At 43.0% G+C, this 71,658-nt stretch overlaps 5 protein-coding genes and 1 long non-coding RNA gene across 8 annotated transcripts; 5 read left to right on the top strand and 1 right to left on the bottom strand.

The window, feature by feature from the left end:
• The first annotated feature begins 10,216 nt into the window (after positions 1–10,216).
• LOC135095952 (oocyte zinc finger protein XlCOF14-like) lies at positions 10,217–11,656 on the top strand. Its single transcript, XM_063997101.1, has 2 exons — positions 10,217–10,671; positions 11,467–11,656. The coding sequence occupies exons 1-2, from the start codon at positions 10,217–10,219 to the stop codon at positions 11,654–11,656; spliced, it is 645 nt and encodes a 214-aa protein (XP_063853171.1).
• Positions 11,657–20,683: 9,027 nt separating this feature from the next.
• On the top strand, positions 20,684–27,016 carry LOC135096089 (zinc finger protein 157-like). Its single transcript, XM_063997326.1, has 2 exons — positions 20,684–21,264; positions 22,144–27,016. Exon 2 carries the CDS (start codon positions 22,203–22,205, stop codon positions 23,130–23,132), a length of 930 nt encoding a protein of 309 aa, XP_063853396.1. The 5' UTR covers positions 20,684–21,264; positions 22,144–22,202; the 3' UTR covers positions 23,133–27,016.
• LOC135095951 (zinc finger protein 782-like) lies at positions 24,148–24,810 on the top strand. The gene is made up of 2 exons (XM_063997100.1): positions 24,148–24,413; positions 24,639–24,810. The coding sequence occupies exons 1-2, from the start codon at positions 24,148–24,150 to the stop codon at positions 24,808–24,810; spliced, it is 438 nt and encodes a 145-aa protein (XP_063853170.1).
• Positions 27,017–34,361: 7,345 nt separating the features above from the next.
• LOC135095993 (uncharacterized) lies at positions 34,362–66,191 on the bottom strand. Its single transcript, XR_010264553.1, has 5 exons — positions 66,124–66,191; positions 56,517–56,751; positions 55,859–56,025; positions 51,331–51,515; positions 34,362–34,463 (listed from the first exon to the last, which is right to left on the bottom strand). It is a non-coding gene; the product is annotated as an uncharacterized LOC135095993 (long non-coding RNA).
• On the top strand, positions 45,981–48,052 carry LOC135095886 (uncharacterized). Its single transcript, XM_063997031.1, has 2 exons — positions 45,981–47,389; positions 47,456–48,052. The coding sequence occupies exons 1-2, from the start codon at positions 46,882–46,884 to the stop codon at positions 47,851–47,853; spliced, it is 906 nt and encodes a 301-aa protein (XP_063853101.1). The 5' UTR covers positions 45,981–46,881; the 3' UTR covers positions 47,854–48,052.
• LOC135095996 (uncharacterized) lies at positions 58,175–63,328 on the top strand. Of its 3 annotated transcripts, XM_063997164.1 has the most exons (4): positions 58,175–58,966; positions 59,097–60,289; positions 61,961–62,149; positions 62,986–63,328. In XM_063997164.1, the coding sequence occupies exon 2, from the start codon at positions 59,101–59,103 to the stop codon at positions 60,061–60,063; it is 963 nt and encodes a 320-aa protein (XP_063853234.1). In that variant the 5' UTR covers positions 58,175–58,966; positions 59,097–59,100; the 3' UTR covers positions 60,064–60,289; positions 61,961–62,149; positions 62,986–63,328. The 3 variants fall into 3 exon arrangements, with proteins under 3 accessions (XP_063853234.1, XP_063853233.1, XP_063853236.1); XM_063997163.1 differs by having other exon boundaries at positions 59,097–62,149; XM_063997166.1 differs by lacking the exon at positions 58,175–58,966 and having other exon boundaries at positions 59,034–62,149.
• Positions 66,192–71,658: the final 5,467 nt, after the last annotated feature.

The raw sequence follows: 71,658 nt of genomic DNA, 5'->3' as shown, positions 1-71,658 counted from the left end.
TTATGATTGTCACACTGATCGTCACGGCCCTTAACAACAACACTCACATATTACGGCCAACTCTACCCCGGTAAGCATTAATGTGGTTGTATACACTTTTTGTTGCTATTGTGATACATACATTTCCTTGAAATACATCCCAGTACGAAACAATAAGTCGAGTCTTTCCCAATGAGTGAAGCCACAATCCGCGATCGCTAGGGTGGCTTGATCGGAGGCGAAGGGCGGACCTATTTTGGTTTGTAATTTGGTTTGTAAAAGTTAATAGTGAGCGTTTCTCACTCAACATACATGTGGAGATGCGCCAATTATTCCTTTGTGTACAGAATAAAAATAAAAAAGTGAAGATCTAATTAGTTAATCAAAAAATTGAAAGTGCACGCACCTTTGTCGAGGCCAGCGGAATCGCCACCCAGGAGATGAGTCAGAGGTTTTAGAATACTTGATAAATGAGAGTCACAATAGTATTGCTGACATTTTCTTTGCTTTCATACTAACGAATGACGATCTTGCATGCTGTAGAAGCAACATCGGTCAAAAATAACCCCAAACACGAGTTTGAGGCAGGCAAAAAAGGACGTCCATTATTGGCAGGAGACCGCTTGGCTTAGGAATCGGTTAGGCACTATTTTCCTCCTCTTTCCACGTCAGCCTCACCGAAGTATGGCGAGGCATGACCTGCAGTGCTGGATGCTGAAACTGAGGTAAAATCCCACACCTTAACAACCAAAAAATATGTGCAAACTTACTGATAATTATCTCTATCAAAACGAACTTTGAACTCTGAACACACAGCCCATGATGAAAGTGACGTGGAAGTCACAGGTGTTTGCCTCGCTCGGTACCTGCTTCCCAGAGTAACATTTCATGGCCAGGTAATTGTACAGTGAGTACTTTCACCCAACAGTTTGCCTCAGTCTTCACAGTTCTGTCCATGACCAACAGATTCACATTTCTTGTATGGCGGGAATAAAATGTCCATAAATTGTTACCGTGTCGTTGGCGGACTACCTTTGAAAACAGACCCAACAATGGCCACCAGCTGAAGCACCAGCATGGCATTTTCTGTTAAACTCAGTGTGTATCACTACACCACGCATTATTTATCTTCATTTTAACCAAAGAGTGCATACCATTATGGGAATATATAGAAAAATGCATTAGTTCTCTAGTCCAGTGTCTGTGTGAATTGCATGATCACCAACCGCGAAAGGAGCGCCCTCGGGTGAGCGTCTGCTAACATGCCGCCAGACGGGAAGCATCTCCTGTGGAAGACTCGCCGAGGAAAGGGGAAGAGGCAGACTGAGCCATTAGAGATGCCGTTGCAAAGACCATCATCATCCACATCTGACCCGACACAAAGATTGGGAGTCTTCCTGAGCCACTGGGACACCAAGGCCATGGGTGACAGCAGAAAGCCAGCCACAAAATAAGAAGGTTAAGCAAAGAAATGCGTGAAGGAAGGCAGGAGAATGACCCAAGAGGCAACTCAGAGCATACAGTAGCAGAGAGGAAGTAACTCCCGCCAGCGTTGCCAGACGTACGATAATTATTGTACAAGTACAATAATTTTTGCCAGTGTACGATGTACAATGGGACTCATACGATTATACGATAATTTGGGAATTCGTACGATATTTTTTATGAAATATACAATAATTTTAATGAAAATTAATGTTATCTTCAATATTGAAGGAGGAGGCAGTAGACACCTGCCGAAACGATAATTACTCCCAGTGAGGTCTAAAGCACTGTTCAGGGGGTGCTGTGAACTTATCATTAAACCCAGCTGTGACCTCACTGAACGTTTCCCTTTGTGTCTCACAACACAAGGGGGCAGTCACAAACTGCCCTCTAAAGACAACTCTCTTGCTCCACACAAAACTACAAGCACCTAATAACACACACACCCTTCACTCAAAAATTTTAAAATCATCATGGCGACTCCTACACCAGCCTTGGAGTCCCCATCTGGGGAGGGGACCATAAATGTCCCCAGGTCGGACTGCCTTTCTGTCGACAACCCTAAGTGTCTTGACACCCCCCTCAACTTTTTCTTCATTAACTTCTGCAATATTCGCGGTCTAAGATCTAATTTTCAGTCTGTAGAACACCACCTCTCCTCTTCTAAACCTCATCTTCTTTTCCTCACTGAAACTCAGGTGTCTGAGGCAACTGACAGTAGCCCCTTTTCTGTTCCCTCCTACTTTCTCTATCCTCATTTTCGATCCAAAGCTGGATGCTGCGTTTATGTGCGCAATGACTTAACCTCCTCTCGTGCCCACGCTCTTGAATCTTCCGAGTTTTCCACCATCTGGCTACGACTACAGAGTCATTCTCATACTAAATTTATCTGTGCTGTATACCTCTCTCCTAACTCCTCTGACTATAAGAAATTCTTTGACTACTTAACATCCAAAGTGGAGCACATTCTGACCCTCTTCCCTTTTGCAGAGATCTCCATTCTTGGAGACTTCAATGTTCACCACCAGCTTTGGCTTTCCTCTCCCTTCACTGACCATCCTGGTGAACTAGCCTACAACTTTGCTATCCTCCATGACCTAGAGCAATTGGTGCAACACCCTACTCGTATTCCTGACCGTCTTGGAGATACGCCCAACATTCTTGACCTTTTCCTGACCTCTAATCCTTCTGCTTATGCTGTCACCCTTTCTTCTCCGTTGGGCTCCTCCGATCACAATCTCATATCTTTATCTTGTCCTATCACTCCAATCCCTCCTCAGGATCGCCCTAAGCGAAGGTGCCTCTGGCGTTTTGCCTCTGCTAGTTGGGGGGACCTGAGGAGGTATTTTGCTGATTTTCCTTGGAATGACTACTGCTTCCGTGTCAGAGACCCGTCTTTGTGTGCTTAGCGCATAACAGAGGTGATAGTGTCTGGCATGGAGGCGTACATTCCTCACTCTTTTTCTAGTCCTAAACCTTCTAAACCTTGGTTTAACACAGCTTGTTCTCGTGCTATACATGATAGAGAGGTGGCCCACAAAAGGTACTTAAGCCTTCCTTCACCAGAATCTCATGCACTTTATATTTCTGCCCGGAAGTATGCCAAGTCTGTTCTCCAACTAGCCAAAAACTCCTTCATTTACAGAAAATGTCAAAACCTTTCAAGATCTAACTCCCCTCGTGATTTCTGGCATCTAGCCAAAAATATCTCCAATAACTTTGCTTCTTCTTCTTTCCCTCCTCTACTTCAACCAGATGGCACCACTGCTATCACATTTATTTCTAAAGCTGAACTCTTTGCTCAAACCTTTGCTAAAAACACTACCTTGGACGATTCTGGGCTTGTTCCTCCCTCTCCTCCACCCTCTGACTACTTCAAGCCACGTATTAAAATTCTTCGTAATGATGTTTTCCATGCCCTCGCTGGCCTAAACCCTCGGAAGGCTTATGGACCTGATGGGGTCCCTCCTATTGTTCTCCGAAACTGTGCCTCCGTGCTTGCACCTTGCCTAGTCAAACTCTTTCAGCTCTGTCTGTCAACATCTACCTTTCCTTCTTGCTGGAAGTTTGCCTACATTCAACCTGTTCCTAAAAAGGGTGACCGCTCTAATCCCTCAAACTACCGTCCTATTGCTTTAATTTCCTGCTTATCTAAAGTTTTTGAATCTATCCTCAACAGGAAGATTCTTAAACATCTATCACTTCACAACCTTCTATCTGATCGCCAGTATGGGTTCTGTCAAGGCCGCTCTACTGGTGATCTTCTGGCTTTCCTTACTGAGTCTTGGTCATCCTCTTTTAGAGACTTTGGTGAAACTTTTGCTGTTGCCTTGGACATATCAAAAGCCTTTGATAGAGTCTGGCACAAAGCTTTGATTTCCAAACTACCCTCCTACGGTTTCTATCCTTCTCTCTGTAACTTCATCTCAAGTTTCCTTTCTGACCGTTCTATTGCTGCTGTGGTAGACGGTCACTGTTCTTCTCCTAAATCTATTAACAGTGGTGTTCCTCAGGGTTCTGTCCTGTCACCCACTCTCTTCTTATTATTCATTAATGATCTTCTAGACCAAACTTCTTGTCCTATCCACTCCTATGCTGATGATACCACCCTGCACTTTTCCACGTCTTTTCATAGACGTCCAACCCTTCAGGAGGTAAACATATCACGCAGGGAAGCCACAGAACGCCTGACTTCTGATCTTTCTAAAATTTCTGATTGGGGCAGAGCAAACTTGGTATTGTTCAATGCCTCAAAAACTCAATTCCTCCATCTATCAACTCGACACAATCTTCCAGACAACTATCCCCTCTTCTTCAATGACACTCAACTGTCCCCCTCTTCTACACTGAACATCCTCGGTCTGTCCTTTACTTATAATCTGAACTGGAAACTTCACATCTCATCTCTAGCTAAAACAGCTTCTATGAAGTTAGGTGTTCTGAGACGTCTCCGCCAGTTTTTCTCACCCCCCCAGCTGCTAACTCTGTACAAGGGCCTTATCCGTCCATGTATGGAGTATGCTTCACATGTCTGGGGGGGTTCCACTCATATTGCTGTTCTAGACAGGGTGGAATCAAAAGCTTTTCGTCTCATCAACTCCTCTCCTCTAACTGACTGTCTTCAGCCCCTCTCTCACCGCCGCAATGTTGCATATCTAGCTGTCTTCTACCGCTATTTTCATGCCAACTGCTCTTCTGATCTTGCTAACTGCATGCCTCCCCTCCTCCCGCGGCCTCGCTGCACAAGACTTTCTTCTTTCTCTCACTCCTATTCTGTCCACCTCTCTAACACAAGAGTTAACCAGTATTCTCAATCATTCATCCCTTTCTCTGGTAAACTCTGGAACTCCTTGCCTGCTTCTGTATTTCCACCTTCCTATGACTTGAATTCCTTCAAGAGGGAGGTTTCAAGACACTTATCCACCAATTTTTGACCACTGCTTTGATCCTTTTAAGGGACTGGCATTTCAGTGGGCATTTTTTTTTATTAGAATTTTGTTGCCCTTGGCCAGTATCCTTCCTACATAAAAAAAAAAAAAAAAAAAAAGGTAATGCAAAATTTCTTACATAAATTTGAACAACAAAATAAAAACCTGAAAGTGGCAGATGTATTGCTTTCCTTAGAAGACAAGTCTCACCATACGGGTGAACAACAGGTCTCGTTCTTGTCTGCGACCAGTTCGTCCGCTCCCCGAGTCCCCGTCCCATAGTCTCGTAGTCAGTCGTCAGTCTCGCGCGTCGCGACGCAGGACAGGACTTTCAGTTTTCGTTAAAAATGTCTGAAGAGAAAGGAAAGGAGAGAGAGGAGGCATGTGGTGCAGTGCCGAAAAAAGCGAGACGGAAACAGAAATATAGGCCTGAGTGGGAAAAACAGTTTTCGTGGGTGGGGCCTGCAAAGAAGGATGCTTGTAAGGCCATGTGCTTTATTTGCAGTGTTGAAATAACCGCCCAGCTCACAACTCTCAAGTTGCACGAAAACACTGCAAAGCACAAGAAAATGTGTGCGCCATCCTCATCCAAAATACTTATGGAGTCATTTACAAGTGCACGTGGTGATAATGAAACTAGTAAAAGTGATTCTGTTAAGGCTGCTGAAATAAGGCTTACTGCATTTATGGTGGAACACAATATAAGTTTCCGTGTGGCCGATCATCTGTGTGAAGTCCTGAAAGGTTTCTTCTCTGACTCCGCTATTGCAAAGGAATTGAAAATGAAAAGAACAAAATGTCAAAGAGTGTGTGGTAATGTTATGGCACACTCTCACAAACAAGAGTTCATTAACATCTTGAAGCAGAACAAGTTGAGCATTCTTGTGGATGAATCCACAGATATATCGGTCTGTCAGAATTTATGCATCATGGTAAGAGTGGTTGAAGGAAATGCTGTTGTCACCAAATTTTGGGATTTAGTGCCATTATTTAGTAGTGATCCTAGTAAAGCTAATGAAGGTGCTACAGCTGCCAGGTTGTTTTCAGAGATAATGAAAACATTTACTGAAAATGGTATACCTACTTGTAATATCATTGGCTTTGGTTCTGATGGATGCAGCACTATGATGGGGCCTAATAACTCTGTGAGTAGCAGGTTAAAGGAACTTTGCCCAGGAATCTTTATTATGAAATGTGTGTGCCATTCTGCCCATATATGTGCCTCTGAAGCATGTAAACAATTACCTGATGCTATTGAACAACTAGCTCATGATGTCCACAACACATTCAAGAACTCTTCAAAACGATTGGCACAATTTGTACAATTTCAAGAGTTTGCTGGGGCTCAAAAGCTTAGGATTTTATTGCCATGTAGAACGCGCTGGCTTTCCTACACGGCTGTTGTGAAAAGGATGCTTGAGCAGTGGGGCCCTCTTCAGATGTTGTTTACTGAATTAAATTTTCAACAGACGAAAACTTGTGGTAGCACAGTTAGAAGTGCTTATGAACAACTGCACAATCCATTTACCGGGCTTTACTACTGCTTCCTTTCTTCAGTATTACCAAAGTATTACCAAAAAGCTGAACCTTTTATTTCAAAGTGAAAGAGTGGTCATACCTGAATTGCACAGGCAAGTTTGTAATTTATATAAAGAATTGCTACTGATGTACATGAACCATGAATACATTGTGAAAACCATGCTTTCAGAAGTTGATCCAAGATATCAACGTGAGTTCCTGATGATAGAGCAGGTGTATTTGGGTGCATCTGTCTTAAAAACAATAACAGACAATCCAGAATTAAGCAAGCGAAAAAATGAAATGTATGAGTTTCGCTTCCACTGCAGATTATTTTTGATAGTAGCAGCAGAACAGATCAGGAAGAGATTTAATTTCGGAGATGAAGTCCCTTCAAGAATGCATATGCTGGAGCCAGCCAGTGTTCTAGGCATCCAGGGCAAAGTGCAAGAGCAAAGTTTGGTGCCCCTCGCGACACACCTTCCCCGAATCATTGCCCAGGATGATTCTACCCTCCAGCAACTGGACGATGAGTGGAAGAGGTTTGTTGTAGAAGATCTGCCTGAATCCATTACCAACATGGCGAAAAAAGTGGACAAAAGCAATTACAACCAGCCTGATAAATTTTGGTGTGCCATACAAACTCTGGAGGATAGTGATGGAAACCCCAAGTTTAAGCTTGTTTCAGAGTTTTCACTAGGATGTCTTTCTTTGCCTCATGCTAATGCTGACTGTGAGCGCTGCTTCTCTAGTGTAAACCGTGTGAAAACAAAAGACAGAAATAAGCTAATAACAGAAACCGTAAGAGACATCATCCTAGCGAAGCAGTGTGTTGCTTCCACATCCAGCAGTGACTGTACGACCTTCAAGCCATCAAAGTCAATGATAAAAAACATGACATCAAGCGTGCTATATTCCTCCAATGAAGAGAGTGCCGGGGCTGCTGACGACGTGCCGGATATAGAAGAACAAGACCAGTAATCTCCTGCATAGTAAGTAAACAACTTGACGAAGTGTAATGTAGTTTTTATCCAATTATTAATGATATGTATTTAGGAAAGTGTTTTGTTTGTTAAGGGCATTGTTGTTTTTTTTCATCACACACACACATACACACACACACACACACACACACACACACCTCTCTCTCTCTCTCTCTCTCTCTCTCTCTCTCTCTCTCTCTCTCTCTCTCTCTCTCTCTCTCTCTCTCTCTCTCTCTCTCTCTCTCTCTCTCTCTCTCTCTCTCTCTCTCTATATATATATATATATATATATATATATATATATATATATATATATATATATATATATATATATATATATATATATATATATATATATATATATATATATATATATATATATATATATATATATATATATATATATATATATATATATATATATATATATATATATATACATATAACGTAAATTCTGCTGTATTTGGAAAGTGGCAGTTTTGCATAATATTTGGAATAATTACATATGTACGATAATTTTACCAGAAATACAATAATTTCAACCTGTGTAGTACGATAATATGGCCAAAACAATCTGGCAACGCTGAACTGTACGAGCCTAACAGAATCTCATGGCGTCCCGAAGGAAGGTTTCAAGTTGCACGTGTAAACATTGACCAAAAAACACCAAAATTCACATGAACGCGGCGCCCACACCAAAATTACTGGTAGAAGTGAGGGAAAGGAAGTTCAGGTGAGTGTGTCTGGCCAAAAATCGCCTTAAAATGGCAAGAATGGACGCTGTTACCACCACAAGAAACAGAAGGGGAGGGAGCGGTGTGTTTAGGGAGAACTTCAGGGATCTCGTGTGTTTGGATTTTGGTTAATGTGTAGAATATCTGCTCCTGCCTCAGCCTAACCTTCACTAGCCGTGTTCAAGTTTACATCTGACATATAAAGGGTCACTGGCAGAAGGCTGGCTGATAAGTACTCTAGGGGAGGGCGGGGGGACGGGACAACAAACTTTTCTTATTTCCCCACGGAGGGAGGAAGTTGCGGAAAGAGGAAAAGACGGGAGATGTTTGGACTCACTCACCTGCTTGACTCACCTGGATGGCTACCCTTTCTTGACATATGAATAGACAGGTAGAGGTTATTTCAGATGAATGTAAGGGCAGCGCGGATCTGCAGGTGCGCCAAACCTTACGGTATTTTACTGTTTCCCCAGTATTAACGTGGCTTTCCTTACCCTTCTTATCAGAGAAGGGCACTGGTCTACCCTGGTGAGGGGGTGTTCGTTCGTGTGTCTATGTCACATCTGTTGGCAAGCTTGAAATTGTTCACGGTGATTGGTTCTTTTGTTTGAGAATGCAGCTGCTGGCCAATTAAAACATGAGGGATTAATTTAGCTAATGACAGCGCTTTACTTCATCCTGAGGAGGGAGAAGCGCTTAATTTGAAATATTTGAGTTAGTGCGAGGAAGAAGTCTGTCTGTTGCTGCCATTATTTCCAGCGCACCGCCACATTTTGTGAAGAGAAACAAGGTGACCACTTCTTATTCATTTCTCTGCCTTGCCAGTTAGGTTAGGTGACTTTAGTTAGGTTAGGTTAAGTTAGTTTAGTTTGTGTGGTTAGGTTTGGTTAAGTTATGTTTGGTTAGGTTAGGATAGGTAGTTTAGTTAGGTTAAATTAGTTTGGTTAGGTTTTATTTGGCTTGATTTAGTCAGGTTAGGTTATTTAGGTTAAGTTAAGTTAGGTTTGGTTAAGTTAGTTTGGTTAGGTTAAGTTAGTCTTGGTTAGGTAAGGTTCGGTTAGGTTAGCTATTTTAATTAGGTTAAGTTAGCTAGTTTGGTTAGGCCTGTAAGGTGGATGTTGAGCGGAATGATGTTGCTTTTCTCCGAAGTGGTGAATCTGCTCCACCCGGATCCTCGTTGCTGGATCCACTTGTTGCGGTGGATTGTTACCCTCTAATTTAATTCATTCCCATCACCACTAACCTTGCTGTTGGAATGACAGTTCCCACAAACACTCCATTTAAATTCAAATTATGTTAAAAGTCCAGGGGCAAATGTGACATTTCTCTCTCTCTCTCTCTCTCTCTCTCTCTCTCTCTCTCTCTCTCTCTCTCTCTCTCTCTCTCTCTCTCTCTCTCTCTCTCTCTCTCTCTCTCTCTCTCTCTCTCCTCATGTCTGTGTGTATGATTTGGTTAGCCTTAGATGTTAATGAGTTAGGTATTCTGTACACAGCATTAATACTGTGATAACATTTTGAACAGTAAGTATTCTGTACACAGCATTAATACTGTGATAACATTTTGAACAGTAAGTATTCTGTACACAGCATTAATACTGTGATAACATTTTGAACAGTAAGTATTCTGTACACAGCATTAATACTCTGATAACATTTTGAACAGTAAGTATTCTGTACACAGCATTAATACTGTGATAACATTTTGAACAAGTATACCGGGGAAAAACTGTGTTTGTGTCCTTGACGACCCAGTGAAGTGTGGGTGGGTGACCCAACTTTGGGCTGTGACCTAAGGGTTAAGAACCACTGACCCAAGGTGATGCACTCTTCCAGGCACTTGCTGTGAGAGAGAGGGGAGACCTGTGCATCGCTGTGCTGCACTGTGCTTAGATGTCCCTGGTTCACTCTGGAGGCTGTACCATTCTTGCCCCTATTGTGAGTATGTCTCTGTGTGTGTGTCTGTGTGTGTGTGTGTGTGTGTGTGTGTGTGTGTGTGTGTGTGTGTGTGTGTGTGTGTGTGTGTGTGTGTGTGTGTGTAGTTGACAATTACTGAAGGGTTTGTGACTTGACCCGTCCCACAAGTGACAAAGATGGCATCACGTTGGTCAGTGCTTGCAGAAATGGCTCTTTCTGAGACATGGGTACAGTTTGTAATGGCCGCCACTCTTCCCTGCTCCACAGACCAGGGCAGCATCCAGGCCGCCGCCCTGCCTGGCACTGATGGCTGTCTGGCCTCCCCGAGGGTCCCTGCAGGACTGGACGCGGCGTGTGCTGGCGGGAGTGGTGCTGTGGTGGAGGTCGTGAGGCCGGGCAGCAGCATGAGCAGCCGGCGGCAGTGGCAACAGCGGCAGCAGCAGCAGCAGCCAGGGTCAGGTGTGGGGAGGCGCAGGTGTGGTGGCAAGAATCACCTGGAGGCAGGCAGCTCTGTCCACAGAGGAGAGAGCAAGTTTGAGTGCCAGCAGTGTGACAAAACTTTTGTATCCAGACAAGGCCTTAAGTACCACACCCTGACACACAGTGGTGTTAGAAATTATGAGTGTGATGAGTGTGGGAAGAAATTTACCCAGAAGTCTCACCTCACCACACACACCCTGACACACAGTGGTGTTAGAAATTATGAGTGTGATGAGTGTGGGAAGAAATTTACTCACAAGTCTTCCCTCAACACACACACCCTGACACACAGTGGTGTTAGAAATTATGAATGTGATGAGTGTGGGAAGAAATTTATCCACAAGTCTCACCTCACCAGACACACCCTGACACACAGTGGTGTTAGAAATTATGAGTGTGATGAGTGTGGGAAGAAATTTACCCACAAGTCTAGCCTCACCACACACACCCTGACACACAGTGGTGTTAGATATTATGAGTGTGATGAGTGTGGGAAGAAATTTACCCAGAAGTCTCACCTCACCACACACACCCTGACACACAGTGGTGTTAGGAATTATGAATGTGATGAGTGTGGGAAGAAATTTACTCACAAGTCTTCCCTCAACACACACACCCTGACACACTGTGGTGTTAGAAATTATGAATGTGATGAGTGTGGGAAGAAATTTATCCACAAGTCTCACCTCACCACACACACCCTGACACACAGTGGTGTTAGAAATTATGAGTGTGATGAGTGTGGGAAGAAATTTACCCACAAGTCTTCCCTCACCACACACACCCTGACACACAGTGGTGTTAGAAATTATGAGTGTGATGAGTGTGGGAAGAAATTTACCCGCAAGTCTAACCTCACCACACACACCCTGACACACAGTGGTGTTAGAAATTATGAGTGTGATGAGTGTGGGAAGAAATTTACCCACAAGTCTTCCCTCACCAGACACACCCTGACACACAGTGGTGTCAAAAATTATGAGTGTGATGAGTGTGGCAAAAGATTTCCTACCATTTCTCGTCTCAATCAACACGCCTTCAGACACACTGGGGTGAGGGAGTTCGAGTGTGATGTTTGTGGCAAGTGTTTCAAGACAAAGGCTGAGATTGCCAAGCACATAAAGATCCACTTCTGAGGTGGTGGTGTGTGGACACATGGGGCCACACCTGTACCTGTGGTGGTGGTGGTGGTGGTGGTGGCCATGCCTGTGTGTGCTGTGAGGGAGTCATGACCCCAGCAGTTTTGTGTGGTGGTGGTGGTGGTGGTGGTGGTGTGGGGGAGTCATGGCCCCAGCAGTTTTGTGTGGTAGTGGTGGTGGTGTGGGGGAATCATGGCCCGAGCAGTTTTGTGTGGTGGTGGTGGTGGTGGTGGTGGTGGTGTGGGGGAGTCATGGCCCCAGCATTTGTTTTGTTGGCAGTGCAGGTGTGACTTTCAATAAATGTGTGTGTGCAGTAAACCTTTGTTTGTGTATTCACCAGGTGTAGTATACAGGGCCTCAGCTACAGGAATATATTGTAGTGAGGCAGCCCCTCTCTCTCCTTGCCTCAAGTGTTTGTGTATTCACCAGGTGTAGTATAGAGGGCCTCAGCTACAGGAATATATTGTAGTGAGGCAGCCCCTCTCTCTCCTTGCCTCAAGTGTTTGTGTATTCACCAGGTGTAGTATACAGGGCCTCAGCTACAGGAATATATTGTAGTGAGGCAGCCCCTCTCTCTCCTTTCCTCAAGTGTTTGTGTATTCACCAGATGTAGTATACAGGACCTCAGCTACAGGAATATATAGTAGTGAGGCAGCCCCTCTCTCTCCTTGCCTCAAGTGTTTGTGTATTCACCAGGTGTAGTATACAGGGCCTCAGCTACAGGAATATATTGTAGTGAGGCAGCCCCTCTCTCTCCTTGCCTCAAGTGTTTGTGTATTCACCAGGTGTAGTATACAGGGCCTCAGCTACAGGAATATATTGTAGTGAGGCAGCCCCTCTCTCTCCTTGCCTCAAGTGTTTGTGTATTCACCAGGTGTAGTATACAGGGCTTCAGCTACAGGAATATATTGTAGTGAGGCAGCCCCTCTCTCTCCTTGCCTCAAGTGTTGTGTTTCCGTTTCTTTTTGTCTCCCTTCACACATTAGGTTAGGTTAAGTCTGGCACCTTCTTTGCCTCTCTCTCTCTCTCTCTCTCTCTCTCTCTCTCTCTCTCTCTCTCTCTCTCTCTCTCTCTCTCTCTCTCTCTCTCTCTCTCTACAGGTGATGGAGCACACAAGTGTAGCAGCTAACAGTTTCTGCGTAATTGTCGTGGTGGTGACTTTCCTCCTCATATTCTCGTCCAGGAAGGGAAAGGCTGCCCTCGTGTTCCTCACCATCCTGTTGTGTCACGAACCGTGTTGTCTGTGTGCTTGTTTGGTGATGACTGGCCCTGCATCACTGCACCCTTGTCTTTGCTCCTTCACTGCTGCCAGCTGTGCCCGTGATCATGATGACGGTGGTGATGGTGATGATGATGGTGAGCGAGACATTCAAAGGAGGGCGTGCACGTGCGTGGTGGTGAGCAGGTGATGATTGGAGGGGCACAGAACGTTCAGGATGGAGGAGAAGGAGGAGGAGCAGGAGTCTTTGTGTATAGGAAGGAGAGGAATGTAAGAGGAGAAAAGATAGATGTAGGCAGCTCTGTCATGAGAGAAGGCGGCAGAGTGCACAGGCCACCCTGGAATGTCGTGAAAGGCTTGCGGTGGTCGTGGTGTGCATGAAGGGGGAGGGTGAGAGGGCAGGCAGAGACAACACCAAGAGTTAACCAGTGTTCTCATTCATTCTTCCCTTTCTCAGGTAAACGCTGGGACTCCCTGCCTGCTTCTGCATTTCCTCCTTCCAATGGCTTCAAGTCTTTCAACGAGGGGGAGGCTCAAGACATCGTTTTACTTATCTATTTTTATTATTCTCATTTCATTTGGCTCCTCTACAGGAACTGGCATTAAGTTGGCTTTTTATTCAAATTTTTTGTTGTCCTTTTCCAACAGCCCTCTTACATAAAAGAAAATAACTAAATAATAACAAGAAAAGCCAGTGTCTCGGGGTGGCAAAACCACTTGGCCTGGAGAGAATGTGCATGGCGTGCCAGGTGTACCAATGGAAGGAGTATTGAGGCAGTGAAGGAGTCCCTGGAGACAATGTGCATGGCGTGCCAGGTGTACCAATGGAAGGAGTATTGAGGCAGTGAAGGAGTCCCTGGAGACAATGTGCATGGCGTGCCAGGTGTAGGAATGGAAGGAGTATTGAGGCAGTGATGGAGTCCCTGGAGAGAATGCATGGCGTGCCAGCTGTAGCAATGGAAGGAGTAATGAGGCAGTGAAGGAGTCCCTGGAGAGAATGCATGGCGTGCCAGCTGTAGCAATGGAAGGAGTATTGAGGCAGTGAAGGAGTCCCTGGAGAGAATGCATGGCATGCCAGCTGTAGCAATGGAAGGAGTATTGAGGCAGTGAAGGAGTCCCTGGAGAGAATGCATGGCGTGCCAGGTGTATTGACAATTAATATGAAGGATAACGTTAAGTTTGTGTTTGCCTTTTTGTTTTTCCCAGCAGGAGTTGTCGCTACAAAGGCTGACTCAGGAGCAAAGCGACCCGCCTGTAGCGCCAAGCTCAAGCTCAAGATGTCAAAACGACACGTGGTATGACGGGGCCGCTGGGGGCAGGGTCCGGCTGCTGTCCGGACTGTTGTGGCGTGTACTACTGCTGCCACGACCACCTTCGGGAGGACCGGGAGCAGCACTGGCAGTGGTGTGAGCTGTACAAGCTGTGCTCCTGCTGCAACCAGCAGGCCAAGAACAGGGAGGCCATCACACTTCCCACCGCCCTGGACCAGGAGTACCGCCCCCTGGCCCCCACCATGGAGGAGCACATCCTCTCCCTGGACAGCAGGCTGCGGCCCGTGGCTGTCGCTGGGGCCTCAGAGAGCCTCACCTTCCCCCTCACAGCCCTCTATGTGCTGCAGCAGGTGTGGCCAGGCCTGGCCACGGCACCCGTCCTTACCCTGCATGTGGTATGGGCGGAGGATGGCCGGGAGCCATCAGAGGCACAGAAGGACCTAGCTGCCCTCAGGAGGGCCAAGCCAGAGGTGCAGGTGTCCCTGGCGCGCCCCAACCCCTACCGCAGCACCCGCCCGCTGCGGGACTGGACACGGGAGGATGGCGCCCACATGTACTACACCAACCAGTACCTCACTGTGCTGCAGGCCGGCCAGGCAGGGCAGCGGGGGGCACAGGACACAGGGGAGGAAGGAGAGCAGGAGGAGGCAAGAGAGGAAGGGAAGCAGGGTGAGGCAAGAGAAGGAGGACAGATGGGAGAGCAGCACACCCTGCCAGACACCACCTAGCACCACTCGTTCTGGTCCCTGCCTGCCACACACCCACAGTACAAACCTGTGTTCACTTCCCACACTCCACCAGTACAAACCCCAGCCTGGCAGGTGTGGCTCAACTCTCCACACCTGCACAACACAGATGCCCTTCAAAATACACACACTCTTCATCATCATCATCATCATCATCATCATCAAGTCACTCACCATCACACACAAACCAGAATCTCCTTGGGGCAGCACACCTCAGCATTCCACATCCAGCATCTTTCTACCTCTGCCACACTGCCACATCTCCACCAGTGTTCGTGTTCTCAGCTTCACCATGTCTTCTGTGTTTCTTCGGTGTTGTGTCTCATAATTTGCTAACAGTTTTAACTCCTGTGACAGCCTCTAGCCCCCAACAGCTCAGATTTCCAAGAGATCATAGCACAAGGCCAATATTCTGTAATGCTCTGCTCTCATTATGACTGTTTTCCAAGGCCACAGAGATTAGCCAGGTTCTCAAGAGTGTTTCACCTGTTAATAATGTAGAAATGTGAATCTGTCACTAGAACTAAAAACACCTTGAAAACATGTGTCACTTCAACTAGACCCTTTGGAAAGTAGTGGAGGTGCAGTGCTGAAGTGTTGCAGACTATGGCCCTAAAGACTGTGACAGGAGACAAGCACAGTAGTACATAAGAACATAAGAAATAAGGGAAGCTGCATGAAGCGACCGGGCTTACACGTGGCACTCCCTGTATGAAATATACCTACCTATTTCCACCTATCATCCCCATCCATAAACCCGTCTGAGTAGTAGGGAATGATAGCAGTGTTCAGGACTTATGAATTTCACTGTACAAAACCATTTCATTCCATAGCAGTTTGTTTACATGTAGCAGCGTGCCTTAGGGACACGTCAGCTGCCTCAACACAGTACAAGAAGTACAAAGGAAGAAATTGGTGTTTGAAAATTAATGAATGAGCGAATGAATGTAGCAACGAAGGGAGGTACAAAGAGAAGAGAGGCGATGATTTTGTCATCTCGATGTACAAAGAAAGACGACTTGGTGTTTATAAATTGTGAAGATGAGGGTGGGAGAGGAGAATGCTTGACTGACTTTTAAGAATAGACACTTTGATAGTACAAAGAACAATGAAAAAAATAAAGAAAAAAATTCCAGAAAGAACGAGCTATACCCTATTCTGGATATAGTAAAGCAAAGTAAAGGCCTTTGTATCGGCAGAACTGAGAGGCTATTGTTTACACTTTACACTCCTTTCTAACGGCGCGCGGCGCTTTCTTTAACTGAAGAATCATGATCAAGATGAGTACGTCGTACGTCCGCCAGCGGTGCTGTTCTTTTTTTTATTTCACTGATTACTTTCATATACAGGACGTGTCAGTGATATCTGATATTTTTCAACATTCCCAGATAAAATGCACAAGCCGAAATCAACATCCTTTTATTTTTACTGTTCATACTTACTTAAAAAAAAATCATTACCTATTTTTAGTTTTATCTTATAATTCAATTAACAAAGCCTTATCATACACCAGTAAGTATGAATATTAAAATTAAGGGTTATGTTTTTAATTTTAGATACACTTGTGCAGCAATTCATGCAGTACTTTTCCTGCACATCGATTTCAAATTTAGCTAAGACACCCCTTTGCCCCAGGAAATCGGAGACAATTAAAAATGCTGGCGCTGATAGGTATCTACCAGCCTCACTGCGACGTCTCACCCACAGGTCAATTCGCAGTAGACACCTGCCGAAACGATAATTACTCCCAGTGAGGTCTAAAGCACTGTTCAGGGGGTGCTGTGAACTTATCATTAAACCCAGCTGTGACCTCACTGAACGTTTCCCTTTGTGTCTCACAACACAAGGGGGCAGTCACAGCCTGCCCTCTAAAGACAACTCTCTTCCTCCGCACAAAACTACAAGCACCTAATAACACACACACCCTTCACTCAAAAATTTTAAAATCATGGCGACTCCTGCACCAGCCTCGGAGTCCCCATCTGGGGAGGGGACCATAAATGTCGCCAGGTCGGACTACCTTTCCGTCGACGACCCTAAGTGTCTTGACACCCCCCTCAACTTTTTCTTCATCAACTTCTGCAACATTCGCGGTCTAACATCTAATTTTCAATCTGTAGAACACCACCTCTCCTCTTCTAAACCTCATCTTCTTTTCCTCACTGAAACTCAGGTGTCCGAGGTAACTGACAGTAGCCCGTTTTCTGTTCCCTCCTACTTTCTCTATCCTCATTTTCGATCCAAAGCTGGATGTTGCGTTTATGTGCGCAATGACTTAACCTCCTCTCGTGCCCACACTCTTGAATCTTCCGAGTTTTCCACCATCTGGCTACGACTACAGAGTCATTCTCATACTAAATTTATCTGTGCTGTATACTCTCTCCTAACTCCTCCGACTATAAGAAATTCTTTGACTACTTAACTTCCAAAATGGAGCACATTCTGACCCTCTTCCCTTTTGCAGAGATCTCCATTCTTGGAGACTTCAATGTTCACCACCAGCTTTGACTTTCCTCTCCCTTCACTGACCATCCTGGTGAACTAGCCTACAACTTTGCTATCCTCCATGACCTAGAGCAATTGGTGCAACACCCTACTCGTATTCCTGACCATCTTGGAGATACGCCCAACATTCTTGACCTTTTCCTGACCTCTAATCCTTCTGCTTATGCTGTCACCCTTTCTTCTCCGTTGGGCTCCTCCGATCACAATCTCATATCTTTATCTTGTCCTATCACTCCAATCCCTCCTCAGGATCCCCCTAAGCGAAGGTGCCTCTGGCGTTTTGCCTCTGCTAGTTGGGGGGACCTGAGGAGGTATTTTCCTGATTTTCCTTGGAATGACTACGGCTTCTGTGTCAGAGACCCGTCTTTGTATGCTGAGCGCATAACAGAGGTGATAGTGTCTGGCATGGAGGCGTACATTCCTCACTCTTTTTCTCGTCCTAAACCTTCTAAACCTTGATTTAACACAGCTTGTTCTCATGTTATACATGATAGAGAGGTGGCCCACAAAAGGTACTTAAGCCTTCCATCACCAGAATCTCATGCACTTTATATTTCTGCCCGGAACCATGCCAAGTCTGTTCTCCAACTAGCCAAAAACTCCTTCATTAACAGAAAATGTCAAAACCTTTCAAGATCTAACTCCCCTCGTGATTTCTGGCATCTAGCCAAAAATATCTCCAATAACTTTGCTTCTTCTTCTTTCCCTCCTCTACTTCAACCAGATGGCACCACTGCTATCACATCTATTTCTAAAGCTGAACTCTTTGCTCAAACCTTTGCTAAAAACTCAACCTTGGATGATTCTGGGCTTGTTCCTCCCTCTCCTCCACCCTCTGACTACTTCATGCCATGTATTAAAATCCTTCGCAATGATGTTTTCCATGCCCTCGCTGGCCTAAACCCTCGGAAGGCTTATGGACCTGATGGGGTCCCTCCTATTGTTCTCCGAAACTGTGCCTTCGTGCTTGCACCTCGCCCAGTCAAACTCTTTCAGCTCTGTCTGTCAACATCTACCTTTCCTTCTTCCTGGAAGTTTGCCTACATTCAACCTGTTCCTAAAAAGGGTGACCGCTCTAATACCTAAAACTACCGTCCTATTGCTTTAATTTCCTGCTTATCTAAAGTTTTTGAATCTATCCTCAACAGGAAGATTCTTAAACATCTATCACTTCACAACCTTCAATCTGATTGCCAGTATGGGTTCCGTCAAGGCCGCTCTACTGGTGATCTTCTGGCTTTCCTTACTGAGTCTTGGTCATCCTCTTTTAGAGACTTTGGTGAAACTTTTGCTGTTGCCTTGGACATATCAAAAGCCTTTGATAGAGTCTGGCACAAAGCTTTGATTTCCAAACTACCCTCCTACGGTTTCTATCCTTCTCTCTGTAACTTCATCTCAAGTTTCCTTTCTGACCGTTCTATTGCTGCTGTGGTAGGCGGTCACTGTTCTTCTCCTAAATCTATTAACAGTGGTGTTCCTCAGGGTTCTGTCCTGTCACCCACTCTCTTCTTATTATTCATTAATGATCTTCTAAACCAAACTTCTTGTCCTATCCACTCCTACGCTGATGATACCACCCTGCACTTTTCCACGTCTTTTCATAGACGTCCAACCCTTCAGGAAAACCCTTCAATGAAAAAATAAATAAATATATATATATATATATATATATATATATATATATATATATATATATATATATATATATATATATATATATATATATATATATATATATATATATATATATATATATATATATATATATATATATATATATATATATATTTTGCAATTTCTTCCCAGTTGAAATCCTTCCATTGGTACAGCTGGCACGCCATGCACATTGTCTCCAGGGACTCCTTCACTGCCTCAATACTCCTTCCATTGGTACACCTGGCAAGCCATGCACATTGTCTCCAGGGACTCCTTCACTGCCTCAATACTACTTCCATTGCTACAGCTGGCACGCCATGCTCATTGTCTCCAGGGTCTCCTTCACTGCCTCAATACTCCTTCCATTGCTACACCTGGCACGCCATGCACATTCTCTACAGGGACTCCTTCACTGCCTCAATACTCCTTCCATTGCTACAGCTGGCATGCCATGCACATTGTCTCCAGGGACTCCTTCACTGCCTCAATACTCCTTCCGTTGCTACAGCTGGCACGCCATGCACATTGTCTCCAGGGACTCCTTCACTGCCTCAATACTCCTTCCATTGGTACAGCTGGCACGCCATGCACATTGTCTCCAGGGACTCCTTCACTGCCTCAATACTCCTTCCATTGCTACAGCTGGCACGCCATGCACATTGTCTCCAGGGACTCCTTCACTGCCTCAATACTCCTTCCATTGCTACAGCTGGCACGCCATGCACTTTGTCTCCAGGGACTCTTTCACTGCCTCAATACTCCTTCCATTGCTACAGCTGGCACGCCATGCACATTGTCTCCAGGGACTCCTTCACTGCTTCAGTCATCCTTCCACTGGCAAAGGGCACTAAACATTAATGAAAGAAGGCCCACTTAATGGTCCTTTTATTACTAACTTTATATTTTGTTTAGCCTCACCTTTATTAATTACAAGAAGCATTCCATCATCACCCAAAAATACTGAGGCCAGGGCGCACACACACACACACACACACACATCATTCCTGAATTAAGCATTGGATTGGTTAAGTTTTTCAATGATAGGATATGCCACCATAAGAAATATAACAGTTGACCCATTGCATCCTTGTATAGCATTCGTTATTTCAATACTACACATTTCTTTATCATCAAGGAATATTTTGGTGTTGTCCTCTGTATATACTTTAGCGATCAGGTCAATTAACTTTGGGTGTATCTTATATTTTAGCATTTCTCTGCTTATACCTGTGGAATGCCTTTGCAAAGTCTACTGATATTAATATAAGTGATCTCTTATATTCCTAACTCTTCTGTATACAGTAATTTAGTATAAATAAATTGTCTGCTGCTCTTCTGTTTTCCGTATATGTATTTTGTTCTTCCATTAATATATCGTTTTATTGTAGATGTCTGCATTTTATTTATTCATTTTTATTTATTATTATTATTTTTTTCTATGATTCCTATTAATAATTTATCTGTGGTGTCTGTAAGGGCTATTGGACTCGCAGCTTTTATTGCTGGTTTTGCGTTTTTCTCCAGTAATTTAGTATTTCATGTTTTCCATGTATCCGGGATTATTGCTGCATCATTGACATCATTTAATGCTTGTACGAGAGTTGTTTTACATTTATCGTTTGTGTCATAGCAATAAGGAGTTTCGTCTTAATTTCATTGGGTCCTGCTGCTTTTTCAGTCTTTGTCTTTTTTATCTGGTATTCTAACTCAATTTTACAATCTTCCATTGGTTTTATAGTGTTACAGCAGGGGTATGGGTGCGGGTGGCTGAACTGTTGCAGGTGGCAGCACTGGGAGTGGCGGGAAGAGAGAGACTGAAAGAAAGGAGACGCTTGGCCCGAGAGGAAGCCAGCGTGTGCCTGTCTGTTTGGAAGTGTTTCCCTGCCTGTTGAGTGTCTTGTTGAGTGCCTGTCGTGCCCTGGGAGACTTGTGGTGCCCCTGTGAACTTGTAAAGCAGTGTACTTGCAGAGGATTTGTCAATAAACCTAGGAAATAGTGCCCGTGTTTTCCCCTGTGCCCCGGCCTCGTGTATGTGTGTGTGTGTGCCTTGTCCTGGCGTTCAGTGTGACTTATTTGAGGCCCCGCTGGTGTTGTTTCTCGACCCGTGCCCTTGTGGATAACACGCCCGCCCGGAGTGAAGGGTGGGCGCAACAATATCATCAGTGTTTATCGTGAATGCTGCATCCACGTGTTGTCTTGACTGATATGGTATTGTTTCTTCATTATTATCTATATTAATTGATTTATTCTCGTAATACTTCTTGAGTGCATTTACATATTCTTCTTTTATATTATTATTATTATTATTATTATGGTAACACTGCAGGGTTGGACCTCCTCTCTATTCATTAAAAACACATTGCAACGTGATAGAGTACTTACTATAGAACATGTCTGTGATGTTTTCAATGTGGGGAAGGCTTTTGTAAGGCCGTAGTAATTAAATTAATAGCGCGCCGCCTCCACAAACTAAGTCCACAATGATCACAAGGATATAAGTTAGGTTAGCTTAGTAACCTTAGGGGTGGTCCAGGGCGGGGCGCAGCCCCTCCGGTTAGGTTAGGTTAAGGTTAGGTTAGGTTACTAACCTAACCTTAACCTAACCTAACCCACCACGACACTCTTAGGTGTTAACATACCTAACCTAACCTAATGGGGCCACTGCCCCATAGGAGTGGCACTTAATTTGTGAGGGACAGTGGTCAGGGAGCCAGGAGGCTGGAGGGAGTGCAGGCCTGGCCTAGTGTTGCAAGGAAGGGGCAGGAAGCAGGGTGTGTTGCAGGCAGGGGCAGTGTGTAGCCTAGTGTTGCAAGGAAGGGGCAGGAAGTAGGGTGTGTGTTGCAGGCAGGGGCAGTGTGTTGCCTAGTGTTGCAAGGAAGGGGCAGGAAGCAGGGTGTGTGTTGCAGGCAGGGGCAGTGTGTAGCCTAGTGTTGCAAGGAAGGGGCAGGAAGCAGGGTGTGTTGCAGGCAGGGGCAGTGTGTAGCCTAGTGATGCAAGGAAGGGGCAGGAAGCAGGGTGTGTGTTGCAGGCAGGGGCAGTGTGTTAAGCAGCCCTTGGCCTAGTGTGTGCTGACTGTCGCTGTTCCAGGTGCCAGGCAGAGTCCAGGCTGCACGCCCTGCTCGCCGCCAACCAATCTTGTTGTGTCCATGGCGTGTGCTGGTGGGAGTGGTGTTGTGGTAGAGGCCGTGAGGCCGGGCAGCAGCATGAGTGGCCAGCAGCAGCAGCAGCAGCAGCAGCAGCAGCAGCCAGCCTCAGGTGTGGGGAGGCGCAGGCATGGTGGCAAGAATCACCTGGAGGCAGGCAGCTTTGTCCACAGAGGAGAGAGCAAGTTTGAGTGCCAGCAGTGTGACAAAACTTTTGTATCCAAACAAGGCCTTAAGTACCACACCCTGGCACACAGTGGTGTTAGAAATTATGAGTGTGGTGAGTGTGGGAGGAAATTTACCCACAAGTTTTCCCTCACCTCACACACCCTGACACACAGTGGTGCTAGAAATTATGAGTGTAATGAGTGTGGGAAGAAATTTACCCTAAAGGCTTCCCTCATCAGACACACCCTGACACACAGTGGTGTTAGAAATTATGAGTGTGATGAGTGTGGCAGGAAATTTACCAGAAAGTCAACCCTCAGCAGACACACCCTGACACACAGTGGTGTTAGAAATTATGAGTGTGATGAGTGTGGCAGGAAGTTTATTACAAAATCTGAACTCACCACACACACCCTGATACACAGTGGTATTAGAAATTATGAGTGTGATGACTGTGGCAGGAAATTTATTACGAAATCTGACCTCACCAAACACATCCTGACACACAGTGGTGTTAGAAATTATGAGTGTGATGAGTGTGGCAGGAAGTTTACCAGAAAGTCAACCCTCAGAAGACACATCCTGACACACAGTGGTGTTAGAAATTATGAGTGTGGTGAGTGTGGCAAAAGATTTCCTACCATTTCTTGTCTCAATCAACACACCTTCAGACACACTGGCTTGAGAGTGTTTAAGTGTGATGTTTGTGGCAAGTGTTTCAAGACAAAGGGTGATATTGCCAGCCACATAAGGGTCCACTTCTGAGGTGGTGTGTTGTGTGTGGGGCCACACCCATTAAAAAGAGTAGTACTAGTATTAGAATTATTGTTATTCTCATTATTATTATTACCGTCACAAAAAACTATAAGTTTCAAGAGCAACCAATGAAATGAAAGTATAGAACTAGCTGAAATAGAGAGAGAGTGTTGGGGCGGCTCGATCTGGTATCATTGACAAGGATGCACTCTGATCACTGGCAGCAGTGTTGCCGTGGTCTTCCACCACGACACTCTTAGGTGTTAACATACCTAACCTAACCTAATGGGAGCCATTGCCCCTTAGGAGTGGCACTTAATTTGTGAGGGACAGTGGTCAGGGAGCCAGGAGGTTGGAGGGAGTGCAGGCCTGGCCTAGTGTTGCAAGGAAGGGGCAGGAAGCAGGGTGTGTGTTGCAGGCAGGGGCAGTGTGTAGCCTAGTGTTGCAAGGAAGGGGCAGGAAGCAGGGTGTGTTGCAGGCAGGGGCAGTGTGTAGCCTAGTGTTGCAAGGAAGGGGCAGGAAGCAGGGTGTGTTGCAGGCAGGGGCAGTGTGTAGCCTAGTGTTGCAAGGAAGGGGGAGGAAGCAGGGTGTGTGTTGCAGGCAGGGGCAGTGTGTAGCCTAGTGTTGCAAGGAAGGGGCAGGAAGCAGGGTGTGTTGCAGGAAGGGGCAGTGTGTAGCCTAGTGTTGCTAGGAAGGGGCAGGAAGCAGGGTGTGTTGCAGGCAGGGGCAGTGTGTAGCCTAGTGTTGCAAGGAAGGGGCAGGAAGCAGGGTTTGTGTTGCAGGCAGGGCAGTGTGTAGCCTAGTGTTGCAAGGAAGGGGCAGGAAGCAGGGTGTGTGTTGCAGGCAGGGGCAGTGTGTAGCCTAGTGTTGCAAGGAAGGGGCAGGAAGCAGGGTGTGTTGCAGGCTGGGGCAGTGTGTTAAGCAGCCCTTGGCCCAGTGTGTGCTGACTGTCGCTGTTGTTCCAGGTGCCAGGCAGAGTCCAGGCTGCACGCCCTGCTCGCCGCCAACCAATCTTGTTGTGTCCATGGCGTGTGCTGGTGGGAGTGGTGCTGTGGTGGAGGCCGTGAGGCCGGGCAGCAGCATGAGTGGCCAGCAGCAGCAGCAGCAGCCAGCCTCAGGTGTGGGGAGGCGCAGGCATGGTGGCAAGAATCACCTGGAGGCAGGCAGCTCTGTCCACAGAGGAGAGAGCAAGTTTGAGTGCCAGCAGTGTGACAAAACTTTTGTATCCAAACAAGGCCTTAAGTACCACACCCTGACACACAGTGGTGTTAGAAATTTTGAGTGTGGTGAGTGTGGGAAGAAATTTACCCACAAGTCTTACCTCACCAAACACACCCTGACACACAGTGGTGTTAGAGATTATGAGTGTGGTGAGTGTGGGAAGAAATTTACCCACAAGTTTAACCTCACCACACACACCCTGACACACAGTGGTGTTAGAAATTATGAGTGTGGTGAGTGTGGGAAGAAATTTACCCACAAGTCTTATCTCACCTCACACTCATTGACACACAGTGGTGTTAGAAATTATGAGTGTGATGAGTGTGGAAAAAGATTTCCTACCATTTCTCGTCTCAATAAACACACCTTCAGACACACTGGCTTGAGGGAGTTCAAGTGTGATGTTTGTGGCAAGTGTTTCAAGACAAAGGGTGAGATTGCCAAGCACATGAGGATCCACTTCTGAGGTGGTGTGTTGTGTGTGGATGTGTGGGGCCACACCCATGCCTGTGGTGGTGGTGGTGGTGGTGGTGTGAGGGAGTAACAGCCCCAGCAGTTGTTTTGTTGGCAGTGCAGGTGTGACCTTCAATAAATGTGTGTATAACATAACGCCAAGTTCTTTTCCGTTTTGAGCGGTGGTGTGTGAGTTCCCTGTGTTTGGTGTTTGGTGCACAGTCATGGTGGCCACAAGCACCGCCCCCAACACTTGCTTCACTGTATCTGAGCAGCCGCGTCCCTCACCACCCTGCCAGCCTGTCTTGCGTGCACTGGGTGTGCCTGAGCCGTCGTGCAGACGCTGGGGCACGGCTGTGGCAGTCTTCGGCAAGCACGGGCGTCTGGCGTGGTGGTGTAAGAATACACGTCGTGTCTTCTGTATCAGTTAGGAAGAGCAGGGGACCCAGCACAGAGCCCTGGGGCCCCCTGCCGTGCACCTTCACTCTGCTGGACGCTGCTGCATGTACTATTGTGCCTCTACATGCTGCACCTGCTGGAGGTGTTTCAGTGGTACAAGGACTGTGGCAAGGGTGACACAGGCAGAATTCTCAGGATACAAAAAGACATGTTATCAATGTCTGTCATATTTCTCTACTCACTTCTTCACTTTGCTGGCCAAGAACACATTACACTGTACAGTCTTGCTGCTGTAATGCCAACACACTCTAGCAAAAAATAAATAAATAAATAAAAAAACTTCAGTAGCCTGGGAAGCAAAATACATGAAAAAAAGGGGAAGTGACAACTAGAAAGAAAAAAAAAAAAAGGAAAACAAAACTGCTGAACAAAAAAAAATGTATTGGAAAAAAAAAGATTATTTTGACAGCACACACACACACACACACACACACACAGTGAATGTAACATGCACACAATTAGAATGTAACCAAACTAAGATAAATTACTTGATAAGGCAGAAGTCAAACACCAGTGACACACACACACACACATACAGCAAGGATGTTAACCACCAACAATTAAGGTAAAGCCCAGACACACTAATTAATTGTTATAACACAGTCATTTAAGTTTTGTTATTATGAAGTGGTTAGTTACCATTGTTGCCTGTACAGGAGGTCCCAACACTCCAAGGTAACACAAATAACTTCTACAAATTATTTGTCAATCAGAAGAGAGAAAAATAATGTGAAAACCTTCATTGTTATTTAGAAGATAACTTCAATAAAAGTCAGCATGGTCACCAAGGAGTCTCTCCAGTGCCTTGTTGGCCTCCGGAAAATCGGAAAATGTTGCCAAGCAAAGAAAGGCCAGAACTATTTGGCGCTAACAATGACTGCTGCCAGATAATCTTTTTATTTTTTATTTTTTATTTTTATTTTTTTTTTTTGTATTACATTAATAACAACCAAGTCAAAACTAAGTTGAGCAATAAACTAAATCAAAGCAAAAGTATATCAACTTAAAAACTTAAAAAAAAGAACAATGCAAAATTTAATTAAACTTTTTCATCAAAACAGAGGAAGAGACACATCAATCAAAAACACTCCCCTGTGAAACTCTCTCTCTCTCTCTCTCTCTCTCTCTCTCTCTCTCTCTCTCTCTCTCTCTCTCAGTAGTAATGACTGTACTGACTAAATTATAAATACAGGTACAAAAATTAAGTCTACCTATATAATTTCTCTCTCTCTCTCTCTCTCTCTCTCTCTCTCTCTGTTTCCTTGTTCGTGATTCACATTGTTATGTCCAGCATTACTTCACATTTCTCACACGTTATTTGTTACTGTAGGTAAAGCGTATGCGCCTCACGCCATTGTTCCTCGGTAATCACGAATGAAATGTTGAGCAGTTTTCTATTTGCAAGAAGACGTGTGGTGTGTGTAATTATCAGTACTCAGTGCCACATGAAGCACCAAAGCCGATGCTCACTTGTTAGTAGAGTGAGGTTAATCTGCTGGTTGCCCGCGGGGGTCACTCACGGCCAAGTCGCGCTCAGATAAAGAGGGGCAGGATGGTGACCGAGGTAAATACTTTAATTTTGTGTTAAAAACCGATTGTCATAGAGCCAGGTTGATTGCATGTATTGTTAATGAATACTGTAATATGTTGAAAGTGTTTAATATCAGTGTATAATGTTATTTTGTAAGAAATTGAGACCAAAAACTTGTTCACAGTTCTTACGGTCATGCCTACCTCATCAATAAATGTGAGAGAGAGAACTGGCTTTCCTGGACCCTGCGATGACGGGTGTGACCAGTAAAACAGATCACCTGAGAGCCAATGAAGCCCTGCCGGTGCGGCTACATTATTTATTAATTATTGTCACTTGATTTCTCTCTTTATATTCTTGGCAATTAATCTTTCCATTTATTGACTTTTCTTCATTTATTTATCTTTTTTTTTCTTTTCTAGCACCAATATTATTATTATTGAACTTTTTTCTTCAATTTACACATTTTTCCCTCTCTTCATACTGTTGACAATCATTCAATTTTCTTAACTTCTTTTCTTCTTTTCCCTCTCTTTATACTTTTGACAATTAATTCTCTCACCTTCTTTCTTTTCACTTTTTCCTTTCTTCATACTTTTTTATCTGTTTATCTTACCCTTTGTTTTTCTCTTTTCTGGCAATATTTTCATTATTTACTCTTCATACTTTTTTCATCTGTTTATCTTACCCTTTGTTTTTCTCTTTTCTGGCAATATTTTCACTATTTATCTTTTTTTTATCTGTTTATCTTGCCTTTTCTTTCTCTCTTGTCAATATTTTCATCATGTCATGTTTTATTTTCATTTATCTTGGCTTCTCTTTTCTGTTAATATTTTCATTAACTTTTTTTCCTCAATTTACACATTTCCCTTTTTGTGCTTTTAATATATTTTTTTCTCATTTCTTCTTTTCCCTCTCTTTATACTTTTGACAATTAATTCTCAATTTCTTTTTTTCTTTTCACTTTTTCCTCTCTTCATACTGTTGACAATGAAACTTTTCATTTACACTCCAGTTTTTCTGGCAATTGTGCACAGTTTCCTTTGAGAGGTGAGTGAGCCGGACACCAGTGGTCACACAGCTCTTGTAAGTGTAGAGGAAAGGGAGCTATGAAGAGAGAGGGGTGGGGTGTCTCAGGGGAGGGAGAAGGCAGGTGTGTTGAAGGAAGAGTATTAAAGCAAATTGAAAATGACAAAATACAGACTGGCTTGAACTGTAACATTACAAGACAAGGTAAATCTTTGAATCCCTTGTTGTTTATCTCATCCTCCAGACTCTTGCTGCTCCCTAAACATAACAAAAAAGTAATCCTAATGAGAATAGTAAATTAAAAGAATGATCAATTGTGTAAACTGGAAGACAAGCCAAATAATTACTTGAATCAACTTGTTTATCTAATCTTACAAACTCTGCTTTTCCTTCCTTGTGCACTAATTAAACTGACAACTAAAGGATTAAATTAACTGTGTCTTTCCTTACCTCTCTCTCTCTCTCTCTCTCTCTCAAAAATGTTATGCAGTGAAACATTTTTTCTTTATTTTTTTTCATTGTTCTTTGTTCTATCAAAGTGTCTATTCTTAAAAGTCAGTCAAGCATTCTCCTCTCTCACCCTCATCTTCACAATTTATAAACACCAAGTCGTCTTTCTTTGTACATCGAGACGACAAAATCATCGCCTCTCTTCTCTTTGTACCTCCCTTCGATGCTACATTCATTCGCTCATTCATTAATTTTCAAACACCAATTTCTTCCTTTGTACTTCTCCTTGGACTGTGTTGAGGCAGCTGACGTGTCCCTAAGGCACGCTGGTACATGTAAACAAACTGCTATGGAATGAAATGGTTTTGTACAGTGAAGTTCGTAAGTCCTGAACACTGCTATCATTCCCTACTACTCAGACGGGTTTATGGATGGGGATGATAGGTGGAAATAGGTAGGTATATTTCATACAGTGACTGCCACGTGTAAGCCCGGTCGCTTCATGCAGCTTCCCTTATTTCTTATGTTCTTATGTACTACTGTGCTTGTCTCCTGTCACAGTCTTTAGGGCCATAGTCTGCAACACTTCAGCACTGCACCTCCACTACTTTCCAAAGGGTCTAGTTGAAGTGACATGTTTTCAAGGTGTTTTTACAGTTCTAGTGACAGATTCACATTTCTACATTATTAACAGGTGAAACACTCTTGAGAACCTGGCTAATCTCTGTGGCCTTGGAAAACAGTCATAATGAGAGCAGAGCATTACAGAATATTGGCCTTGTGCTATGATCTCTTGGAAATCTGAGCTGTTGGGGGCTAGAGGCTGTCACAGGAGTTAAAACTGTTAGCAAATTATGAGACACAACACCGAAGAAACACAGAAGACATGGTGAAGCTGAGAACACGAACACTGGTGGAGATGTGGCAGTGTGGCAGAGGTAGAAAGATGCTGGATGTGGAATGCTGAGGTGTGCTGCCCCAAGGAGATTCTGGTTTGTGTGTGATGGTGAGTGACTTGATGATGATGATGATGAAGAGTGTGTGTATTTTGAAGGGCATCTGTGTTGTGTAGGTGTGGAGAGTTGAGCCACACCTGCCAGGCTGGGGTTTGTACTGGTGGAGTGTGGGAAGTGAACACAGGTTTGTACTGTGGGTGTGTGGCAGGCAGGGACCAGGACGAGTGGTGCTAGGTGGTGTCTGGCAGGGTGTGCTGCTCTCCCATCTGTCCTCCTTCTCTTGCCTCACCCTGCTTCCCTTCCTCTCTTGCCTCCTCCTGCTCTCCTTCCCCCCCCCGTGTCCTGTGCCGCCCGCTGCCCTGCCTGGCCGGCCTGCAGCACAGTGAGGTACTGGTTGGTGTAGTACATGTGGGCGCCATCCTCCCGTGTCCAGTCCCGCAGCGGGCGGGTGCTGCGGTAGGGGTTGGGGCGCGCCAGGGACACCTGCACCTCTGGCTTGGCCCTCCTGAGGGCAGCCAGGTCCTTCTGTGCCTCTTAGTGGTTGAAGGAGGTGAAGGCAAGGGGCGCAGCATCGTCGGACATGAGGGGCAAGGAGTCTGGCCAGGTGTCCCCCTCGTCCCCCTCCCACTCGTGCAAGCCACAGTTGAAGGCCAAGCGCAGGGTGGGGTGGGGGTGGCTGCCGCAGTGGCCTGGGCCAGGTTGTGGTACAGGGCACGACGGCACTCCACCACCAGCTGCCGGTCCTTGTCCCTGCATTGCTGGCACAGCGCGGCCCTGTGGCACCCCTGTGGCCCGCCCAGCCCTGGCCCCACCAGCAACACATGCAGGCGGGCCAGGACTGGCAGGCGGTGCATCAAGTACTCCCAGGGGGCGGCCACACGGGGCTCCCGGGCATCCTCCGCCCCCACCACATGCAGGGTAAGGACGGGTGCCGTGGCCAGGCCTGGCCACACCTGCTGCAGCACGTAGGGAAGGTGAGGCCCCAGCGACAGCCACGGGCCGCAGCCTGCTGGCCAGGGAGAGGATGTGCTCCTCCATGGTGGGGGCCAGGGGGCGGTACTCCTAGTCCAGGGCGGTGGGCAGTGTGATGGCCTCCCTGTTCTTGGCCTGCTGGTTGCAGCAGGAGCACAGCTTGTACAGCTCACACCACTGCCGGTGCTGCTCCCGGTCCTCCCGAAGGTGGTCGTGGCAGCAGTAGTACACGCCACAACAGTCCGGGCAGCAGCCGGACCCTGCCCCCAGCGGCCCCGTCATACCTTGATCTTGATCTTGATGGTACAGGTGGCACAGGATCACTCCTGAGCCAGGCCTTTGGATCGGCAACTCCTGTAGAAAGGGGAAAAAAAAAAAAAAAGAGAAACGAACAGCATCCTCTATCCTAATTGTTCATACACCTGGCACGCCACATTCTCTCCAGAAACTCTTTCACCGCCTCAATCATCCTTTCATTGGCCTCTCTACCCAGTCCCAGCAACAACACCATCCATTCCTTTCCTGTCTTCTCCACTCTTTCATTCCTATCATGCCCTAACTCAGTCAGTATCACTTGCATCATCTCATTCCTGTCTCTGGCATACTGCACACACTCCAGGTTTCGTGTTGACATCTTGAGCTTGAGCTTGGCGCTACAGGCGGCTCGCTTTGCTCCTAAGTCAGCCTTTGTAGCGACAACTCCTGCTGGGAAAAACAAAAAGGCAAACACAAACTTAACGTTATCCTTCATATTAATTGTCAATACACCTGGCACGCCATGCATTCTCTCCAGGGACTCCTTCACTGCCTCAATACTCCTTCCATTGGTACACCTGGCACGCCATGCACATTGTCTCCAGGGACTCCATCACTGCCTCAATACTCCTTCCATTGGTACACCTGGCACGCCATGCACATTGTCTCCAGGGACTCCTTCACTGCCTCAATACTCCTTCCATTGCTACACCTGGCACGCCATGCACATTGTCTCCAGGGACTCCTTCACTGCCTCAATACTCCTTCCATTGGTACAGCTGGCACGCCATGCACATTGTCTCCAGGGACTCCTTCACTGCCTCAATACTCCTTCCATTGGTACACCTGGCACGCCATGCACATTCTCTCCAGGCCGAGTGGTTTTGCCACCCAGAGACACTGGCTTTTCTTGTTATTATTTAGTTATTTTCTTTTATGTAAGAGGGCTGTTGGAAAAGGACAACAAAAAATTTGAATAAAAAGCCAACTTAATGTCAGTTCCTGTAGAGGAGCCAAATGAAATGAGAATAATAAAAATAGATAAATAAAACGATGTCTTGAGCCTCCCCCTCGTTGAAAGACTTGAAGCCATTGGAAGGAGGAAATGCAGAAGCAGGCAGGGAGTTCCAGAGTTTACCTGAAAAAGGGAAGAATGAATGAGAACACTGGTTAACTCTTGGTGTTGTCTCTGCCTGCCCTCTCACCCTCCCCCTTCACGCACACCACGACCACCGCAAGCCTTTCACGACATTCCAGGGTGGCCTGTGCAATCTGCCGCCTTCTCTCATGACAGAGCTGCCTACATCTATCTTTTCTCCTCTTACATTCCTCTCCTTCCTATACACAAAGACTCCTGCTCCTTCTCCTCTTCCATCCTGAACATTCTGTGCCTTTCCAATCATCACCTGCTCACCACCATGCACGTGCACGCCCTCCTTTGAATGTCTCGCTCGCCATCATCATCACCATCACCACCGTCATCATGACCACGGGCACAGCTGGCAGCAGTGAAGGAGCAAAGACGAGGGCGCAGTGATGCAGGGCCAGCCATCACCAAACAAGCACACAAACAACACGGTTGGTGACACAACAGGATGGTGAGGAACACGAGGGCAGCCTTTCCTTTCCAGGACAAGAACATGAGGAGGAAAGTCACCACCACAACAATTACACAGAAATTGTTAGCTGTTACACTTGTGTGCTTCCTCACCTGGAGAGAGAGAGAGAGAGAGAGAGAGAGAGAGAGAGAGAGAGAGAGAGAGAGAGAGAGAGAGAGAGAGAGAGAGAGAGAGAGAGAGAGAGAGAGAGAGAGAGAGAGAGAGAGAGAGAGAGAGAGAGAGAGAGAGAGAGAGAGAGAGAGAGAGAGAGAGAGAGAGAGAGAGAGAGAGAGAGAGAGAGAGAGAGAGAGAGAGAGAGAGAGAGAGAGAGAGAGAGAGAGAGAGAGAGGCAAAGATGGTGCCAGACTTAACCTAACCTAACGTGTGAAGGATGACAAAAAGAAACAGAAACACAACACTTGAGGCAAGGAGAGAGAGGGGCTGCCTCACTACAATATATTCCTGTAGCCGAGGCCCTGTATACTACACCTGGTGAATACACAAACACTTGAGGCAAGGAGAGAGAGGGGCTGCCTCACTACAATATATTCCTGTAGCTGAGGCCCTGTATACTACACCTGGTGAATACACAAACACTTGAGGCAAGGAGAGAGAGGGGCTGCCTCACTACAATATATTCCTGTAGCTGAGGCCCTGTATACTACACCTGATAAATACACAAACAAAGGTTTACTGCACACACACATTTATTGAAAGTCACACCTGCACTGCCAACAAAACAAATGCTGGGGCCATGACTCCCCCACACCACCACCACCATCACACAAAACTACTGGGGCCATGACTCCCTCACACCACTACCACCACCACCACCACCACACAAAACTGCTGGGGCCATGACTCCTTCACAGCACACACAGGCACAGCCACCACCACCACCACCACCACCACGGGTACAGGTGTGGCCCCATGTGTCCACACACCACCACCTCAGAAGTGGATCTTCACGTGCTGGGCAATCTCACCCTTTGTCTTGAAACACTTGCCACAAACATCACACTCGAACTCCCTCACCCCAGTGTGTCTGAAGGCGTGTTCATTGAGACGAGAAATGGTAGAAAATCTTTTCCCACACTCATCACACTCATAATTTCTAACACCACTGTGTGTCAGGGTATGTGTGGTGAGGTTAGACTTGTGGGTAAATTTCTTCCCACACTCATCACACTCATAATTTCTAACACCACTGTGTGTCAGGGTGTGTGTGGTGAGGTTACCCTTGTGGGTAAATTTCTTGCCACACTCATCACAGTCATAATTTCTAACACCACTGTGTGTCAGGGAGTGTGTGGTGAGGTGAGACTTTTGGGTAAATTTCTTCCCACACTCATCACACTCATAATTTCTAACACCACTGTGTGTCAGGGTGTGTGAGGTGAGGGAAGACTTGTGGGTAAATTTCTTCCCACACTCACCACACTCATAATTTCTAACACCACTGTGTGTCAGGGTGTGTGTGGTGAGGTTACCCTTGTGGGTAAATTTCTTCCCACACTCATCACACTCATAATTTCTAACACCACTGTGTGTCAGGGTGTGTGTGTTGAGGGAAGACTTTTGGGTAAATTTCTTCCCACACTCATCACGCTCATAATTTCTAACACCACTGTGTGTCAGGGTGTGTGTGGTGAGGTAAGACTTGTGGGTAAATTTCTTCCCACACTCACCACACTCATAATTTCTAACACCACTGTGTGTCAGGGTGTGTGTGTTGAGGTTAGACTTGTGGGTAAATTTCTTCCCACACTCACCACACTCATAATTTCTAACACCACTGTGTGTCAGGGTGTGGTACTTAAGGCCTTGTCTGGATACAAAAGTTTTGTCACACTGCTGGCACTCAAACTTGCTCTCTCCTCTGTGGACAGAGCTGCCTGCCTCCTGGTGATTCTTGCCACCACGCCTGTGCCTCCCCACACCTGAGGCTGGCTGCTGCTGCTGCTGCTGCTGTTGCCGCCGCCGCCGGCCACTCATGCTGCTGCCTGGCCTCACGACCTCCACCGCAGCACCACTCCCGCCAGCACACGCCGCGTCCAGTCCTGCAGGGACCCTCGTGGAGGTCAAACAGCCGTCAGTGCCAGGCAGGGCAGCGGCCTGGATGCTGGCCTGGTCTGTGGAGCAGGGAAGAGTGGCAGCCATTACAAACTGTACCCACGTCTCAGAAAGACCCATTTCTGCAAGCACTGACCAACATGATGCCGTCTTTGTCACTTGTGGGACGGGTCAAGTCACAAACTCTTCAGTAATTGTCAACTACACACACACGCACACACACACACAGAGACATACTCACAATAGGGGCAAGAATGGTACAGCCTCAGGAGTGTACCAGGGACATCTAAGCACAGTGCAGCACAGCGGTGCACAGGTCTCCCCTCTCTCTCACAGCAAGTGCCTGGAAGAGTGTATTACCTTGGGTCAGTGGTTCTTAACCCTTGGGTCACAGCCCAAAGTTGGGTCACCCACCCACACTCCACTGGGTCGTCAAGGACACAAACACAGTTTTTCCCCGGTATACTTGTTCAAAATGTTATCAGAGTATTAATGCTGTGTACAGAATACTTACTGTTCAAAATGTTATCACAGTATTAATGCTGTGTACAGAATACTTACTGTTCAAAATGTTATCAGAGTATTAATGCTGTGTACAGAATACTTACTGTTCAAAATGTTATCACAGTATTAATGCTGTGTACAGAATACTTACTGTTCAAAATGTTATCACAGTATTAATGCTGTGTACAGAATACTTACTGTTTAAAATGTTATCACAGTATTAATGCTGTGTACAGAATACTTACTGTTCAAAATGTTATCACAGTATTAATGCTGTGTACAGAATACTTACTGTTCAAAATGTTATCACAGTATTAATGCTGTGTACAGAATACCTAACTCATTAACATCTAAGGCTAACCAAATCATGCACAGACAACTTAACTAAGGTGAAGAAAAAAAAAAAAAAAAAACTCACATTTGCCCCTGGCCTTTAAACATAATTTGAATTTAAATGGAGTGTTTGTGGGAACTGTCATTCCAACAGCAAGGTTAGTGGTGATGGGAGTGAATTAAATTAGAGGGTAACAATCCACCGCAACAAATGGATCCAGCAACGAGGATCCGGGTGGAGCAGATTCACCACTCCGGAGAAAAGCAACATCATTCCGCTCAACCTCCACCTTACAGGCCTAACCAAACTAGCTAACTTAACCTAACTAAAGTAGCCAACCTAACCTAACCAAACCTAACTTAACCTAACCTAACCAAGACTAACTTAACCTAACCAAACTAACTTAACCAAACCTAACTTAACTTAACCTAAATAACCTAACCTGACTAAATTAACCTAAAGTAGCCAAATAAAACCTAACCAAACTAACAACCTGACAAAACTACCTAACCTAACCTAACCAAACATAACTTAACCAAACCTAACCACACAAACCAAACTAACTTAACCTAACCTAACTAAAGTCAGCTAACCTAACTGGCAAGGCAGATAAATGAATAAGAAGTGGTCACCTTGTTTCTCTTCACAAAATGTGGCGGTGCGCTGGAAATAATGGCAGCAACAGACAGACTTCTTCCTCGCACTAACTCAAATATTTCAAATTGAGCGCTTCTCCCTCCTCAGGATGAAGTAAAGCGCTGTCATTGGCTAAATTAATCCCTCATGTTTTAATTGGCCAGCAGCTGCATTCTCAAACAAAGGAACTAATCACCGTGAACAATTTCACGCTTGCCAACAGATGTGACATACACATGCACGAACGAACACCCCCTCACCAGGGTAGACCAGTGCCCTTCTCTGATAAGAAGGGTAAGGAAAGCCACGTTAATACTGGGGAAACAGTAAAATACCGTGAGGTTTGGCGCACCTGCAGATCCGCGCTGCCCTTATATTCATATGAAATAACCTCTACCTGTCTATTCATGTGTCAAGAAAGGGTAGCCATCCAGGTGAGTCAAGCAGGTGAGTGAATCCAAACATCTCCCGTCTTTTCCTCTTTCCGCAACTTCCTCCCTCCGTGGGGAAATAAGAAAAGTTTGTTGTCCCGTCCCGGAAGTTCTCCCTAAACACACCGCTCCCTCCCCTTCTGTTCCTTGTGGTGGTAACAGCGTCCATTCTTGCCATTTTAAGGTGATTTTTGGCCACACACACTCACCTTGACTTCCTTTTCCTCACTTCTAGTAATTTTGGTGTGGGCGCCGCGTTCATGTGAATTTTGGTGTTCTTTGGTCAATGTTTACATGTACAACTACAAACCTTCCTTCCGGACGCCATGAGATTCTGTTAGGCTCGTAGAGTTCAGAATTGCCAGATTGTTTTGGCCATATTATCGTACTACACAGGTTGAAATTATTGTACTTCTGGTAAAATTGTCGTACATATGTAATTATTCCAAATATTATGCAAAACTGCCACTTTAGTGCCAAGTCAATTGCATGTATTGTTAATGATTATTGTAATATGTTGAGAGTGTTTAATTTAAACAATCAGTGTATAATGTTATTTTGTAAGAAATTGAGACCGAGAACTTGTTTGCAGTTCTTACTGTAGCCGCACCGGCTGGGCGCCAATTGGTTCTCAGGTGATCTGTTTTACTGATCACACCCATCATCGTAGGGTCGAGGAAAGGCAGTTCTCCCTGACACGTTTATTGATGAGGTAGGCATGACCGTAAGAACTGCGAGCAAGTTCTCGGTCTCAATTTCTTACAAAATAACATTATACACTGATATTAAACACTTTCAACTTATTACAATATTCATTAACAATACATGCAATTGACTTGGCACTATGACAATCAGTTTTTACTACAAAATTAAAGTATTTACGTCGGTCACCATCCTGCCCATCTTTGTCTGAGCGCGACTTGGCCGTGAGTGATGCCCGCAGGCGACTAGCAGGTTAACCCCACACTACTAACAAGTGAGCATCGGCTTCTGTGCTTAATATAGCATTAAATACTGATACTCACACATATTACACGTTTTCATGCAAATAGAAAACTATTGAACATTTCACTTATAAATGCCGAGGAATAATGCCGTGAGGTACATACGCTTTACATACATTAACACTTACGGTCATGCCTACCTCATCAATAAACGTCAGAGAGAGAACTGCCTTTCCTGGACCCTACGATGATGGGTGTGATCAGTAAAACAGATCATCTGAGAGCCAATTGATGCCCAGCCGGTGCGTCTACAGTAAGAACTCGACCTACAAGGAAGAAATTGGCTCCATGTGAAACCGTAGCAAGAGTGAGTCACAGGACGAGGGGACGCTGACGTAAGCCTAAAGGTTGACCTCTGAGGCCCCGGGGTCAGCTCTACCCTTGACGACAACCACTCCCTTCTACTCACTGTGCCTCGCCACCATTTTGTAGAACCCATGGTCACAGGCAAGAAAGTATAATAGTATGTATGTGCACTGAATTGAGTAGCCTAAGTGAAAATTACCCACAATTAGCTAGTATTAAGAGTGGTAATTTAATTGCTCTTTCAGTGTCTCAGTATTGACACAATTAAGTTGTTAGATATGTCTGATACTGAGGAAATTAATGCCGTAGATGGCCTTAGGGAAGGTGAGGGTGAGCAAGTGGACAGGGATCAAACTTGTATTGAAGAAGTTAGTGTCAGGGAGCGAGTGCCAACCGATAAAGGAAGAGAATATCAAGTCAACGTAACCAAAGGAAGAGCAGAGTCCTGTAAGCGTAAATGGAGCAGTGTTACCAGCAAAATTAAGAAAGGATTAAAAATTGTAATTAACCCCTTTGAATTAGAGCCCATGTCAAGTGAAGTAATAGAGGCATTTCAGCAGTATTATGTGGAATACACAAAGCTGGTGGAACTAGAGCCAGAAAGGTCAGAGGAGCTAAATGAAGAGCTGGAACACAATCAACAAGTTCACCATGAAATATTAGAAAGTATAGAATGTAAAAGAATGGAGTTAAAGAATGACAGAGGATCAATTTGTTCTAGCAAACTGTCTAGACATTCTAGAGTCTTCATCACATTCATCAGCACAAAGAAAGCAAGAAGCAGCAGCAAAGGTAGCCAGACTTAGAAAGGAAATGGAATATCATGATAATTTAGAAGAGGCAGAAGTTATGTTGGCTAAGACAAAAGCAGAGGCAGAAGTTATGTTAGCTAAGACAAAAGCAGAGGCAGAAGTTATGTTAGCAAGAGACCAGGCAATGTTTGCAAAGAAAAAGAAAGAGAGAGATTTAGCAGTTGCTAGTGCAGAACTTAATGCTCTTGGGTTAGTTGAAGAAGAAGTAAAAATACTTCCAGGTAATGATGAAAGTGTAGAGAAGCAAAGTTATCTTCAACAATACATAGAGTCACAAAATGAAATGAAAGCACAAACAATTGCAAATCAACAAAGTGACAGTGCCATGCCTCACAAATATGTTACATTCCATGACCCACAGAAACCTTCTTCTTGCAATAGAGATAATGAATTGATGACAAATGAAGTAGATGGACAAATATTTAGTGAACCTCAGGTAATAAATCTCAACCCTACAGCTCAAAGTCTTGTACCAAGCTCTCGTAGACACACTCATAATGTCAACATGCCTAATAATGTGAATAATGCGAGACAGAATCATCAATCCTTTTCCCATCCTGGGGGAACCTTTGCAATCAACATACCTGATCCCAAGTGGAGCCTCCCTCCAATAGAGCCTAACACTTTTGATGGAGAACCCATGGAATTTCCAAGTTGGTTGAAAAACTTTGAAACTTATGTAGAGTCTAAAACTTCTATTGGTAAAGAGAGACTTGCCTACTTAGACAGATATACAACTGGTGAGGCAAAGGATGCCATTAAAATGTTAATGCACTTTAACTCTGATGCTGACTATGTGCAAGCAAAGAAAATTCTTAGTGATAGATTTGGAAACAAAAGCATCATAGCTGATGCTTACACAAAAAAGTTAATGAATTGGCTACCAATCTCTCCGCATAATGGTCCAGCATTAACAGCATTCTCAGATTTTTTGAAGTGCTGTTTAGCTGCAATGAAACACACTTCTTACTTGTCATTTCTGAATGACCCTAGAGAGCAGAGAAAGGTGCTAGCAAAACTCCCTGAACATATTGTTCATGACTGGAGAAAGCAAGCGATGATATATCTTGATACTAACAGTAATAACACTTCTAGTAGCATTGAAGAGCACCACCCACCCTTTGAAATGTTATGTGAATTTGTCCAGAAAGAAGCAAAAGGAGCAAGCAATCCATTTCTTTCCTGGAATTCAGTAAGTAGGGAAGTAAATGACTGGATCAAAACTCAAACAAGGGCAACCAATTGGAAACCAAGGGAATCAAACATCATGACAAAGAATAGAGGGAGTAGATCTTTCATGGCTAAAGCAATTGAGGAAAAACCAATGTGGTCATTCCAAAGTAAAGTAAATGTACAAGCCAACAAACAGTATCCCAAGCACCAGGAAAGGAAAGGACGATTCTGTCACTACTGTACAAAGGATCATGATTTAGATGATTGCAAGGAATTTGCCAAACTTGATGGTAATACTAGGTACAAATTTGCTAAAGAAAAACGGTTATGTACAGGGTGTCTAAAAATGGGTCACAAAGGAAAGGATTGTAGAAGAAGGAAAGTTTGTAAAGTATGTCAGAGATACCATCCCACAGCTCTTCACAATGATGACATGACAAGAACTGAGAGCCAAAAGGTGCCAGCACAAGCAACTCAGCCTAAAGATGATAAACCCACAGTAGTAGCAAATAAGGTCAAAGTTACAGAATCAGTGACACATGACATGCACACCATGATAGTTCCTGTATGGTTACATCATGTTAGTAATGAAGAGAATAAAGTTTTAGTGTATGCCCTGCTGGATGAGCAGTCTGATGCTTCATTCATCAAGGAAAGCACTCTGAATAAATTGGGAGTTAGTGGACCATCAGTGTCACTCAAGATCCACACAATAAGTGGAAAACAAATCACTGATTCTATCAAAATTCATGGACTTAAAGTAAGAGGTTATAGTGGACCATCAGTGTCACTCAAGATCCACACAATAAGTGGAAAACAAATCACTGATTCTATCAAAATTCATGGACTTAAAGTAAGAGGTTATAATGAAGAAGTGGAAATATCAATCCCTTCAGCATATTCAACAGAAAACATTTCAGCTGGACGGAGTCAGATACCAAGGCCCGAGACTGCTTGCGACTGGCCCCACTTAAAGGCAATCTCTGACAAACTAATGAAATATGACCCAAACATTGACATAGGACTTCTCATTGGTCTTGATTATGCAGAAACCATTATGGCAGAAGAGCAAATAGCAGGTGATAGCAAGAAGCATCCCTATGCTCGTAGGACAGAGCTAGGTTGGGGGATCATTGGTAAAATCTCACCCCATTCAAGTCCATTGGAGGATACAGTGGTAGTCTACAGAACAGTGACACAAGAAGTAGAAATCAATGAAGAAAAGAGGGTTAATTTCTTAGTGGTTCCTACTAAAACCAAAGAGATGATTAATCCTTCTCAAGTGAGAGATATGTTTGAACTTGACTTCAGTGATAGAAAGTCAGCTGACACTCCATTATCATATGAAGATAAAAGGTTTATGAGTAAGATGAAAGAAGGAGTACATCAGCTGAAGGATGGCCATTATGATGATAACGTCAAGCTTCCAAACAACAAACTATTAGCAGAGCAGAGACTCAAGAAGTTAAGAGCTAAACTTGAGAAGGATAATCAACACAAAGGTGATTACAAAGTGTTCATGAATGATATGATTACAAAAGGTTATGCAGAGGTTGTACCGACAAAGGATTTAGTTAGGAATGATGGTAAGGTCTGGTACATTCCACATCATGGAGTCTATCATCCGAGAAAGCCAAAGAAGTTGAGAGTTGTCTTTGACTGTAGTGCAAACTACAGGAACCAGTCATTAAACAGTCATCTGTTACAAGGCCCAGACCTTACCAACAAACTTATTGGAGTGTTGTGTAGGTTTAGGCAAGAAAGCATTGCACTTGTATGTGATATAGAAGCAATGTACCATCAAGTGAAGGTCAACCCAGAACACAGAGACATGTTAAGATTCCTTTGGTGGGAAAATGGTGACCTTAATAATGAGATAGCTGAATACAGGATGACAGCTCACCTGTTTGGAGCTACTTCATCTCCAAGTGTAGCCAACTTTGCACTTAAGAAAGCTGCAGATGACTACGGGTGTGGATCTGATGCAGCCAAGTTTGTAAGAAACAACTTTTATGTTGATGATGGTTTGAAGTCAGTAGCTACAATGGATGAAGCTGTCACTCTTATTCAGCAGAGCAAAGAATTATGTTACAAGGGAGGTTTTAACCTTCATAAGTTCTTGTCAAACAACAAAGATGTATTAGCTGCAATTTCTCCTCATGAGAGAGCAGATGGAATTAAAAGTTTGGATTTTAGTAAGAATGAAGACACACTGCCTATAGAAAGAACTTTGGGAGTTGAGTGGTGCATAGAATCTGACACATTTCAATTTAGAATAAAGCTGAAAGACAAACCACTCACCAGGAGAGGCATTCTGTCAACAGTGAGCTCTATATATGATCCAATAGGTCTAGTGTCACCTCTCATACTGACTAGAATGCAAATTTTACAAGAATTATGTAAGAATGCAGTTGATTGGGATGATGAGGTGCCAGATTATGTCAAACCTAAATGGTTAAAATGGAAGGAGAAGCTGCACAAACTAGATCAGTTAAAGGTACCTAGATGCTACAAACCTGATGACTTTGGGGAAGTAGAAAAGGTTGAACTCCATCACTTTTCAGATGCCTGTCAAGAGGGATATGGCCAGTGCTCATATATTAGATTAATTAGCAAGACTGGCCAAATTCATTGTGCATTAGTAATGGCAAAGTCACGTGTCACACCTCTAAAAACCATGACAATACCCAGACTAGAACTAGCAGCAGCAGTGGTGTCAGTTAGAATCCATAAACTCTTGAAGGGAGAACTTGAGTATAATAATGTGGAAGAAGTATTTTGGACAGACAGTAAAGTAGTCCTTGGTTACATTGCAAATGAAGCAAAGAGATTCCATGTATATGTTGCAAATAGAGTAGAAACAATAAGAGATCACACTTCACCAGATCAGTGGAAATTTGTAGAGACGCAGTATAACCCAGCAGATCATGCATCTAGAGGCATGACAGCAGATGAATTGTGTAATAGCAAGATCTGGTGGAATGGCCCAGAATTCCTTTGGCAACATAGCAAAATGGATAGCCATTCCCAGTACAAGGTCATAAATGAGAATGATCCAGAAGTGAAGAAAGTTGTATGCCATGCTGTAGGTACACAACAGCCCACAGATATACTAGAAAGACTTGAGTATTTTTCTGATTGGTTTAAAGCAAAGAGGGCAGTTGCTGTATGCCTCAAGCTTCTGAACAGCTTCAGAGGAAAAGGTGATGGCACTACTAAAGTAAAGGGAAACACATATAAGCCAGTAAATGTAGCACAAGTGTCAGAAGCTGAAAATGTAATTATAAAACAACTGCAAGCAAAGGCATTCCAGAAGGAGATAAATGGACTGGAATCATCTGCTAACCATAATTCTTTAATTAAAGGAGACAATGGCAAGGGAACAAAAGTGATAGACAAGACCAGTTCCCTCTATAAGTTAGATCCCTTCATTGACAAAAATGGTATCATGAGAGTAGGAGGAAGATTGAGGCTTTCTAATCTGACAGATGAATCCAAACATCCAGTCATCCTCCCCAAAACATCTCACATAACCCAGCTGATAATATGCCACCATCACAAAAGGACAAATCATCAAGGCAGAGGCATAACTTTAAATGAAATCAGGTCATGTGGATACTGGATAGTAGGAGGATCATCCCTAGTATCAAGGCACATTTCAAAGTGCATTATCTGTCGTAAAGTTAGAAGTACAACACAGGGACAGAAGATGGCAGACCTGCCTATTGACAGACTAGAACCATCACCTCCTTTTATATACTCAGCAGTAGATTTCTTTGGCCCTTTCTATGTCAAAGAGGGGCGTAAAGAGCTTAAAAGATATGGAGTGCTCTTTACTTGCATGGCATATACTCGTAGAGCTGTGCACATAGAGACAGCCAACAGCATGGATACAAGTTCCTTCCTAAGTGCATACCGTCGCTTTGTAGGATGAAGAGGGCCCGTAAGACAGTTGAGATGTGACCAAGGAACTAACTTTGTAGGAGCCAAATCAGAGTATGAGAAATGCTTGAAAGAATTAAATAACAATAAAGTCAGACAACTCATGAAAGATCAGTGTGACTGGATTGTTTTTAAAATGAATGTACCCAATTCCAGTCACATGGGAGGTGTCTGGGAGAGGCAGATACGCACAGTGAGAAATGTACTCTCTATGTTGCTTGATCAGCATGGTACCCAGTTAGATGACCAAGATCTGAGAACCTTCTTAGTTGAAGCAGAAAATATAGTTAATGATCGTCCCCTAACTGTGGACCATTTTAACTCCCCAGAAAGTCCTACACCGTTGACACCCAGTAATTTGTTAACTATGAAAACAAAGGTAGTACTGCCTCCTCCAAGCATTTTCATTAAGAAGGACCTGTACTGCATAAAGAGATGGCGCAGAGCACAACACCTGGCCAACCAGTTCTGGTCCAGGTGGAAAAAGGAGTATGTGCAATTCCTACAACTTAGAAATAAGTGGACAACACCAAAGAGGAATCTCAGTGTAAATGACATAGTTCTCATCAAAGATCAGAATTTAGCAAGGAACCAGTGGAAACTGGGAAGAGTAACAGAAGTATCTCCTGATCATGATGGCCTAGTAAGAAAGGTTAAGGTCCTGGTTTCAGACTGTAATCTCGACAACCAGGGAAGACACAAAGGCAAACAGGACCATCATAGAGAGGCCAATACATAGTCTAGTATTGCTGTTAGAAGGTAATGCATAAAAATAGACCGGAGAATCCCCGCCAAGGAGCCAGTGTAACAAAACATATTATGTGCTAATCCTAGTTTTAAGGTACATACTAATGTTAATTTAAGGTAAATTGTTACACAATTTAGGGGAGCCATGTTACTGTATGTAAAGTGTATGTACCTCATATGATTATTCCTCAGCATATATAAGTGAAATGTTCAATAGTTTTCTATTTGCATGAAAACGTGTAATATGTGTGAGTATCAGTATTTAATGCTATATTAAGCACCGAAGCCGATGCTCACTTGTTAGTAGTGTGGGGTTAACCTGCTAGTCGCCTGCGGGCATCACTCGCGGCCAAGTCGCGCTCAGACAAAGACGGGCAGGATGGTGACCGAGGTAAATACTTTAATTTTGTAGTAAAAACTGATTGTCATAGTGCCAAGTCAATTGCATGTATTGTTAATGAATATTGTAATATGTTGAAAGTGTTTAATATCCGTGTATAATGTTATTTTGTAAGAAATTGAGACCGAGAACTTGTTCGCAGTTCTTACGGTCATGCCTACCTCATCAATAAACGTGTCAGGGAGAACTGCCTTTCCTCGACCCTACGATGATGGGTGTGATCAGTAAAACAGATCACCTGAGAGCCAATTGATGCCCAGCCGGTGCGGCTACACTGGCAAAAATTATTGTACTTGTACAATAATTATCGTACGTCTGGCAACGCTGGCGGGAGTTACTTCCTCTCAGCTACTGTACGCTCTGACTTGCCTTTCATTCACCCCGCTCTCTCTCTCTCTCTCTCTCTCTCTCTCTCTCTGCAGGCAGTTGTTGTTGATATAGGTGGTGTTATTACTTGTGTTATTGCTATGTAATTTTAATTCTTCCTTTTGGTGTAATTTTGTTGTTTTATCTTGTGTTCTGTAATCTGTAATTCTGTTTTAGGTAATTTCACTGTCGTTTTACCTTGTGTAATTGAAATGAATGCTAGTGTGTTTTGTAATCCATGTTGTGTAACTTTTAAGATTTTAAGTAATTATGATGTATGTGATTATAAGTCTTTGATACACGTTTATGATGCTTATTACGAATTCTCTTCTGTTGCCAGATTGTGTTTGATGTAACGTTATCTAATGCACTGTAATCTCCCCAATCCAATCCTGAGCTAACCTAACCTAACCTAACCTAACTAACCTTACCTAACCTAACTAACCTAACAAACCTAACCTACCCTAACCTAACCTAACCTAACTAACCTAATTTAGGTTACTTAAACCTAACCAACATAATCTATTCAATCCTTCCCTTACTAAGCTAATTTAATCTAACATCCTTATCTAACTTAATTTATCCAACTCCTAACCTAACCTAATCTAGCCTACTTAACAAAACCTAAACTAACTTAATCTATTCAATTGTTTCCTTACTAAGCTAACCTAACTTAACCTACTTAAACTAACCCAACTTAATCTGTTGAATCCTTTCCTCACTAACCTAATGTAAGCTACAGTATCCTATCCAAACCTTACCTATGTAACTTGTAACCTGTCCCAAACTAGTCTAACATATCCTAACTTATTCTATTCTAACCTTAATATAACTTGATATATTCTAACCTGATTAACCTAATGTTGCATCAGCCTATCCTATCCTATCCTATCCTTACCTTGGCAAGCCTCACCTAATCAATCCTAATGTAATGCAATATATCCTTACCTAACCTATCCTAACCAAACTAAACCTCACCAAACCTGACATCACCTCATTTCATCTCACCAAACCTAATGAAACCAAAACAAACTATATCTAATCTAACCATACCTAACCTCATCTCACTTCACTTCATCTCACTTCACCTAACCAAACCTCATCTCATCTCATCTCATCTCAACTCACCTCACCTCACCTCATCTCACCTCACCAAAAAAACAAATCAAACGTAACTTAACCAAACCAAACCTCACCTCACCTCACCTCACCTAACCTAACCTGACTTTTCTCCTTTCCAGCAGTGCCATGACCAGCCTAGCCCTGGTGGCACTAATCCTCCTGCAGTGCCACCAGGGGTCCCTAGAGTGCCAAGCATCCCCGGCACCCTCCCTCCCCTGGGGCCTGGCTGTGGGGAATGCCAAGGGGGACAGTGGGGGTGGGGGGGTTGTACAGATAAGACAGAGAATTTGGACGCTCATGATGGTGTGTGTGTGTGCGTGATGCATGTGTGTTGTTAGAAGAAACACACACACAGCACCTCAACACTGTGAAGGATGAGGCAGAACAAGAAGCAACACTGGCAACACACACACAGCACCTCAACACTGTGAAGGATGAGGCAGAACAAGAAGCAACACTGGCAACACACACACAGCACCTCAACACTGTGAAGGATGAGGCAGAACAAGAAGCAACACTGGCAACACACACACAGCACCTCAACACTGTGAAGGATGAGGCAGAATAAGAAGCAACACTGGCAACACACACACAGCACCTCAACACTGCAGAAGACAACACACAGGGTCACACTACACCTCAAAGAACACTTGAAGCCAACACACAACACCCTAAAACTGCTACAGACAACACAAAACACCACAAGACACCCAAAACAACACAAGACACACACACACACATCACAAAACACACACGCATCACAGGACACCCCAAACAACACAGGAAACACACACACACCACCACAAAACACCCCAAACACACACAAACCACCCCACAACACCACCACCACCACCACCACCACCAGACACACACCAAACACACACCCTCAAAGAAAACCATCCCAACAAACAAAGCCCAACTGATACCCTCCGCCCCCTCCATCCACCCACCTCCCTGGCACCCACATCCACTTGGTGCCACACGATGCCTCACTCCACCTTGCAATGCCACTTTGAGAACCTTTACTACAGTCCGGTATACCAAGAATTTGCATTTGTGCTGGGAAAAGACTCGGCACTGGAAGGTGTGGACAGCGTGGAGGCGTTACAGAACCGCCTCCACCTGTCTACAGCACTGGGACACAACGGTTTCCTCTTCCATGTCACGGCTGTTCCACGCGATGCAGTTCAAGGGGAGGTGTGGAGTCTGGATCACCACACGCTTGTAATGGCGCGTTTCAAGCCGGATAATTTGTTCCACGTGCTTCATGACGACGTCAACGAGGATGTGGGTAACACGCGCACACACCCACACTACCCGCCACACTTTGGGGGTATTCAGCATCTACCTCAGGAAGAGAGAAGGCGTGTTGTGTCGTCGCTACGCGGAGACAAGCTGGTGAATGTGACGTGTTGCATGGACGTTGACTGGCTCTACAGGATCTACCAGGATACGGTGGTCAGGTTGCACGCACATGGCGACGCACACGGGCGTGCACATGAGGCTCACACGCTCACAGACACACATACAGGTGCACTTGAGGTTAACGCAGACAGAGACGCACATGAGGCTCACACGCGCACAAACACACACAGACGCACACGTACAAATGCACTTGAGGTTAACGCACACAGAAACGCACACAGGGCCACACGTGAGGCTGACACACACACAGACGCACATAGAGACCCAGACGCACACACAGATGCACATGAGGGTGTTCTCAAGAGTGTTCCCTTCAGTGTGATGTTGAGAGAGGGGCTGTCATCACTACACTCATCACCACAGTCACCACCATTACAGTCATCACCACAACCATTGCTTCAGTCATCCCTTGGGTCATCACACACACTAAATATATATAATCTGGCCACACCAAATAAGGAAAAATGTAATCTGGCCACACCAAATAAGGAAAAATGTAATCTGGCCACACCAAATAGAGAAAAAATGTAATCTGGCCACACCAAATAGAGAAAAAATGTAATCTGGCCACACCAAATAAGGAAAAATGTAATCTGGCCACACTAATTAAGGAAAAATGTAATCTGATCACACCAAATAAGGAAAAATGTAATCTGGCCCCACCAAACAAGGAAAAATGTAATCTGGCCACACCAAATATTTCATTAAAGACTGATAAAACTTTTCATAATGAACACGGTTTAAAATCTGCCCAGAACAATTCTGAAAAAAAAAAATAAAAAAATAAATAAATAAATAAAATCTACATCAGAGAAGGATTTGCACTGCCACATTACAAGGCAGAGATAAGGAATTCTAATCCTTCCGTAGTTTTCTGGAACGTGGTTTAAAACAGTCAAGAAGAACTAAGAAAACGAGAATAAATCACTTAAACTCACTAACTTACATAACAAAAGGAATCACATTAGTATAACAAAACCCACAAACAAGTCATGTACTCATTGGTTGTCACTTTTCAGGGAAGTGGTTGAGATTCTGTCGTGATGAAATAAAAAGACCAAAAGGCCAACGATAAAGAACTGACTCTTCCCGCCTCACACTCCAGGCACGTGGTGAAATTCTGTCTTAAAGACCTTCAAAAACAATACTTAAGTTACACACCACAAGGAATTGTATTACAAAAACAAAACCTTCAGGTAAAGAGTACTCCTCTCCTCACTTTTATGGATCATGCCTCAAATGCCATCGCACCATGCCTCAAATGCCATCGCAAAAAAAAATTAATAAATAAATATATATATATATATATATATATATATATATATATATATATATATATATATATATATATATATATATATATATATATATATATATATATATATAAACGAGAAAATTTAACTTAATACTTACTAGCGGACGTAAGAGAAGGAATCACATTAGTAGAAAAAGGCTAAAGGTTATGAAGGTTCCTTTCCTCACTTTTCTGAACGTAATTAAAACCTCTCCTAAAAACTCAGAACACAAGAAAATATCAGCTTAAGACACACATACCAGATGGAATCGTATTACTTAACCAAGGTAGAAAATATTTACTGAAGACTATTAAAGTTACGTCGTAGAAGAAATCATATCACCAGAACAAAGTTTAAAGGTAAAGAAGACACAGGCCTCCCCACTCTGAAGGACGTGTTTGAAATTTCTCCCTTGAAGAATTACAAAAACGAGAAAATGTCAGTTTGAGATTATCGAACCTAGGAAACAAGAGGAATCGTAGGAGTAGAACAAAGGACAGAGAAAAATAATCCTGTTTTCTCACTTTCCAAGAACATGTTTGAGATTTATGTCGTAAAGAACTTTCAAAGTGAGAAAAATATTTCGTGGAAAGCACTAAAGTTACGGCAGAAGGAATGGTATCAGTACAACAAAGGTTAGGGATACAGACTATCCATCCCTCCTCACTGTTAAGGTACGTGGCTAAGATTATGTGCTGAACAATATAAAAAGTGAAAATAAATATCTATTAAACATTACTATATTTACATAGCACAGGGATTCGTATTAATGGAACAAAAACTGAAGGTAAAGAATTGACTCGTATTTCCTCACTTTCCAGAAAGAAATGTTTTAGAATTGTGTAGAATTAAGACACAAGAAAATATCAACTTAACACTTCCCAACCCACGAAGCAGAATGAATATCAACAGTAGAACAAAGGCTATACAAAAAAGTGTGTGGGAGTCCATAGGCAAGTCCAACAATTTAATCCAAATGTGAAGCAAAAGTTTTTATTCTCATGAGGTTCTCTGGTGTATTCCAGTTCGTTTCGTCTCCTCATGAAGGGCGTTGGCAAACATTTCTTCCTCTCACTTTCTTAACACTAGGTGGACACTTTATTGGAAATTACTAATTTTCCCGCACGATAGTATTCATGATCGAAGCGCTCCCGCGGTGCAGTGACCAGCGCCTCACTGCATCATTGATTCTGAGTCATGACGCCGCAACATCCAGGTGAAGGTGACGAAAAATGAGGTTTCCACGATCGAACGTGAACCTTCAGACTGCCACACAAACCACATACCACGGAGCCTACCAGAGAGAGAGAGAGAGAGAGAGAGAGAGAGAGAGAGAGAGGAGATGAGAAGTTACATAGGTAGATAAGACAGATATATGAATAGATGGATGAAATTAGACAAACAGATGCAGATAGATAGATAGATAGAATGATAGATAGATAGATAGATAGATAGACTGATGCAGAGAAAGAAAGACACGTAGATAGAAAGACAGATAAAATAAAAGTGAGGTAAATAGAAAAAAAAAAATGACATTGATGTATCAACACAAAGACAAATCAAAAGATAGACAAACAGACAGACAAACAACCAGTTAACATCCGCTAACCTAATCCCACCCAAAGTATAACTGAGATGCCTGATATTCACTTTAAAATAAGTCAATGTAAATACCTAAAGGCCAATACTAATGCTGCTTCCTGGCCGCCTCGTGGACACACACACACACACATACACACGCACACAGTAATGACTTGTGCAATTACGGGGCGTGCGGGGGTCGTTACTGCTAAAGCTGAGGCTAGAAAGACAGGGTTGTCGAGGTTAGACTGAGGAGGTGAGGCTAGGGAAGGCTGGGAAGGTGAGGCTGGGGAGGCGAAGCTAGGAACAGGAAGGTGGAAAGATGGCGCTGGGGAGGTGAGACTAGGGGAGATAAGGCTGGGGGCCGGCTGGGTTGGGGTGGGGCTGGTGGGGGTAAAGATAAACCCATGGCAACAAGGTAAGTCACTCTCAATTTAATGAGATGAACAGTGATTCTAGTAACGAGTGTTTATTCACCTCAGCTCTCTCACTCTTGACTCCTCACATGATTCCTCGTGTGGATGAGTTGATGATGAAACGGAGTGAGTTGATGTGGTGGAGGTGAAGGATGTGGTGATGAGGGAAAGACAGCTGATGACGGCTATGAAAGTGATGGAGGAACAAACAGCGACAAGGAAGTGGAAGATAATATCGGAGTGGTAGAAGGTGGAACGGCAAAGGATGTGGTGGTGATCAGAAAGACAACAATGGTTAATGTTTGCGATGATTCCTGATTGCAGACTTTACGGTAAACATTCAAGAAATAAGTGTAATATACCGGGGAATGTTGAGACAGCGGCGAGGTGCGTGGTGAGGGAGCAGAGACGCCTAGACAGTACGCGCACCGCCCACTCCCGCCAACACTCAAGCCTATTTTCGTGTCCCTCAGCCTTACAACATCCCATTTCAAGCACCATTCCTTTACATTCATGGCACTAGAAACACTTACGTCCTAGATAGTCATGTGAAATACAAAAACTGATAAATATGAAAAATTAAGAAAATGTTAGTTATTAATGGTCTGGCGACTGTGATTCCTCAACCGCTTGCTTCCTACTAGCCTAGCGAGGAACGACACACCAGTTTCACTAACAGTATATGTCCAAATACACTCATTACCAAGTTAACATACCTGCTGACCACTGTGGACATGCTTTGAGAGAGTTTTGGTTCACCTGAAGCCCAAATAAGCGTTCAAGAAAACACAAAACCCACGCGTACACCACAACGAAGCTGACGCTACTGACCACTGACTGGCTGAAGTGAACCGCGTAGCTTCTCTTCCTTGTCTCGAAGCCGCTCGGGACTTCGGCGGCACTGTCAAATATAAAACAACACGGTAAGATGTACAGAATGCTTTAAAAGTTTCAAAATTTATATGAATAATGCATTTCGGTACAATATTAGTAACATTCTATACTACATCTGCATTTTTTCATAATCTGGCACCTTTTTTATATCCTTTTCATATTGCAATGAACTCACTTTCTGCTTGTAAGAAGGAAGAGCGAGAGTACAGAGCAAGGTTAGGGAACTGAGCCTGGAGGACCTGAAGACCCTTTGCAACATCATATAACTGAACACTGGCCAGTAACACGAAATTCCGGGGCCACAGTTCGGATTTGGTGTTCTATAAGTATTTTCTATACGCATTTCACACAGAGAGGACAATAATGAGGGTCCTGAAGAGTGTGTGCATAATGGTGATGCTGCAGCTCACGTTATGCATTAACATTAAAAAAAAAAAGAAAGAAAGAAAAAATAAAGAAAAAAAATAAAGAAAGACCAAATTAATCATCATTGCGCCCTTATGAGAGAACCATTTTATTTCAGTAACCCGCGGTGGTTTTAATAAGTAAACATCAAACTGCCTACACTTAGAGGAGGAGGCAGTAGACACCTGCCGAAATGATAATTACTCCCAGTGAGGTCTAAAGCACTGTTCAGGGGGTGCTGTGAACTTATCATTAAACCCAGCTGTGACCTCACTGAACGTTTCCCTTTGTGTCTCACAACACAAGGGGGCAGTCACTGCCTGCCCTCTAAAGACAACTCTCTTCCTCCACACAAAACTACAAGCACCTAATAACACACACACCCTTCACTCAAAAATTTTAAAATCATCATGGCGACTCCTACACCAGCCTTGGAGTCCCCATCTGGGGAGGGGACCATAAATGTCCCCAGGTCGGACTGCCTTTCTGTCGACGACCCTAAGTGTCTTGACACCCCCCTCAACTTTTTCTTCACTAACTTCTGCAATATTCGCGGTCTAAGATCTAATTTTCAATCTGTAGAACACCACCTCTCCTCTTCTAAAGATCATCTTCTTTTCCTCACTGAAACTCAGGTGTCTGAGGCAACTGACAGTAGCCTCTTTTTTGTTCCCTCCTACTTTCTCTATCCTCATTTTCGATCCAAAGCTGGATGCTGCGTTTATGTGCGCAATGACTTAACCTGCTCTCGTGCCCACGCTCTTGAATCTTCCGAGTTTTCCACCATCTGGCTACGACTACAGAGTCACTCTCATACTAAATTTATCTGTGCTGTATACCTCTCATCTAACTCCTCTGACTATAAGAAATTCTTTGACTACTTAACTTCCAAAGTGGAGCACATTCTGACCCTCTTCCCTTTTGCAGAGATCTCCATTCTTGGAGCCTTCAATGTTCACCACCAGCTTTGGCTTTCCTCTCCCTCCACTGACCATCCTGGTGAACTAGCCTACAACTTTGCTATCCTCCATGACCTAGAGCAATTGGTGCAACACCCTACTCGTATTCCTGACCGTCTTGGAGATACGCCCAACATTCTTGACCTTTTCCTGACCTCTAATCCTTCTGCTTATGCTGTCACCCTTTCTTCTCCGTTGGGCTCCTCCGATCACAATCTCATATCTTTATCTTGTCCTATCACTCCAATCCCTCCTCAGGATCGCCCTAAGCGAAGGTGCCTCTGGCGTTTTGCCTCTGCTAGTTGGGGGGACCTGAGGAGGTATTTTGCTGATTTTCCTTGGAATGACTACTGCTTCCGTGTCAGAGACCCGTCTTTGTGTGCTGAGCGCATAACAGAGGTGATAGTGTCTGGCATGGAGGCGTACATTCCTCACTCTTTTTCTCGTCCTAAACCTTCTAAACCTTGGTTTAACACAGCTTGTTCTCGTGCTATACATGATAGAGAGGTGGCCCACAAAAGGTACTTAAGCCTTCCATCACCAGAATCTCATGCACTTTATATTTCTGCCCGGAACCATGCCAAGTCTGTTCTCCAACTAGCCAATAACTCCTTCATTAACAGAAAATGTCAAAACCTTTCAAGATCTAACTCCCCTCGTGATTTCTGGCATCTAGCCAAAAATATCTCCAATAACTTTGCTTCTTCTTCTTTCCCTCCTCTATTTCAACCAGATGGCACCACTGCTATCACATCTATTTCTAAAGCTGAACTCTTTGCTCAAACCTTTGCTAAAAACACTACCTTGGACGATTCTGGGCTTGTTCCTCCCTCTCCTCCACCCTCTGACTACTTCATGCCACCTATTAAAATCCTTCGCAATGATGTTTTCCATGCCCTCGCTGGCCTAAACCCTCGGAAGGCTTATGGACCTGATAAGGTCCCTCCTATTGTTCTCCGAAACTGTGCCTCCGTGCTTGCACCTTGCCTAGTGAAACTCTTTCAGCTCTGTCTGTCAACATCTACCTTTCCTTCTTGCTGGAAGTTTGCCTACATTCAACCTGTTCCTAAAAAGGGTGACCGTTCTAATCCCTCAAACTACCGTCCTATTGCGTAAATTTCCTGCCTATCTAAAGTTTTTGAATCTATCCTCAAAAGGAAGATTCTTAAACATCTATCACTTCACAACCTTCTATCTGATCGCCAGTATGGGTTCCGTCAAGGCCGCTGTACTGGTGATCTTCTGGCTTTCCTTACTGAGTCTTGGTCATCCTCTTTTAAAGATTTTGGTGAAACTTTTGCTGTTGCCTTGGACATATCAAAAGCTTTTGATATAGAGTCTGGCACAAAGCTTTGATTTCCAAACTACCCTCCTACGGTTTCTATCCTTCTCTCTGTAACTTCATCTCAAGTTTCCTTTCTGACCGTTCTATTGCTGCTGTGGTAGACGGTCACTGTTCTTCTCCTAAATCTATTAACAGTGGTGTTCCTCAGGGTTCTGTCCTGTCACCCACTTTCTTCTTATTATTCATTAATGATCTTCTAAACCAAACTTCTTGTCCTATCCACTCCTACGCTGATGATACCACCCTGCACTTTTCCAAATCTTTTCATAGACGTCCAACCCTTCAGGAGGTAAACATGTCACGCAGGGAAGCCACAGAACGCCTGACTTCTGATCTTTCTAAAATTTCTGATTGGGGCAGAGCAAACTTGGTATTTTCCAATGCCTCAAAAACTCAATTCCTCCATCTATCAACTCGACACAACCTTCCAGACAACTATCCCCTCTTCTTCAATAACACTCAACTGTCCCCCTCTTCTACACTGAACATCCTCGGTCTGTCCTTTACTTATAATCTGAACTGGAAACTTCACATCTCATCTCTAGCTAAAACAGCTTCTATGAAGTTAGGTGTTCTGAGACGTCTCCGCCAGTTTTTTTCACCCCCCCAGTTGCTATCTCTGTACAAGGGCCTTATCCGTCCATGTATGGAGTATGCTTCACATGTCTGGGGGGATTCCACTCGTACTGCTCTTCTAGACAGGGTGGAATCAAAAGCTTTTCGTCTCATCAACTCCTCTCCTCTAACTGACTGTCTTCAGCCTCTCTCTCACCGCCGCAATGTTGCATATCTAGCTGTCTTCTACCGCTATTTTCATGGTAACTGCTCTTCTGATCTTGCTAACTGCATGCCTCCCCTCCTTCCACGGCCTCGCTGCACAAGACTTTCTTCTTTCTCTCACCCCTATTCTGTCCACCTCTCTAACGCAAGAGTTAACCAGTATTCTCAATCATTCATCCCTTTCTCTGGTAAACTCTGGAACTCCCTGCCTGCTTCTGTATTTCTACCTTCCTGTGACTTGAATTCCTTCAAGAGGGAGGTTTCAAGACACTTATCCATCAATTTTTGACCACTGCTTTGACCCTTTTATGGGACTGGCATTTCAGTGGGCATTTTTTTTTATTAGATTTTTGTTGCCCTTGGCCAGTGTCCTTCCTACATAAAAAAAAAAAAAAAACTGGGGAAGCTTTACTAAACGTTTTCCCCACTCTGGTGAGCATTGCTTGAACAATGATAGTGTAAATCTTTGGGAAGCTTTACTAAATATTCAGTGCCCATTTATGTGAGTATTGCTTCAAAGATTATAGAGTAAATCTCAGAAAGAAGACAAGCAGACCCTACACCTTGCACAAATGCACACCACAAAAATAAGTAAATAAATAAAATAAATAAATAAATAAACAGATAAATGAATGAATAAATAAATAAATAAATAAAAAGACAAAGAATCTTCACACTCATCCTTCATAACTCTCCAGTCGCTTCGTTCCAGTCTCCCGCACTTTCCTCCTCACGTAGTCTGGCTGAAATTAATGGAGGTGAAGAACGAGAGCTTGTGTAATGTGGAGCGTGTCTGGTGTGCTCAATTTTCCTGACCTTTAAGTAAGTATTGGATTATTCTGACACACACCGGATACGCACCTATTTACGTCCCCCGGGCTATCACCTTACGACCCAGAAAGGTTCCGCTGCGTCTGATGGCCTCGGGTCCTCTACTGACCAGCGCGATGGGGCCACTGAGTGCTGGGTGGTGTTAACTCTATACTGTTTAGACTTGCGTTTGTACTGCATCCCTTGTATCACGGAGCCTAAAGAGGACAAAATTATTCTCTTAATCTCTCTCTTCCTCTGTTTCAAGGCAGGAAAAGTCCCTACAATGCTGCACAATTTTTACAATATATTTCTTTTAGACTTGCAGTCCCTTTAATATCTCTGTAGCCTAAAGAGAAACAATATTAACATCCTATTTATTTTATACCCCTTTAATTCTAGACACTTTTCTTATGACTGCCTACTTTTCATATAGATGCATTTGTACTCCAGTCTCCTGAATAATTCAGCAGCCTAAAAAGGACAAAGGCAATCTATTCTCTCCTTCTGTGTGTGACGAGAAGTCCATTCTTAACCAGTAAGGCTTACTCACTTCAATTGTACACCCTTTTTTTTTCCCATGACTCCCTATTTGTGGATTTTTTTGGTATTGCAGTCTTTTGGTTAGTGTAGCACAGAGAGAGAGAGAGAGAGAGAGAGAGAGAGAGAGAGAGAGAGAGAGAGAGAGAGAGAGAGTTACGTCTCCTACCTGGACACTGCCATGAGGTACAGACTGAGTCAAGGCCCGGCGCAGCAACAAGGTCCGGTGGAGCGGACGCGTTATGACGGAAACCAACTTCACAGCAGAGAAACTACCGTGAGGAGGGATCGAAGTCAGCCTTTAGACCACCAGCCCACCACTGCATTATTTACAGGCAGAGGAGAACGAGTAGCGTCGGGACTGTCATTCTAACTCTCAGGGAGGTTATGCAGACTTGGAAAGACTGAAACAATACAATATTTGGGTTTTCGTCAGCGATTTAAAAATTTGGCGCTGCGACATCTCGGTCATGTGGCGCCGCTACAAAATGATAAAAAAAGCATGAGAACTGTGCTTGAGTAAAATGTTAAAAGTAACTAAAACTGTTAAAGTCAACTAAAATTGAGATACAGTAAAATAATAATAAGAATAATAATAAATATATATATATATATATATATATATATATATATATATATATATATATATATATATATATATATATATATATATATATATATATATATATATATATATATATATATATATATAGAATCATATATACCTCAACACGTCTAACTACATTAATATTCGATATACATAAATCTTTATTATATATGGAAGGAACAATTATGATGAATGATAATGATGAAACTTATGATGAAGGAAAAGAAAGAAGAGAAGGAATAACTGTAAATGAAAAGATTAAAACACGAAAATCATATAATGTTCCTCGTTCTCTTATACAATCCTACGGCTGAATTTTTTCTGTTTTTGTTTTTTTCCCTATGCACACAAACTACACGCTACACACACACACACACACACACACACACACACACACACACACAGACACACACACACACTTATTATTATTATTATATTATTATTATTATTATTATTATTATTATTATTATTATTATACACACACACACACATGCATATCTTGCACGCAATCCTATCCCCCACTGACTGATTCCCACACACACGTACACTCAGACTTATTCCTCCCAACACACACACACACACACACACACACATCAACGTACATCCACGCATGCACACACACACACACACACACACACACACACACACACACCTACACTAACCCCCACCTCTCCCCCATCACACCTACACCCAGGCCCCAACGCGGACACAGCAGAAGCAAGATTTCAGAACTGCTAAAAGTGACTGAACAGCTCGTCAGAACCGTCAGGAGGGAGTTGATTTCTTCTGACTACGATTGTGAAAGTGCTGCCGAGAGGAAACATCATTCTCGACGATCGGACACCGCCAGGGACGCCGAATTTGTCACACAATTGCGAGCCATGGTTGATGGACCCCAGCCGGTCCATGAGGTCCATTGCCAGAGAGCTGCAAGTGTCTGAGGGCACCGTAAGGAAGTGATTGCATGAATATATCAGATACAAGTAATACAAGATGCGTAAGGGTCAACTCCTCTCCGCAAAGATGCAGGAGGACCGCTTCAAGTAGAGCAAGATGCTCAACAAACTGAAGTTCCCTCTTGAGAATGACATGCTCTAGTTCTTTTCAGACGAAAAAAAAAAAAAAATTACACTTTTTTAACATCTTCACAGTTCCACTCGTCGTAATACCATTTCCTTTTTTTGTTTTGTCAGGTTTTTACCATAAACCTTGATTCTACAGTCACTGCTGAGTCTGATGGTGTCAACCAAGACTGGCTATCCCGTATACGAAGGAAGCTATGGCAAATAATTTGCGCATTTTGTGCGTTCGAGCTCGATCGACAGTGATGAGGCGATAGTTGCGCGAGTTGTGAGGCACAAGAAACCTTCGCTCACATGCAGATAAATCGAAATATGCAAAACGGCGAGTCATAAAATAAGAAAGATGCGCCGTCAAAAGTTACATACTAAATAGTGTTTCCGAGACTGAAATCAGAATTCTTATATGCGATGGACACCAAAAGGTGCTCCTGGGCAAATCATCGCTGTACCCTCCAGGGGCCAGGCGGAGCGGTGGGTTGTAGAGATGTGCCGTAAAAAAAATTAGAAGCCCCTCGCTCCGGTCGGGAAATTGGAAGCTACTCGCTCCGCTCGGGGGAATAAGTTAAATTAGAAATATGTTGTAAACTCGTATTTCCATATCATTCTGATACGGTGTTATTTCAACGTTATATTTTATTTTCTCGTGTCTAGTTTTTGAGGGAATATTTTCATAGAAGCACACACACACACACACACACACACACACAACGGACAAACCGTACTTTATTTTCACATACCCACACACAAACCATGGATGAACAGGAACAGTATTAATTTCACTTCACAACCATTTAACTGACGTCACAAGGTAGACAACAAGACGCTCACGCCACCAGCTCCACATCAGTTCACAGCTGGCCTCCACGCAGTCCAGACCTCTCCTGCTCCAGTTAGTTTTTCACCTTTCACCGACTTTTTCCACGTAGCCTGGTAAGCCTTCACCTTCCGACGAGCCGTCCCTTCTTGGTGGAAGTAACATATATGATCCATGGACATATATTGTTCACCTTGTGTGTTTAAAAGGCTTTTATGTGACACGGTACTGTTTCTTTTTGTTCAGACCGATGTCGGACCAGAACGAGGCTCACGGAACGCCAAGGCGTTCGTCATCGTCGTCCTCTGAGAAGAAGAGACGTGAGAAAGACTCTGTGCCTTTACCGGCCAGTAAAAGGAGGGCCACCCAGGACACGGGAGTGAAGGACGGCCCGAGTCAACCACGGCCCGAGTGTGGTTCACCACCAGCTGTGGCCGGCCCAAGTCGCGCCAACACAACAACTGAGTGCTCGTCTGGCGGTGAAACTATCAACCGGCTATCTGCATTGTTGAGTGATTTAATTGAAAAACTCGACAATAACCCAGTACGGGAAGATGAGCCTTACGATAACTGTGAAAATATTCGTGGCCTTCATGACATTTCCTCGTCTGAGGAAGACGCCACAGTAAATTCAGTGGGTTTGCTTGACCCTTTGGATGAACTGGACACGTTCCACTCCATGCCTGCGTCCCAAGACTGTGATGAGGTTGATTTTCTTAAGGCATTAGGGGAATTCTCAGGTCTTTTCCATAGTGAGGAACAGAAAGGAGAGCCCCTCTCTGAGCGCTTGGCCTCCATCCTGAACTTGAGTTTGAGACGTCGACCCTCCGCTGAAGGTATAAAATCTACTTGTGAAAAAATCAAGCTCCCAAGCAATGTGCCAAACCTAAAAGTTCCGGTGACCAACGCTGCTGTTTCCAAAGCGATGAGTTTTGGTGGAAAATTGATTGACGCCAAGCTTACTCAAACTAATGGCCTGATCTCAAAAGCTTTAGTTCCTATTGCACTGTGCATAAGCGATATCGGGGAAAAGAAAGGAAAAAATATAAATTCATACTTAGATGGACTAAACATGAGTCTTAGACTGTTATTAATTACATTAATCAACTACGGAAAGAAGTTGCACGGCTCCATGTTCACGACTCTGCCTTGGCCGAGCTTTGCAAGTGGGAGTATGAGGTTGGACAAGATGCTCTTTTTCCGTTTGATGTGACTAAGAAATGCGAGGAAATACATAAAACAAAGAAACTGGGAAGGCCTACATACCGTCCTTACAAGTCTTCTGGGAGAAGGTATGCTTCAAACAAGCAAACTAGGCGGCCCTATCAGGTTTCCTCGCATTCTCGGCTACATAACCAGCCAAGGCCTTTTTTAGGCCAGAAGCATCCCCAGGGGAGAGGGATGCATTTACCAAAACTCCACCAATAAGCCACCCCAGGGTGAGTACTGTTTTACCCCCAATGATTAATACTCCAGATAATTTTAAGGGAGGTAAAATTTTTTATGCCAGTTCAGTATGGGGATCACTCACAAAGGACATTTTTATTCACAATGTGGTACATGGTAAATTTCTGGATTTTGCCAGTCTACCCAGCCAGAATAATCCACCTAGCCCTTTGAAATTGTCAACAGCTGATAGCCATGCCCTGGATATTGCTCTTTCATTGTTCCTTAAACAACAAATAATTGAACGATGTGAGCCAGAGAAGCATGGGTTCTTTTCTAATGTGTTCCCTATTACTAAAATTGACGGTACTACTAGAGTCATCCTCAACCTCTAGGAACTTAATAATCATATTACTCATATCCATTTTAAATTAGATACTCTAAAGGATGTGATACAGTTAATTCATCCACACTGTTTTTTCATTACCATGGATCTTAAAGATGCTTATTTTTCAGTTTTTGTTAAGCCAGAGGATAGAAAATGGTTACAGTTTATGTGGAAAGATCAGTTCTTTCGTTTCACTTGTCTACCACAAGGTTTGACGTCAGCCCCTCGTATTTTTACGAAATTACTGAAGCCTGCCCTATCGCATCTTAGAAAACGTGGAATATTGGTTGTATGCTATCTGGATGACTGTATTTTCATTGCAGAGTCGGAAGAGGAATTAACAAGGGATGCACACTATGCCATGCAGTTTTTTGACTCTTTGGGGCTCACGATAAATGTAAAGAAATCAGTTCTGGAACCCACACAGGAAATTACTTTTCTTGGGGTTGTGCTGAACTCTGTTGCTATGACGGCCGCTTTGCCTCCTGTTAAGAAAGACCGCATAAAGACGCAAGGTCGGCTTCTATTGAAGGGGGAAGTTACCTTGCTTGACTTGTCCTCTTTCATTGGTTTGGCCGTGGCCTCGGATCCTGCTATAGAATTGGCCCCACTTAGATACAAATATCTCGAAATTTTTCGTAACAGAGAACTTGCCAGATACCATGGAAATTATAATTCAAAAATTATTCTGGATGATCATGCCCGGGAATTAATCCAATGGTGGATTGAAAGTGTAGATTATCAGGTTAAATCATTACGATCCTCTTCCCCCCAACTGGTTATGTTCTTGGATGCTTCCCTGACAGGTTGGGGTGCAGTCATGGGAGACGTTAAGACAGGTGGTCACTGGGCGTATAGGGAGTTGGATCATATCAACTGCTTAGAATTAAAAGCCATTCTCTTGGGTTTAAAGTCCCTTTGTAAAGATATCAGGGGAACACATATCCGCCTTCGCTCGGATAATTCCACTACAGTTGCCTGTATTGAACGTTGTGGTAGTAGTAAACCTTACCTTAATTCATTAATTGAACAAATTTTTGCATGGGCTGAGTCAAGGGGGATTACCCTATCGGCACAGTATGTAAAAGGGTTACGTAATGTTGAAGCAGACAGAGTCCAGAGTTACGAATTTGGATGGTGAATGGATGTTACACCCTCGTGTTTTCAATAGACTTTGCCAACTTTTTTATACACCGGATGTGGATCTCTTTGCTACACGAATTAATGCACAAGTGCCTGCCTACGTCTCCTGGAAACCAGATCCATCTGCCACACACATTAATGCCTTCACACTGCCCTGGTCAAATGGAAATTTTTACGCTTTCCCGCCTTTCAGGATCATCTCAAGAGTCTTGAAGAAACTCCAAGAAGACGAGGCACCAATACTGATGATATTCCCACTGTGGCCGACCCAGTTTTGGTTCCCCAAAGCTCTCCAGCTAATGGCAGCAGTTCCCGTTCTTCTCCCCAAAAATTCCCTAGTTCTTCCACAACATCCTACTCAACGCCATCCACAGGCTCAGAGGTTGGTGTTAACGGCAGCGATTTTATCAGGGAATCGTACGAAAATCAAGGCTTTTCGGCAGAGGTTGCCCAATTTCTCCTTACGTCATGGAGAGATAGCACAAAATCACAATATGGGCCACCTCTCAGACGCTGGATGTCTTTTTGCATCTGCGGGGAAATTGATCCATTTCATCCACCTTTGAATATATTTCTCCAATATTTGTTGTCAGAATTTAGGAGTGCAAAAGGGCGAAGCTACAGCTCAATGAACACCATAAGATCAGCCATCTCTACCGTAGCCAGTATTAATGACCGGCCGGCAGGACAGCATCCCTTAGTGACCAGATTTATGAAGGCAGTTTTTAGGGAAAGACCAGCTTTTCCCCGATGCCGTATTACCTGGGACCCTAAATTAGTCTTGGATCACTTGACAAGTTTAGGGCAAAATAAGGATTTATCACTCATTCAACTTTCCAGAAAACTGGTAATTCTTATGCTATTATTGACTGGTCAACGAGGACAAACGTTACACTTACTTGACACTAGAAACATGACTGTCTCAGAGTCCAGAGTTGTTTTTAGGATAGGGGATCCACTTAAAACTTCGAGGCCAGGTGACCATTTGTCCGAGTTGAGTTTTAATGCCTATCCCCATGATGAAAAGTTATGTGTTGTTGCCACAATAGTGAATTACCTTAGTAGAACAAAATCCATACGCGGGGAAATCACGGGATTTTTTATAACAACAAAACCTCCAATAAAATTAGCTGCGAGGGATACGTTACGTCGGTGGACGAAAAATATTATGCAAGCTACTGGGATTGACCTGACTATTTTTTCCCCTCATTCTACTAGGTCGGCCTCATCCAGTAAGGCAGCCCTGAAACTGCCGCTGTCCACTATTATATCAACCATTGGATGGGCCAAGGAGTCAACTTTCACTAAGCATTATCAAAAACCTATCAACAAAGGTGGTCAGTTTGCCAGGGCAGTTTTGTCATAAGTTATGTATGACCCTGCCTTGTGAAAATGTTTATTTTTGTATGCAATTTTACGTTTGCTACTGTTGTTAACATTGAGTACACATTAGGATAATACTTGTTATTATACCGTTATAATAGGTATAATTTTTATTTGGTTGTTTTCAACTTTTGTACACGCCAGGGAGGCGCATCACACATTGTTAATAAATTGGGTTATATCATTGGTCTCTAATATCCCTATTATAGAAGTCTAATACGCCTAAACTGGAAAACAAAAAGTAGGTTTGAGGAACCTCTCTAAAGCTCTCGTTGTCTACCTTGTGACGTCAGTTAAATGGTTGTGAAGTGAAATTGTAGATTAAACGAGTACTTACCAAGTATGAAGTTTGATCGTAATTTCACGAACATTTAACTGAGTCACTGAGGTAGGAAACGCCCTCCCTACCCAACCCAGACACTCATGGAACATACTTGGAATCTGCTCAATGAGGTGTTTGTTTGCTTCCTCAAACCTACTCTCTAAAGGACTGATGTGGAGCTGGTGGCGTGAGCGTCTCGTTTCCTACCTCAGTGACTCAGTTAAATGTTCGTGAAATTACGATCAAACTTCATACTTGGTAAGTACTCGTTTAATCTACAATTTTATGGTACTATGTTTTCTCTCTCTCTCTCTCTCTCTCTCTCTCTCTCTCTCTCTCTCTCTCTCTCTCTCTCTCTCTCTCTCTCTCTCTCTCTCTCTCTCTCTCTCTCTCTTTTGAGGCATTAAAGTTGTTACAAACACACACACACACACACACACACACACACTGCTCCACCTCAGTTTCACAGCAGCAGGAGGGCTCAATGCGTAAGAAATGCAGGTTTGTGGCAACCTTTCTTTATATAGCAACAATTATGTCTATTTAAGGAGCTGGTGTCGAGGCTGGCAGTTGTTAGTGGTCAGCTCGTACATTAGTGGTGTCACTGATACTGTGCGTGATTGAGAAAGTTACCGCTAAGAACTGCCGTTAAATTTGAAAGTCAAGGGGACACGGGACTGCAGGTTAAGTTTGGGACAAAGGTAGAGAGACGAGACTGAGGTGGTTTAGATAGAGAAGGAAAGGCGAGATGGATGTGGTTTGGCGATGTGCTGAGGAGATATACTGGAGATGAACCTAACAGGCAAGGGGGAGAGAAGAAAACCAAAGCAAAGGGATGACTTGAAGGAAAACATGGGAGTGATGGGTATAAATTCAAATCAGTTTATTTTCCCACAATGTGATCGTTATGACACTTTTGTTGGTAGACGTAAGACTGAAGTTACAAGTATAACATTAAAAACTAATAATAAAACGCTAATAAATATTCAAACAATACCAATAATGAAACTTTACTGAAATCAAATCAAGACCCAGGCATAAAAGGGAACAGAAAAGATAGACACACGTGATCCGCTCTGGTGGCTCCTAAAAGAAATGGCCCAAAGAAGAAGGTACGAATGATTTCTATGTTGTCTTCTGCAATGTGAGGAAGGAAGAGTTATGTGAGGCAAGTGCATGTATTAATGGTAACGTGTTTTTTTTTTTTTATCGCTTATGTGCAAAGAAGGCTGTCCACAAGAAAAAAAAAAAATCTGAGAACATAATAGAGGCTGCAGGAAGCAATAAGGATAATCAAGGAGAGCAAATAAAAGAGAAGATCCTGTTAATTGCTGAAAAAAAAAAAAAGTACAAACGGGTTGCTCAGTTTTAGCTCCACAGGAATTAGTGATAATCCTTAAGCTTATGACTACTGCCACTCCTCAGACTTAGTGAAATGGTTTGGTGGAAGTTTAAAATATAAATTCGAAAGGGACCGCTGACAGAAAAAGAAGTAACAGTAGTTCAAGTCCTTAAGTCCATCTTGATGTATGTCTCAATAAAACCGTGCACGTTTCTTTCTGTAAAATAACGTCGTTGAGAGAGAGAGAGAGAGAGAGAGAGAGAGAGAGAGAGAGAGAGAGAGAGAGAGAGAGAGAGAGAGAGAGAGAGAGGCAATAACTAATATATCGGGTGTTAGACAGGGGAATAAAAACATAACATATGTCGTAATGAGACAGATGTGGCAGATGCGTTAATGGAAAGGTGAACAGATGAGGTTACTTTAGGGGACTACAGGATGAGCGGATTACGGCACACGTAGTCAGGATTGGGTCTTTATTGGGTGTGCTGGTGAGACTCAGGGATAAAGGGAGCATGTTGGTAAGATTGAGGCACTGAGGGGCTGGTGGTAGTGGCGGCACTGTTTATGTCCTCGTGACTTCCAGGTGTCGATGGCTGGTGATGGTGAAGAGTGCTGTTGAGTTACACTGCGATTTTTCTTTATAACCTTTTTTTTTTCTGTATTTTTTTTTTATTGTTTCGTGTTTTAGAAATTTGCTACGTATTTATAATGGTAACGATAAAAATACAGTGAAATAAAACATCACGTGTAGTCTACGGGTAGCACAATGAATAGGTAAATAATCTTCCAGGGATAACTGTAGATGAATGCTATGGACTTCGTAATCATGTTGTTAGTGCCGAGTCATTAATGAATATTAAAAGAAGATTAGACATGTTCATAAATGAGAGTGATAGGTGGAGACAAGGTGGTAAGTTTCATGCAGGGTGTTACGCCATCACTCCTCCAGCAAGGCAGGAGGCGAGGGTGGACTGTAAATGGCGCACAGACACAAAACTGAATGAAAAGAGTTTCAGGAGAGAAGACAACTAACGTGATTTTTAGTATAGTTGAATGTATAAAAAATACTTACACCTTATTGTTAACCTAATACATGAGTAAAGCACGATCACATTATTCGTGATTCACGCAGTCACGCTTAAATTCGATATCACTAGCTCCATAAATTCAACTTAAAATAAATTTCAGCCAATATCTATAATCCAATCACAATACGTACATAATACAATATCCTAAATAGCTAAAATAAATAAATAAATAAATAAATAATTGCCAGACACTACACTTGAGCAAACTTAGCATACGATACCTGTGAGGAAGTCCCGTCCTCGGTATGTGGAGCACGACCCACATCACCACTTTCCACCAGTCCCGATCTGCTTCTGCCAGTCATCACCGTCAAGTGTACCAATTAAACATCAGAGTTACCAATTCCCATATTAAATCCACAAAATTATTTCCACAACGGCATTTACCTAGTTCACACAACTATTGTTACACACAGAATTGATTGTTATGTCTCTGTAAGGGCAGTTACCTAGTACAGCCACTATCATAATTATAGTAACAATAAGTCATAAGGTAGTTCTTTATCACACAGACGGCCGTAGTACCGACACCGACGTTTGCCTAATCTTGCAGGTTTGCCAGATCAAAATCTTTCGGTGAACGGAATTCGGCGTCCCTAACATTTTGTATATGCTGTAATCTGAGCCTTTCGTTATTAACATGTACATCATAGTAAATTCTATGATGTTTTTTATTAATTTATTTGAATGCATAAACACATAAGTAAACACATGACTAGCTGAATCCTACACACTGCACTGCGGTGCCACTTGAAGCAAAATAATGATCAAGTGCAAGAAATGGGAACTTCACCATTACTGATGAGTATCGCTGAGAATTTCGCTGGTATCGATTTTAAAGAAAAGTAGCCTACACAACTACTACTGATGCTGATACATTAATACATCCATACTGTGTGTGTCTCCACTGACATGTAACAGAGTAATAACCACATTACCTTCACCAAGTTTTCTGCAATTCTATTTCCGGCAACTCGTCCAGAACTTCGAAAACTGCACTGTTCAACTAGAAAATAAAATATAACAAATATATGACTGGGCGGTACTGTACAGATTCCATTTAGTAAAATATATTTCCTTCCCTCTAGTTTTTTTTTTTTTTTTTCACCCTCCTTTTTTTTTTTTTTTTTCATTCCGATGTAAAAGCGGAAACCATACACGGAAACAAAAACAGCAGATATGGAGTACAGTTTGTAAGTAGTATATGTGTATGTAAAAGTCGCGGTGCCAATATGGAGAAGACACTAACACCTCAGCTGTCCACTTGTTCACATTTCCCTCTCAGTGATGGCATTTCCCAGCCGTCACACGGGAAACACTTCAGGTCTGGACGAGTCACGCGCACTATTATCTTTAATTCAGAATTTTAATTTACCAAAAATATGCTTATTAGTAGATTTACTTATAAATCAAATAAATACAATACAATTCCGCTACGAGATACACACAGATTTACAAATATTTCATGCGTGTTTTATTTATGCCAACCATTTTTTTTTCACTGGCAGTTGAGGATTACAAACTTTCACCCAACAAACGATTTTCTTTTTTATCATATTGTATAAATCAAGAGCAGTAAAAATATTTCCATAGTGGGTAAAAATAAATGTAAACAAAACAAGTCCACAAACAATTAGCGCTGCCTCTGAGTTTGCATCAGAAGGAAGGTGTTGTCTGAAGTGTGAATAATGAGTGTGCTAAATGGTTATATGAGTACATCATTAAAGCTAATACTGTGGCAGAATGTTGTTGTTGTTGTTGTTGTTGTTGTTGTTGTTGTTGTTGTTGTTGTTGTTGTTGTTTTTGTTGTTGTTGTTGTTGTTGTTGTTGTTGTTGTTGTTGTTGTTGTTGTTTTTGTTGTTGTTGTCCTGCTGCTACCACTATCAGTACTACAACTGCTGCTACTACTCCTGCTACTGCTATTACCACTCTTACTATACTGTCCTTATTTGTATGCTCATTTGTCTGTCTGTCTATCTATCTGTCTTTCTATCTGTTTGTCTGTCGGTCTGTCCTCAACACTGAAAACAATTACAACTACAATTTTCATTTAGGGTGTGAGGCAAGACTTTACGTAAGGGTGATAACAAGTCCTACTTTACGACCATCAGGGGAACACCTCAGACAGATTCACGAGGCCTCAAGTAAAGCAATATGTATCTAACTAATTGAATTCTCAAGTCGACTTCCTCCAGTGGCTGTATAAGATGTGTTAATCCCAAAATTCTGCCCATCTTAAAGGGAGGAGGTCACGATAACCTTACAAAATTAAGACGTGTATACTAATCAGAGAGAGAGAGAGAGAGAGAGAGAGAGAGAGAGAGAGAGAGAGATGAAAATTAATGTACAGGGAGAACACAGCATTTCACATTAAAACATTCAGATCTACACAGAACTACACGAAACTTCACACATTATGCAATGATAAGAATAATAAGAAAAAAATATTGAAAGTAAAGTTGCCACACTGACAAATTAGAATTGCGTGATGATAAATAAGACTCAGAGCTGTTGTGGCTCAGAGTCAGTGTGATAAATTACTCCTTGTTTCGGTGTACATGCCTAATGATGATAACTGTGATCGGAGTTCTTAAATTTTTGGTGATGTCTTAAATGAATTGTCAGCTATGATAAATTTATATGACGGTTATGATATCATAATTGGGGGGGATTTTAATGTGGATTTCTATAGACAATCTCGTAATGCTGATCTTTTAAAACTGTTTTTGAATGAGTAAAATTTATTGTGTCCACCATTATCTTGTACTCACGCGACCTATACCTATGAGTCGGCACGAGGTAATAGATCTTGTATTGGTCATTTCATTGTTAATGAATCTGCCATTAGAGCTGGTGAATGTGTGTCAACTTTTATGGATGGCAACAATTTAACTGAACATTTACCTATATCTATAACGTCTACTTTAACAGTAAATGTCTCTAATATAGAAAAATTCACACAGCCAAGCGTTGACTGGGAAAAAGCTTCGTCCCTAGATATTGAGAACTATAAGACACTGATTGATTTTCATTTAAGGCATTTAGATATGTCGGGTGTTCTGGCACCATGTCCTGATTACTCTTGTAAAACACACAGTAATATGATAATGAACACACTCGAAAAGATACTGGAAATATTAAAGAAATGTGCTTATGTTGCTATACCTAGACAGCGCGTAAACAGAAAGAAAGGAATACCAGGATGGAATGAATACGTAAGACCATATAAGGACAAATCCATCTTCTGGCATGGAATTTGGAAAAATACAGGTTGTCCGGCTAGTGGACAGCTCGCAGATTTAAGAAGGTTTAGTAGATCGAAATATCACTGGGCAATTAAACAAGCTGAAAGGAATGCCGATGAGATCTTGAAGAAAAATACAGCTGTCACTCTTAGAAATAAATCATTCAAAGATTTCTGGAAGATCATTAAAAAAATGAAAGGAAGAAATATGTGGTCATCTGGTATAATTGATGGCCAATGTACTGACGAGGATATTGGTGATAGGCTTCGTGACTTATATGAGGAGCTCTATAGAAGTGTTACGGATGATGACTTACAAGAGGTGGGCAGTAAGGTGAACCACCTTGTTAATGAGCGATGTAATGCTGCCCATTGTATTTCTTCCCAATGTCATTCTGTATCTGCAGTGATAATTGAAAAGGCTGTGAGAAGCCTCGTACCCAATAAAAAGGACGAAACATATAACATTAGTAGCAATCATTTTATAAATGGTACTAAACTATTATATACACAGCTAAGTCATATAATAACAACAGTGTTGCAATATTGTAGCACAGATGCTCTTTTTAACAAAGCAGTTATCAAGCCCATTCCCAAAAATTCTCTTAAATCTCGTGCTAACTCTTCTGATTATCGTGCTATCTCATTAAATTCAATTGTAAGTAAAATCATAGATCATGTATTAATTTTACTTATAAAAGATAATATGGTGACATCTCATCTGCAGTTTGCCTATAAGGAGTCTTAGTCTACCTCGCTGTGTTCTTATCTAGTTACAGAAACTATTCATTATTATCAAATGCGTGGATCTAATGTGTATATGCTGTTACTTGATGCCACTAAGGCATTTGATAAAGTGAAATATAGCAAGTTGTTTAACCTACTTATAGAAAGAGATATTTGTCCTCCAGTAGTTCGTTTGCTTCTCAATATGTATTTGATTAGTACTGGTGTTGTAAGTTGGAATGGTGTTAACTCTGATCAGTTTAAGCTTTGTAATGGTGTGAAGCAGGGGGGTGTAATGAGTCCTCTACTTTTCTCTATCTACATAAATCCTTTAATGAAGAATCTAAACAATAGTAAGGTTGGCTGTTATATGGGTGACATTTGCTGCAACGCGTTTGCTTATGCTGACGATATAGTTATTCTTAGCCCAACGTGTGAAGCTTTGAGGATGATGGTCAAGATTTGTCAACAATATACTACCCAGTTCAGTTTAAGTTTTGATCCTAATAAATGTGTTTTAATTTTTTTTTTTTTTTCGGATTCAAATGTTTTTATGGACAGTGTATGCATCAAGATGTACGGTCGCCCTATACATAACGTTATGAGTGAAAAACACTTGGGTCACCTGATATCATCTCGTGGTAGTCTAGGCAATCTTGAACCGGTTATGAGGGACATGAAAGTGAGAACTAATGCCATTATCCATCAGTTTTACTCTACCTCATGGCAATCTAAGGTGTTGTTATTTAATAGCCATTGTACGTCGCTGTATGGTTGTCAGTTGTGGAATCTTGATGACCCAAGAATTGAGGAGTTGAGTGTGGCGTGGCGAGTGTGTTGCCGCAGACTGCTTGCTTTGCACCCTCGCACGCGCTCTCACTTACTGCCCCATATTATGAACTCTCTATCTGTTCGTCAGATTATTGAAAAAAAAAACGCTGTTTTTTTATTTTTTTTTTATTAGGGGTTTGAGACATCCTGAGCGACAAATATCACAATTTTTTAGAAATGTTCTGCTGTCGAATTCATCATACATGTTGTCCAACATGAATTCGATACTGCAGTCTTATAACATTAAATACTATGAAATTTTTTACTGTAATATTAACTATGTTATTGGCAAGGTATGTTGTTTAGAGGACTACCAATACTGGCAAACAGAAATAATAAAAGAATTTTTGAGTATCCGTGATGGTCAGACAGACTGCTGCCTTACATATAGTGATGTCTGTGAATTCCTTGATGAAATATGTTTAATATAGTATGTTTTGTACACACATACACAATATTTTTTTTACTTAATTTTATTTATCTTTGAAAGTTTTTAAAATCTCTTTTAATTTATATTTTATTTTGTCTTTTGAGCCACGTTGTAAGTTTTTTTTCTTTTTTCTCTCTTATAGCTTTAAATTTTTAGTGTAAGATGACTAAAGAATTGTACTTTGTACGAATAAACAATTGAATGATTGATTGATAGTAATTTTTCATCAAAATTATGTAATGATGAAAAATATAACGGTAATGAATAAAATAAATATTACAGATAAAATTTAACATATCAGATAAAAAAAAAAGCACAACCTGAAAAAAAAGACTGGTAAAAACTAAAATTAAGCCATCTGATAAAAGTATTTGACTGCCATGATGGATATAATGAGGGAGGGATATAGGAAAGAGTCTCGGGGTTAGTAATCTGGAAAGGCTTACGTAGAAGTAATGGACTGAAGCTTCATAAAAATAAAGATATATATATATATATATATATATATATATATATATATATATA

This window comes from Scylla paramamosain, unplaced genomic scaffold (assembly GCF_035594125.1).
Source record: "Scylla paramamosain isolate STU-SP2022 unplaced genomic scaffold, ASM3559412v1 Contig2, whole genome shotgun sequence".
In the NCBI taxonomy this organism is placed as follows: Eukaryota; Metazoa; Arthropoda; class Malacostraca; order Decapoda; family Portunidae; genus Scylla; species Scylla paramamosain.
Note: the sequence above shows the minus strand (reverse complement) of the source record. Positions and strands in the feature narration are given on the sequence as shown.

What these genes read in the sequence shown, in the direction of transcription:
- LOC135095886 (XM_063997031.1), top strand. Translation starts at nt 46,882, where the DNA reads ATGCCTCACTCCACCTTGCAATGCCACTTTGAGAACCTTTACTACAGT. An exon ending in ACATGGCGACGCACACGGGC is followed by an intron (nt 47,390 to 47,455) that starts GTGCACATGAGG and finishes ACGCAGACAGAG; the next exon opens with ACGCACATGAGGCTCACACG.
- LOC135095996 (XM_063997164.1), top strand. Translation starts at nt 59,101, where the DNA reads ATGTCGGACCAGAACGAGGCTCACGGAACGCCAAGGCGTTCGTCATCG.
- LOC135096089 (XM_063997326.1), top strand. Translation starts at nt 22,203, where the DNA reads ATGGCGTGTGCTGGTGGGAGTGGTGTTGTGGTAGAGGCCGTGAGGCCG.
- LOC135095951 (XM_063997100.1), top strand. Translation starts at nt 24,148, where the DNA reads ATGGCGTGTGCTGGTGGGAGTGGTGCTGTGGTGGAGGCCGTGAGGCCG. An exon ending in AGAAATTTTGAGTGTGGTGA is followed by an intron (nt 24,414 to 24,638) that starts GTGTGGGAAGAA and finishes ATTGACACACAG; the next exon opens with TGGTGTTAGAAATTATGAGT.
- LOC135095952 (XM_063997101.1), top strand. Translation starts at nt 10,217, where the DNA reads ATGGCATCACGTTGGTCAGTGCTTGCAGAAATGGCTCTTTCTGAGACA. An exon ending in AGAAATTATGAGTGTGATGA is followed by an intron (nt 10,672 to 11,466) that starts GTGTGGGAAGAA and finishes TTCCCTCACCAG; the next exon opens with ACACACCCTGACACACAGTG.